Genomic DNA, 59,831 nt, shown 5'->3' with positions numbered 1-59,831 from the left:
AAATCGATTGCAAATTTTTTATTGAAAGTAAAATCTTTCAAATGCGATTATCTAATCATCTAATAAGATTATCAAGTGTCTATATGTTCTTTTATTAATTGTCAGGGTTTTTTCTATGAATGGCCCAGCTAAACAGGCCAATAAGAGACTATTAACTACCATTGTTCAATATAATTATACTAATGTCTAATTAAAATGTCTACAAATGTATAAAATTGATCGTAGATCAGGTAAAACCCACAGACACTTGTTCTGTATGTTCTGCAATTTATTAATAATGCACTTCATCTGTCTTTCAAAAGCACTGCATGGAGCCCTGGCTTATTTGTTCAGAATAGAATAGCATACCACCATATTACTTGTATTATTTGTGTAGTAGGCCTATACAGTATGGTCTTAACAAATGTTCAGTATGGATTAAGTATTTGGATCACCTACTACATTTGCCAACATGTGCATTATAAAAGAAAAGTATCTTCTATAATGTTAAAGAATATTATATATCTTCGACTGTATATAAATAAAAAATATAGTTTTATATTGTATGAGATATATCATATCTAAATAATCTTTGTACTTATTTTAATTTAATATAATTTATAATTATTACAAAGAGCATCTCTCAATTTGACTTTCCATTTCCTTTAGTTTGAATGAACTTCCAATGAATCTGAACTGATTTCAACCATGCCTTTTTTTACATCTCTACTTATTAAACTGGATCAAAATGCAAAACAAAAGATTTTAATTTGAGATGATAATGGGATTGTATATACAGTAGCAATCAAAAATTTTCAACCCCCAAGAGACTGTAATTTACAAATATAGGCTTTTCTAAAGATACAATTTTAATTGCATATATTACAGTTTAGTGTCAAATTAAAAGTGATATAGGCCTACTGTAAATATATAATGTAATGTTTTGAGTTATAGGATTTTGTTTTGTTTTGTTGTATAGCTATGTCATAATTATTAAACTGCTGTTTTTAAGTCACTTATTTTTATGGCATGGTACAAAATAGTGTTAAAACACAAAGCCTTTGGAAACTCCCCAGACAGCACCAGTGTCGGTCCAGATCCGGAACACATCTGGTACATGTGGATTGAACGTGTACCAGATGTGTGCCGGATCTGGGCCGACACTATGGTGCTGTCTGGATCTATAACTAACTGAATTAGCTTGTGCTTTTAAACATACATAGATTGATCCCATGCATGTGCTAAAGTTGAGTAGCAAATATGGCCAAGTCAAAAGAGCTCTCATAAAAGCTATAGAGAACCAATTGTTTTATTACATTAGAAAGTCTGGCTATTAGGAGATTTCCAGAACACTAACAGAGACACAGCTAGCAGCCTTATTCATAAGTTTAAAATGTGTTGTACCAGAAAACCATTGAGGGTTTTAAAGAAAAAGCACAATATCATTCAGGGGGATCAAATGTTTTATCAGAGCAACTGAGAAAAAAACCCTCAATTTACTGCTAAAGACTTGCAAGATGACCTGATGAAAGAAGGAAAAAACAAGCATGGACTTCTCAGACAGCAACATAAGCCCCTTTCACACAGAGATTCCGGAAAATACACGGATAAAGTGACCCGGGATTCGACCCGGGTTCGTTTGACTTTGGTTCATTCACACTGCCAGTGATTTTCCGGAATCAGAGAGTGCGTTCACACACAACCCGTTAAAATCCCGTAAAGACACGTGACATCGATGTGACATTTTATGTCTAAGCAGCGTCTATAGTTTGCTTATGAGCTGCGATTTCTCTCTCAAGAAACCCGTGTGCATTTTTTTCTCTGATTCGATCATAAACTAGCACGTTACATACCGTTTCACTAGCCTGCTTTCACTTCACTTCAGCGTCATCGTTACGACACGGCATTGATACGGCTTGTGTTCACACAGCGCGCGTTCCGGGACTGATCCCGGCAATGTTACTAGGTCCCTAACCCGGCATCAATCCCGGGTCGTGTTTGCGTTCACACAGAAGGCGTTCTTGCAATCTCCCGGCAATTTCCCGGGATCAACGCGCTGTGTGAAAGTGGCTTTAGTGCCGGCCCAGATCCGGCCCACATCTGGTACACGTGGATTCCACACGGCGCAGAAATTTAGGCTGGCACTATGTTGCTGTCAGGGTCCATGTTGGGACATTTTGCTGAATGCCACTCTTGACCAAGAAGAACACAAAAGGCCGACTTGAATATGCTAAAATTCATTTGGAAAGGCCTGTGGAGTTCTGGAAGAATGTTTTATGGAGTTATATGAACAAACTGTGGTATGTCTGGTGCAAAAAAGACAAAGATATTGAGCAGAAGAACACCATCTTCATGGTCAAACATGGAGGTGCTCCAGTCTTGTTATGGGCAGCTTTGCTGTTGCAGGAAGTGGACATATTCTTTGAAGGATCAAGCCATTTTGGCAAAGATGGCGATGCCTTCAGTGCAGAGATTAATGAGATTGATGATCAATGGACTTTCCTGCCATCCCAAGGTATTCATCCAAATCTACTGAAGCTTGGTTTGGGGATCGGTCGTAGAACGTTCTTGAGTGGCCTGTACAGTCTTCAGATTTACAGCTCATTGAATTTTTTTTTTTTTTTCAAGCGAGGAATGGACCGTGTTTGCAGTAGAGAGGAGACAGAAGCTTAGCTAAAACTAAAGTTTACTGATGCTTGTAAACTATTATAGAAAGTTTGGTTGAATAGTTTTGATTGCAAATACAGTAAGCAGTATGCATGGCCCTGACTAGATGGGCAGCACATTACACAGCTGGTGAACTGCTGTCACTGAAAATCTGTTTTAATCCTTCAAAATATCCTTAAGTCTTTTGAGACTCAAGTAAAAAAAGGACTAAATTAAAGACAATCTTATTTCACTGAATACTCAATGGTTTCATGCGTCAGCTACATTGTTTAGACATCTTTGATTAATGTTCACCACTGTATAAAAATGATGAATTAAAAATGGAGCCGCACAGTGAGTGTCTTTTATGTGTTGCTTAGCTTTAGTCATGGCTGCCGTCTCAAGGCCACATCATAAAACTTCATTTGTCATGCTTGGAAATTTGAGAAATGTCCTTTTAGGCATAAAATATGTTCTCTCTGTATGTATGTATGTATGTATGTATGTCAGTGTGAGACTTCTGTGGTAATTCTTAAGATTATAAATATATAAAGATTCTCCTAAGAACGCCTCTTTGTGTAACATTTTTCATTTCCTCAGGCTGGTTCACAGAGTCTTCTGATCGCTCAAACACTAGAGGGTGCAGTGGATCTATATATATCTCTTTATTTAAAATTGGCTGGATGTGAATACAGATGTGAGAATTTCCTATGAAAAAGTAAAGTCTGCACAGTTTCTGGAACCTCGGATGTGTTGATCATAAATTGCAAATCTGTGAACATGAAAATGAGCTTGAACCCATATCTAAATTATAATTCAATCCCACCTTCTCAGATGTGACCTGTGAAGTAATCCTGGGTTAAAACCTGATAATGATGCAGAATCCCGTGGCTTAACTGGCACTAGTTCAGGAATTCAAAAAGCTTGATGGCATGAAAATGTATTCAAAGGCGGGAAAACAACCTTAGAAATTATACGGGAGAGCCTCTGCCTCGAGAGGCCATGAGGTATACAGTGATTTTATTACTTGCATGACCTGTATTGTTTTTATATAATAATAATAATAATAATAGTCACCTTTCTTTATATAGCGCTTTTTTACAATACAGATTGTTTCAAAGCAGCTGTGCAGTGATAACAGGAAAATAATGCAACAAAGCTTGTGTCGGTTGTACAGCAGCTCTAGAAGAAAATAGTGTCATTGTCCAACTTCAATAAGTTCAGAGATGGTTCATTTTTTTTTTGTAAAAAGTTATTAATTTAGTTAATTTATATGCAGTATATAGCCGCTCTGGAGAAAACAGTGATGTCATCGTCCAGCTAAGTTCAGTTATAATGGTGTCAATGAAAGCAGATCAATAATATTGTTGAATATTAAATTATTATTATTATTAATAATAATTATAATCCCCGAAAAATAGCCATTGGAAAAGGTTTTGTTGGTCTCAAAGTTTTAATTAGGTTGTCTCAAAAAACGAAATCTCCCTGCAACATTCCGGGAATGTTCGTTTTCAGGTTATGGAAGAAAAAAACCCACACGAAATTAAAAAAAAAAGAAGCAAAACAAGAACGATGAATATGATAAAGGCCTACTACCGTTCAAAAGATTGGGGTCGGCTAGATTTTATGTTTAGTGTTTTAATGTTTAAATGTTTCTGCTCAAGTCAAGTCTCTTCTGCTCACCAAGGCAGAATTTATTTGATACAAAATACAGTTAAAAGAGTAATATTGTGAAATATTATTACAATTTAAAATAAGTTTTAAATAAATGTTTTAAATAAATGTAAAATAATCTTGTGAGTGACCTAATGGAGTTGGACCAATCTGCCAGCAATGTGCTCACATGCTAATTTCTGTTTCCATAGAAACTGGATTTGTTTGGCTTTGAACAAATGTCATATTAAGAGTCTTTTTCAGTGTTGCGGTAAGGACTCAAAAGTGTGGGACAGGTTCATTTAGATGAGAAAAAAAAAATCATATAAACAATCAGTAAACAAAAAAATAACTTTAAGATGGTGTAAATTAATATGTTTATGAAACTAATTCATTTGAAATAATGTGGTATTGTAAAAGAATGAGCTGATTTTAAGTACCTCAACATTGAGACCACAGTTGTGGGACATAAGCAAAAATGGTGTTTGGACCTATTCATGCTTCATCATTTTACATTAAATCATTATTAATTATTTTTTTTTTTAGGTGTGTAATGACACTATGTTTATATTTATGAAGCATCAGATGACAAATTTTAACATAAATCTAAAATGTCACTACTGGGACTGTATATATGAGCTACTTAATATTATAAGACAGAAATCCTCATGGAGTAGCTATAGGACTTTTCCTCTTCCTCACATCGTGTTTGTAAGTGGGGTATTCATGGCATTCGACATTCCTGAGCAGATATACATGTTATAGATAGCAGAGGTCGAGGGAATTTTTCGTCAGCACATTTTTCAGTTTAAGTCCACCCATAATCAATCTGGAGGCTCACGGCATCTAACAGCAACAACTGTTGAGCAGCCAGGCATTCGGTCAGTCAGTGAGAGGAATGTCTGCTGATATATCCCAGCGTTCAGCACACGGCAGAGCATGACCCTCAACAACACGGCCAGAAATATGCTCACAGATGACTCTTTATCTGAGAAGACCATTCAAAACAGTTATTATAACCCAGAAACAGTGGCTACATGGTAATCCTGAGGGAGATTTTCTAGATATACAATAATAGTCAAAAGTTTTGCCGCATCTTAGGGGCTGCTTTTCAATATCCACTATAAAAAAATAAATAAAAAAAATACAATATATATATATATATATATATATATATATATATATATATATATATATATATATATATATATATATATATATATGACATTAGCATTTCAATGAAATTCAAACGTTGGCACAATTTATACTTTTACAAAACTCATTTGAACTGAAGCATAAGCATTTTAAAATCATGAGGAACACAAATTCAGTAAATTTTTGGACTGTTTTAGTCTGCTATCAAAACAGACATTAAGTTAATTATATTTACTATATTTACCATTACTATTGTTAAATTATTGCTAATTGTGTTGATGTTAATAAGTGCACATAACCCTCTGGTGCTGTTAAGTAATTTTTGGCTGAAAACTTTACTTAAATTATTTTTTTTTTCAGAATTTTTTATTTAATCAGAATAGTATGAAACTTGGTAAAGGTTTTGGCATTTGCTGTGTGAACACAAAAAACAAAAAAAGATTTGAAAAGGTTAAATGGTCCTGAAAAAAAGTCACACTTGTATTGTTCACGGTCAAAAATGACCCCATTGGGAATGAATTGGAGACAAATTTCATCTATTGGAAACGTTTGGTACTGCGGCAAAACAAAATCTTACTGAAAGCTCATTTTTTGAGATATCAACCTCAAGTTTGGAACACAGCTTGTTTCGATTCATGGCCTTGATTTTCTCACTGTTTTAGTTTAAAATGTGCTTTGGAAAATATATTTACATTTTATTACTTTTTTCAAGTTCACTTTTTTAAACTTTTTTTTTAAGAGATCAAACAAGCATTCCAGATAAATGAACGTTTAAATTGGAAATGTATTTTTAGGTCTATGCTCAAAAAGTGAATAAATGCATTATAACTACAGCATAAATATAATTTAGTACCACAAAATCCCCTAAAAATACAAATATTAAATAAAAAACATTGTCAAACTGAAATATAGTACATTTCATTGAACAACAAAATGATTGTGCACTTGCAGTGCACTCCAAATCCTAAATATATATTTTTTAAAACCGCGTCTGCAGATAATATAATATTAATCAAATAAAAGGTTCACTTTTTTTACTATGTTTCTAAACAATCTTAAGTACGCTTTTATAAAGTGCAGTTTATAATAGTCAAATTAAACGTTATGTTTGTAAAGCACATGCAAAGTACTTGAGATGCTTATCAGTACTTTCGGCAGTATACTTGCCATACCACAAAACCATATTTTGAAGACAATAGATGTAGCCTAATTATGAAATTGCATATAAAGATGTACTTAAGTCATACTTAAGTGGGTCAAAAAGCACTAATACAACTAATAAAGTACAACTAATAGCATATAATATACATTTAAACGATAATACATTTTAATTTATTTAAAGATACACCATCTTATAATTGTCCACAATCATTCATCATACACGGATGAATATGGTTCCCCTGCTCAAAAAACATTATTTAACCAGTTGGAAAGGATCTCAGGTTGAGCTAAAGACGTTATTGTAACATTAATAGACACGTAATCTGATTTCTGAAATAAAAGACTACTTCAATATAATTTCCAGCACAGCGCTACAACATTGATATAACAAAACACACATGAGCAAGTGAGGTATGTACACAATTTCACGAAAAAAAAAACTTCCCGTACGGTCTAAAATATAAACTTGTAACAGTCTAACCATAGTGAATCAGGGTATAAAAACACACTTTGGAAGATAATTGGTGATGAATAGTATTTTGAACAAATAAAAGTTACATAGTGTACCTTTAGTTGTAAATAACATGCAATTAAGTGTCTGAAAACATTCAGTTAGCACTTAAATATATTCTTTTTAAAGTAGGCAATGTTATTTCCATAAGTACTCTTTTTAAAAGTATGCTTATTAGGGTGGTATAGGCCTACTTCCTTTTCACAAGGCGTTGCATTTTATTCCCTAGAAGAATCTTGCAAAATCTTTTCACGCGATCCACACGTTTCGTGCAAAACCTTTTTATGATTACGGCCCTATCCTTGTTGTTTACATATGCTCATAATTTACTGCTTAGAATGTTTACTCTTCCACCTGCTGTATTTAAACACATGCAAGTCGTCATTTTTTGCTCCCTTTGGTCGTTTTCCTTGCCTGAGCTCATTCTCCCAGGTCAAGGGGTCTGATCCTGTACAACCCCAGAGATGTTACCCACTTGAAGAACATAAATGCCAGGATTGTGCATATGTGCAGCAAGCACTGCTGACAGTGTGTGTGCATATGTGTGGGACTGTTGTTTAAGATGTACTTTCCCTCTGCTCAGCCATTCTTTATACAGCCGATGATTCAGCTGTCACACACACACACACACACACACACACACACACACATACACACACACACACACACGTCATCAGACCAAAACGCGCCATAGATAGTGTAATGATAACGTTCTCATCATGACTTGATGCTTCTTCTGGTAAGTTCTTGTTTTCACAATGTGACACATCTCAGACCTGACACTTTTTTTTTTTTTAGCAGATATTACTCATGTCCTGTAGTAGGCTATAAGTGTTGGTTTGAGCTATGCTTTCGCCTTTTTTTTTAAATAATAAAACTTTATTTTGATTGTCCACTTTAGCAGGGGTTAAAGTGGGCCGGAACGGTCCGGCACCTCAGATAGGCTAAATTATTAAATAAATAGATTCATTAATCTCAACGAATCTCGCTGGTCCCGAGATGGACCGACTGGCCGACCAACCTAAATGCGTGAAATGCACTTACGGTGATTGAGCGAGGTAAAGTTAGTTTTAGGTTCGATATTTCGCCGGACATTGTTTTCCCTTAACTGTTCTACAGGGTCGGCAGTATTACAAAGATATCAATAGCATGATTAGTTTTAACATTATGTAACCATTATCGACATTAAATATTCGTTCAAAATCACTGTGCATTAATGCTGCATATTTATGAGAATGCTTTGACGCGTTTCCAAAACTCATGCCTAAGGGAACGTCTGCCAATTCCACTAACTGCGTTAAACGTAGCCTATAATTTGTATTATTTAAAATTACTTTTCAAATTCCAAAGCTTGTAGAAGGTATTGGCAATGCTGATCTGGTAGCCTTGAGTAAATTAACTTACCTAAGAAAATGATTCATAAAACTCATCAGTTGAGCCTATGTTTACTTTCTTCACTGACACAGACGAAAATGAAAAGACTATCAGTCAAAGTATTGTATAATGTGGGCTCTGGGCTGATGTGGCTACAATGCAGGGGTCAATTTTTGGCGCAGTGTTCAGCAATTTTAACATGGTATCGTCATCATATCAGTGTTGATGTACCAAAATAAAACCATTAAAATATCAAGTAAATAAGTATTGTGATATGTGGTGCCACAGTGACACTCTTGTCCCAAAAAGTATTGCTATACCACGATACTCAATATGTTGTCCCACGGTGAGTCATTTTTCCCTGTTGCACCTACACAAAATTCGAGGGTTCCCCCACCTACCAAATCCCACTTTAACCACTGCACTTTAGACATCCTACTAACTATAATAACTTTGCAACTACATGTCAACTTATTCAACTTACCTGAACGCAAAACTAACAGTCTACTAATACTAATAGAGTTAGTTGACATGTAGTTGCAAAGTTACTTAGAATTTTTAAAGTGGACCATCAAAATAAAGAGTAACCTTTTAAACATTTGTAGCATTTAAAGATCAGCCCTATTTTTTCTTAATATAGTATTCTTGAGTTCAGATCAACATGTTGGTTATGAATTATGAATTCCTCCCAGTGCAGAAAGGGTTCGTCCCACTGCAAAGACATCATGGTGAAACCATTTTTGGATCCTATTTTAATACTGCACAGAATTGAATAAATGCTAATTAGTAGTTATTATTTATTCACATTCAATAATTCTCGTTATCTATTGTTCAAAAGTTTGGGTTCAATATGTTTTTGAATAAATGAATACCTTTCTGCAAGGACGCATTAAATTGATCAAAAGTTACAGTAAAGAAATGTGTTTCTTTTATTTGTTTGTTATTTCTTACTTTCAAATAAATGCTGTTCTTTTGAGCTTTCTAATCATCAAAAAGGATCATGTGACACTGAAGACCTTGAGTAATAATGCTGAAAATTCAGCTTTGATCAAAGTAATAAAATATATTTGACAATATATGAACTACACAGTTACTTTATATTGTGATAATATTTTACAACATTACTGTTTTTGTGATCAAATAAATGTAGCCTCAAGTTCTTTGAAAACAAAAAAACGTCTACGGTTACGTATGTAACCCTCGTTCCCTGAGTAGGGAACGGAGACGTTACGTCGGATGACGACGAATGGGGTTTCGCTTAGAAAGCCTATCAACTTCGAGTATTACAAAACGAGCCAATGGCAAGGAAATGCCATGGGTCTGCGGAATTTGCATGGCGTAACTCCGCCCCACCTCGTGGGTATAAAAGGAGGAAGCCGGCAGCAAGCAGATATGTTTCTTCGCTGAGGAGCCAAGACTGAGCTCAGGCGATCCCCGCGGTACAGTGGAAAGTGGCAGGCAGACGTAACGTCTCCGTTCCCTACTCAGGGAACGAGGGTTACATACGTAACCGTAGACGTTCCCTTTCGTTGTCACTCCGAGTTACGTCGGATGACGACGAATGGGGTTACCAGTCTAATCACGCCACCTTCTCAGCTGTCTTCCAGTGCCCTGCGTAAATCGAGATCCCTGTCAGCCTGGACAAAGGACTCCATTTATCACAGGAATACCAAGGTACACTGGGAAGCATATCCCAAGCTTAGGGGAAGTATGCAATTAATGCCAGCCCGGAGGGGGGGGACTTAGAGAATACACATATGACCCGAAGGAAGCATATGGAAAACACTGGGGTGTCCAGCCGCAGGTGGAATATTTCAACCCCAGGGGTGGCAAGGTGGCTTGCCAAGGGAAAGACACAACTCAGAGAGGCTTACAGTGGAAATACACATGTGGGGGTCGCTCAGAGGAGGGACCATGCACACGGGAGGCACCTAGCCGACGCGCAGGCAATAGACACTGGCGCCGACGTCAGGAGTGCTGGAGGAGCTCAGGGCTTTCGGAGAAGCTCACCTGAGGAAAATATCGCACGTATCCAGTCCGTGGAGTGGAATGGCGTGCAAGCGAAGACACCTGAGCGGGTCCGGTACTAGCTGGTTGAAGCGAGTACACGAGAGGACACAGGCTCCACTCGGAGATTATAGAATCTGGCGAATGTGTTAGGTGTCGCCCAGCCTGCAGCTCTGCAGATGTCTGTTAGCGAGGCGCCATGCGCTAGAGCCCAAGAGGACGCCACACTCCGGGTGGAGTGGGCAGTCACACCAAGGGGGCACGGTCGACCTTGCTGCTGGTAAGCCAAAGCAATGGTGTCCACTATCCAGTGAGACAACCTTTGCTTGGAGAGAGCCTTTCCCTTCAGCTTCCCACCATAACAGACAAAGAGCTGTTCTGAGGTCCTGAAACACTGCGTTCTGTCTACATAGGCGCGGAGAGCGCGTACTGGACAGAGCAGTGCCAAGGCTGGGTCTGCCTTCTCCGAGGGCAGCGCTTGCAGGTTCACCACCTGGTCCCGAAAGGGAGTGGTAGGAACCTTGGGCACGTATCCAGGCCGGGGTCTCAGGATCACGTGAGAGGAAGCCGGCCCAAATTCCAGGCACGCTTCGTCAACGGAGAATGCGTGCAGGTCCCCAACCCTCTTGATGGAGGCCAGTGCAACCAGGAGCGCTGTCTTCATAGACAGGAACTTAAGCTCGACTGATTGCAGGGGCTCAAAGGGAGCACTCTTCAGGGCAGTTAGAACCACTGAGAGGTCCCAAGAGGGAACGAGAGGAGGACGAGGAGGATTTAGTCTCCTCGCTCCTCTCAGGAACCTGATGACCAGGTCGTGCTTCCCCACCGACTTACCTTCGATGAGGTCATGATGTGCGGCGATGGCGGCAACATAGACCTTCAGGGTGGAGGGAGACAGCCTTCGCTCCAGCCCCTGTTGAAGGAAGGAAAGCACAACACTGATCGAGCATCTCCGGGGGTCTTCTCGGTGAGAAGAGCACCAGTTGACGAAGAGGTTCCACTTCAACGCATAGACGTGTCTCGTGGACGACGCTCTAGCAGAAGTGATGGTAGCCACCACCGCTGGTGGTAGGGTACTCAAACCTGCCTCGTCCCATCCAGGAGCCACACGTGGAGGTTCCAAAGATCGGGACGAGGGTGCCATAGGGTGCCCCGTCCCTGAGAAAGAAGGTTCTTCCTCAGAGGGATCGGCCAGGGAGGTGCTGTCGCGAGGAGTACTAGTTCGGGGAACCAGGTCCGGTTGGGCCAGTAAGGGCGAGTTGTGACATACGGCGGGAGCGTAGACCACCTTGATGGTTGATGTACGCTACAGTGGCGGTATTGTCTGAACGGACTAGTACGTGTTGACCCCTGAGCAACGCCCGGAAGCGGTGCAGGGCAAGGCGTACTGCCAACAACTCGAGGCAATTGACATGCCACAGCCGCTGGGGTCCTGTCCAGGAGCCCGCAGCAGCATGTCCATTGCACATGGCGCCCCAGCCCGTGGTGGAGGCATCTGTTGAGACAACAACATGCCGGGAAGCTCGTGCCAGGGGGACACCGGCCCTGAGAAAACCGAGGTTCGCCCACGGGGTGAAGAACTGACGGCAGGTCGGAGTAACTGGTACTCGGAACGTGCAGTGTTGGCATGCCCACCTCGGGACTCGGTCGCGAAGCCAAAGCTGAAGCTGTCTCATATTAAGCAATCCGAGCGGCGTGACCGCGGCTGCAGATGCCATATGCCCTAGGAGCCTCTGAAAAAGTTTCAGTGGAACCGCACTCTTGCCCTCGAATTGTCTTAGGCAAGTCAGCAGTGACTGCGCGCGCGCGCTCGTAAGCTGCGCGGACATGGTGACCGAGTCGATGTCCATACCGAGAAAAGAGATCCTCTGCACGGGGCAAAGTTTGCTCTTCTCCCAGTTGACCCGAAGGCCCAGACGGGCTAGGTGCCGAAGCACTAGGTCCCTGTGTTCGCAAACCTGATCTCGAGAGTGAGCTAGGATCAGCCAGTCGTCGATATAACTCAGGATGCGAACCCCTTGTTCTCGAAGGGGAACAAGGGCCGCCTCGACGACCTTCGTGAAGATGCGAGGAGACAGGGCTAGCCCGAAAGGGAGAACCGCGTACTGGTATGCCTACCCCTCGAAAGCAAACCGGAGGAACGGTCTGTTTCGAGGAAGAATGGAGACATGAAAGTAGGCGTCCTTCAGGTCGATCGCTGCAAACCAATCCTGGGGCCGTATGCATTCGAAAACGCGTTTGGCGGTGAGCATCTTGAACGGCATCCTGTGAAGGGAGCGGTTCAGCACGCGCAAGTCCAGGATTGGCCGTAACCCACCGGTTTTCTTGGGGACAATGAAGTAGGGGCTGTAGAAGCCGGACCTCATCTCGGCTGGAGGGACAGTCTCGATTGCACCCTTCGCCAGCAGGGTGGCAATCTCTGCTCTCATGATAGGGGCATTGCCACCGACAAAAGTGGAGCGGACTCCCCTGAAGCGGGGAGGAGACCGTGCGAACTGAATCGCATAGCCGAGCCTGACGGTACGCGCGATCCAGTGGGACAGACGGGGAAGCTCTAGCCAGGCTCCCAGGAACTGAACCAACGGGATCATGCGAGCCACAGTCGTCCCCCCGGAGGGGCAGCGAAGCGGAGTAACTGGCCCAGATGTGGACGGCATAGCGGCCCGGAGAGGGGGCACAGTTAGCAACCGCGCCCTGGCAGAGGGGGCCAGGGGAGGACCAGGCTGGTCGTCCCGCGGGGGCCTGCTCTGCCAGGGGTCTGGCGACAGAGGGGGACAGGGGCGAAGCGGTCCGTGGACGGCACGCCGTGTCAACCGCCTCTGGGACAGAGGGGGGCGAGGAGAGCACGGCTTGTGGGCGGCGCTCTGTGTCGCCCGAGAACTCTGTGAGCTCAGGGAAGAGGAGATTGTTTCTGACTTTAACCACATTAGGGTGCTGCCCACCCGTGGGTGAGCAGCGGGGAGTGGAGAACAAAATATTCTCCCCCGGCCCTCCACCGGGGGAAGGAGTGGTCCTGCTACCACCTCCTGAGAAACAACCATCATCCCTGAGCAGCCCGTCTCAGGAGCGCCGCTTGGCCCGGCGTTTAGCGGGGGGCGGGGCAGGAGAGGGCTGTGGCGCCTTCTTACGGCTTCCTCCGCGACCGGCCCTGGGTGGAGGCTGCTGCGTGGTCCGGGCGGGAGGGGCGGGAGCCGCAGGAGGGCGCCCTCGGCGGGAAACAGGTCGAGGCGTCTGCCCGGCCGGCAAGGTGGAGGCAGCAGCGGGCCGGCGAGGCAGAATGTGTCTGATGGCCTCGGTCTGTTTCTGGGCAGTTGAAAACTGTTGGGCAAAGTCTTCAACTGCACCGCCGAAGAGGCCGGCCTGGGACAAGGGGGCGTTAAGCAGACGGGTCCGCTCAGCGTCCCGCATGTCAGCCAGGTTCAGCCACAGATGTCGCTCCTGGACCACAGCTGTGGACATCACCAAACCCAGGGAGCGCGCGGTAACCTTCGTCGCCCGGAGAGCAAGGTCGGTCGCGGCGCGCAGCTCATCAAAGAGCCCTGGGTTTGTCCTACCCTCGTGCATGTCTCTGAGCATCTGGGCCTGGTAGACCTGCAGAGTGGCCATAGCATGCAGTGAAGCAGCCGCCTGTCCCGCCGCTCTGTAAGACTTCGCCACCAGGGTCGACGAAAATCTACAGGCTTTGGATGGGTGCTTAGGCTCGCCCCGAGAAGAAGCACTCTGAGGACATAGTTGCATGGCAACAGAGCGTTCAACCGGGGGAAGCCCAGTGTACCCACGGGCAGCTGCCTCATCGAGGGGAGGAAAGGCGGATGAGACCAGCGAGCGGTCCCGAGAAGACAGGGGGGTCTTCCAGGACTTCGAGATCTCATCATGCACATCCGGGAAGAAAGGTATTGGGGTTTGCCGAGGACGAGGGTCGGCGGCCTTACCCAAAAACCAATCGTCCAGCCGCGAGCGCTCAGGACAGGGTGGAGGCCTCCACTCAAGTCCAATGCTCGCGGCTGCCCGGGAAAGCATGGCCGTCATCTCCGGATCAGACTCGAGCACAGCCGTATGCACACCGGAAGGTGGCAGCTGTGACGAGCCCTCACTTCCAGAAGAGTCAAACCCGCCTAGTGATGCTGCAACAGACATGGCATCTTCCTCTGTAGCTTCAACTGAAACACGCGGGCCACCAGAGGGTAGACCCGCGGGAATCAGCAGTTCACTAGCGGGCACCGTCATTGAAGAGGGGGGCTGGGGTCGCGGACACATAGTCGGCGCCTTGTTCCAGACCGTAACCCTCAGGTCACCCTGGCCACCAGCCGCAGGACGGGGGTGGATGAGGGGACTCTCACTCTTGCGAGTTCACGGAGTCTCGACCGTAATGACGCGATGGTCATGTTCCCACAGAGAGAACATGAGTCATCCACGAGTGCTGCTCTAGCATGATCAATGCCCAAACATACTATGCAGCGCTCGTGCCCATCAGAGTCCGATACCAATCTGCCGCAACCAGAAGTACACGGGCGAGACATCTTTAAAAAGACGTGCCACGTGTAAGCTCTTTTAGTGAGAGAAAACTCAAGTGTTGAAGCACCCGGGGAGAAACGCACCGACTGGCAGACCACTGCAACAGATCAGCAGGAAGCACGCTCTCGCCGTAGATCGCCGTCACACCAACACTCGAGGTACTCGTTTGTAAAGCTGACAATTCAGAGATGGCTTGTGGAGAGAAGAATACACTTGGCTCCGAAGCGAAAACATATCTGCTTGCTGCCGGCTTCCTCCCACGAGGTGGGGCGGAGTTACGCCATGCAAATTCCGCAGACCCATGGCATTTCCTTGCCATTGGCTCGTTTTGTAATACTCGAAGTTGATAGGCTTTCTAAGCGAAACCCCATTCGTCGTCATCCGACGTAACTCGGAGTGACAACGAAAGGGAACAAAAATTACCAGCCCCAAACTTTTGAATGACAGTGTAGTTTGTTTAATAATAATTGTATTGTTGTCAAAAAACATTCGATTATAACACAATATGGAGTAAATAGTATGACACAATTTAATTTTTTTTATATATAATTTATATGTAGGCTAATTGATGTTCCTCTAATATCCAAATCCAAACATATTTTCTTGCACATATCAGAGCTTTATTTATACCTCCCTCCCTCATTTCTGCAAAGGTTGCGCCAGGCTGGAGAGTTTCTGTAAACAGAGCTCTTTTGTTGCTGAATAACTCCATCAGATGATTCAGTGATTGCACTGAGGCCACTGAACCTGTTAGCAGTTGGCTACTGGCACATGAATAATTTGTAGTCTTTCCTGGCAGAGAGATGAGACAGTGAGAGATTGGTTTCCTGTATGAGATGACACTGTTGTTGTCTTTTTCTAGTAGCCGAGACAAAGGATTTGCTACAGATTTCAAAAAGCCGACCAAAAGTGTGGACACTACTATTTTTAATGTTTTTGAAGGAAGCCCTTTATGCTCATTGATCTAAAATACAGAAAAAAAACTGTAATATTTTGAAATATTACTACAATTTGAAATAATGGTTTTCTATTATAATAAAATTATAACATTTAATACTTTTTTTCAGGATTCTGAGTTAAAGAAAATAACTATTTTATTTAATATAGAAATACTTTGTACCCACATACACTACCGTTCAAAAGTTTGGGGCGAGTCATTTTCTTTCTTTTCTTTTTAAAAAAAAAGAAATTAATAGGCTATTTTTATTCAGCAAGGATGTGCTAAATAGATCAAAAGTGACAGTAAAGACTTATAAAATAATTTATATTTTAATTAGATGCTGTTCTTCTTAACTTTTTATTGATCAATGAATCCTGAAAAAAAGTATCACAGGTAAAATAAAACCTACTGTTTCTAACATTGATAATAAATCAGCAATATTAGAATGATTTCTGAAAAAGCATGTGACACTGAAGAATCGAGTTATGACTGTTGAAAATTGCATCACAGAAATAAATCATATTTTTTAAAGTATATTAAAATAGAAAAGCATTATTTTAAATTGTAATAATATCTTTCTGTATTTTTGATCAATTAAATGCAAGCTTGATGTGCATAAGAAACTTTTTTTTTTTTTTTTTAAACATTAAAATAGTAATGTGTCCAAATTTCTGACCAGTAGTGGGCTACTACTATTATACTATTCCTGTATAATTATCAAAAATGTTAAAGTCCTTTCACGTCACCCTTTCGCAAGTTGTTGTCCGCCTACACTTCACACAATAGGCCTGTAGGTGCATGGCACCTGGGCTTCATTTAACCAACTATGATAGTTTGATCAAATGGTAAACGTTGTATCAATATACATAGACTAGATAAAAAGTGACTTTAATACTAGGCTACTTACCATTAATGCAACTTTTGGTGCTGGTTTTGTGCAGTGATTTGTAGTCAATTAGTATCCATTGTTTAAACGACGAATTTTAGATCGCTTCATGAATGTAAATTCGTCTGTCCATCTAATTTTCAAACAATTTATGAATGACTGGAAAATTACCGCTCAAGACACACGCAACTTGATGCAACCTATAGCAACTCTTTGTGGCAACCCAACGCTATCTCACGACCAATTCGTACGAATTTGTACGAGTGATTAAAAGGTGGCCAATTCGTACGAATTCATACGACCTCACTCGTACGAATTTGTACGATTTGTCTAAACCCACGTGATTGGTAGGTTTAGGGGCGGTGTCGGGGGTAGGTCATTCGTACAAATTCATATACGAATTGGGCAACTCGTAAAATATGTACGATTTAGCAAAAATCTAAGTGAGTGAGGTCGTATGAATTCGTACGAATTAGCCACCTCATAAAATTCGTACGAATTGCCGTGAGATCGGGTTAGGCAACCACACCGACCTCAGATTGACAGAAACGTAAAAATAAACGTGAATTTAGGCTACTTAAGTGTTGTACACATTGCCATATAAATTATAATCAAATGCATTTTGTTTTATTGACCACAATATTATCATTGATATTTGTTTGGGAAGGGCACTTTTGATTAATTTTGAAAAAGGGCAGGGCTCGAGCACCCATAGATTCATCACTATGCGTTTTTCTCAGGCACTTTGTGTCTGATAGAGTAGCAGCTTTCATGAACGACTTTCAAAATAAAAACATTGGAACAAACACAGTTGTTTGTTGTTGTTGTTGTACACACTCTGCGACCCACTCAAAACGGCTACCGACCAGTTAAGAGAAACAGAGAAAACACTGTATTAGAACATCCAGACAAGAACAAGCTAAAATATATGACTGAATGAGCTACATTCAAATCGGTTGCAAAATAAAGTAGGCCTAATTATTATATTATAAAAAAATAATTACAATTAAAAATTACTTGGTGGAAATTACTTGGTTTTTTTCTTTATTTAGTGTCTCTCTGCTTTGTCTCATGCATAACTGCCCAAAAATCACAGAAAAGCAAGGCCTTAACCCACAATATCTGCACTAAAACAAATGTGTATCCTTTCAAAACAAATATACCCGTTCTACCACAATCACGTAACACATCTGTGGAATGGGATCAATGTCTCTGTCAATGTTTTTCAACCCCCCACCTTTCCGTCACTCTCACTTTGTCCTGAAGCAAACAGCTCACATCCGCCTCTGTGTGGCCCTCCGTCTGCAGTTCCCATCTATCAATCTCCTCGTCCATTGTGCCACGGAGAGACCCATCCATCATCACAGCCCGTCCGCCTGCTGTTTCCTGCTGAGCCCAAACCAACATTGTCACCTCACAATGGCTGTTGTCTCTGTGACACCGCTGTGACCCCGTCTGCCCTCATTCTAATGACTGAATTTATCCTGGGTTAGTTCAGGTCCACTCACATCCTCTATGAAGTGGTCCGGTTCAGGGTGGGCCACTGTGGTTGCCAGGGACTCCGTTAGAGCAGCGGCAACACCACAAACGCTCTTTACTCTGAACAAACAGCCAGCTTTGCACTCAGACTCAGACGCTGATATTTAAGTGTGGAAGAGAGATGCCTACTTCTGAATTAATGGAGACAAAGTTTCTCTACAAATGCTAATGTGTCTGTACGCTCATCAGATTTAAGATCTGGGAGAGTCTCAAGCATAAACTGACACCAATGCACTTGATTAAATCAACATGACAATTCTGTTACCGTTTACTCGCCCTCCTTTAATAAAAGCACTAACTAATAGCGCTTCTGTTGAACAGCAACATTATTGTTAAAATTCAGCTGAACAGAGCTTTGTGATTTATATAACTGGTTTTATGAATATACAAAATGACACCATGGTGGCCAAACATCTTGTAATCGGGACTGACAAATGTAACAGTCCTGGTTTCATAGACATCATTGACAAAAAAAAAAAAAAAAAATTTGTCCTCAATGTCCTTCTAGCTATTGTATGCGTCTCCATCCATCCTGTCAATCTTCTGCTCCTTGTCATTCTCTAAGTGCAAGCAGCTTCTCAAGTGAGCAAGTTAGTAGCTAAAACTGGGAAACTAGGAGATTTCCTACTTCCCACTTCTTAAGTTGTGATTACGAGCTCGTCACATTCAAATGCTTTGTTGTCGGAAAAACCATTCAGCGTTCATATATTATAGTCATCCTGCTGACGATTCTGGAATTTTGTTCAAATACAGGCTATTTGAGCTGTGTATAAAATATAGTGAACACTTCAAATGATTATTCTGTGCACTACTTTAACCAGACAAGATGTAGCGGTTGTGGAAAATGTTTAAAAAAATGGCAATGGAAAAGCGCCATTTTTAAAGTTTATGGCTTGCCCAACTTGGGAACTTGGGTATCAAAATTATCCCCGTGCTTCCCAGGGGTAAATGCGACTTGAGAGGGCGTTCATGTCCAATATTTAACTATGAAACTCGAATTTACGATAATTTCCATACCGTGTGAAATTGTTAATTTCAATGAACTAAAAATTTGAAGGCAACCAGGTTAGCCTACTACTATTTAAGTTAAACCAAAACTATTTTTTACAGTCTGGTTGTTTTTATTACTTTGTTTGCATTTGATTCTGTTCAAGACGTGTGGGAAACTGAATAAATCAGGAGGCAGTTGTCCAGGAAGAAGGCTGATTACATGATATAAAAGATATGATAACAGCCTGTATGATATTCATCAACTAAGACATTTTCTCTAATATTGATATAATAGATTTAAATAGATAATAGATAACATTTTATAGAACTACTCTAATAACTACCAAGAGTGTGTGAACAAAAAAAATAAAAAATAAAAATAAAAACACACACACACCCTCCTCCCTGTGTGTCCTGGTTTGATGCTCAATAATAATGTGAATTAATAATAATAATGCTTGTGTGTTCTGAAGAAAAATTCAAAATGGTAAATGACCCTGTATTAAACTTCTGTTTAACAATATTATTTCATTTACTGACAAATTTATCTTGCAATAAAGAATCATAATTTGTAGTTATCATAAATACGCTCCTCACTGCTAGGAGGCTTATCAGAGCACCAGACAATGCAGTATTTCATTGTGCCAAGATAATGAATTCATGACATCATGAGAAAGTACTTACCCCAGTGACATATTCTCTCCTGTTGCCATGGGGCCACTGAAATGGCACTGCCAGCTTTTAGCAAATGGTGTCTGGGGGAGGGTGAAGAGTAAACAGAGTTGTCTTTGGTAGTGTGTTTGTCCAACATCTTCCTCTTCTCTCATCGAGACACAGCTTCTTTTGGGGGTGCTGAGAGGGCTGTTCTCAAGGGCCCTATACCCTGTGTGTTTGCTTACAGATCCCACGTATATGGCTCTCTTCACTCATGTGAGCTGACAGACGCTCAGCACACACTAAGATTGGGTGCAAGTGAATGGCAGAAGAGGAAGGTTGTAAATCCAATGTGACATGATTATATTGTCATAGATTCGGTTTGATTTATTGTACTCATAATCTTATAGTTTGAGTCTACAGATCAGAAATATCCCCAATGAAAACAGCACTGGCAGACGTCATGGAGCAAATGTCAGATGTGAATTGATGAGCCTGTGGATGGTTTATTATGCTTTAAAAGTTTCAAAGCAGTTTGAAGCCAAGAATTTTGTGACTTTTTTGTGATTTTGTGATTAGCCTGAGCTTGTCTATAAGCTACGGTCCTACTAAACCATGAAAAAAAAAAACACAATTGGCAGATATATACTTTAAAATGTGCACTATTCCTGAATTGCTTACCTTACACCACTATTTACTATTTACTTTCTTATCTGTGGAAATGTCTGGAATTTATTCATTTTTAGTGTCGTCAATGATGTCACCCATAAAAGCTACAAGCTACGCTCTGAGCTATTGGCAATTTGTTTTTAAAAGTGACAAACCTATAATATGTTCAGACTTCAGACCAAATTTCCTGATTCAATAGGAAATACGTCAACACAGGAAAGAAACCTGCACACATCAAACTATTTCACCTTTTAACCCTTGTGAAAAATAGTTAATTTAAAAAAAAGTAGATTTTAGTTCATTTCAGAATAAAAATTTCCTGATAATTTACTCACCCCCATGTCATCCAAGATGTTCATGGCTTTATTTCTTCAGTCTAAAATAAATTAAGGTTTTTGAGGAAAACATTTTAGGATTATTCTCCATTATAGTGGACTTCAATAGGAACCAATTGGTTGAACGTCCAAATTGCAGTTTCAGTGCAGCTTCAAAGGGCTCTACACGATCCCAGCCGAGGAATAAGGGTCTTATCTTCTGAAGCCGATCTAATCGGTCATAAAGAATATACATCCTTTTTAACCACAAACTGTCATCTTGCAGGTCCACAACTTCACGCATTACGTAATCACGTGGGAAAGGTCAGGTGGAAAAGGTTTGGTAGGGCTTAAAACTCCATCTTATTTTCTCCTCCAACTTCAAAATTTGTCCGACATCGTTGTTTTACTTTTTATTTATTTATGTTTTTTGTAAAGGGTGTTTGACTAGTCTTTACACCTTAGCTTTGTAAACACTAGGTCTATACTTCTGCCTACGTCATGCATGACCTTTTAAAGTGATTACGTAATTTCGCGTCGCAGAGCTAGTGCGTCTCGCACTAGCAAATGTTATTAAAAAGTATTTAAATGTTTTTTGTTTTTTTTTAGCAAATGACCAATGGTTTTGCAAATTTTATCTGGGAATTTTGCTAGTGAACGCTAACGTTTCTCAGGTAATATTAAAGTTTTGCGAGCGAATGCAAAGTTTATTTGGGAATGCTAAAGTTTTACGAGGGAACGCAACGTTTCTTAGGGAATGCTAAAGTTTTACGAGGGAACACAAAGTTTCTCGGGTAATACTAAAGTTTTGTGAGGGAACACAGAGTTTCTTGGGTAATACTGAAGTTTTGTTAGGGAACACAAAGTTTCTTGGGTAATACTAAAGTTTTGTGAGGGAACCCAAAGTTTCTTGGGTAATACTAAAGTTTTGCGAGGGAACGCAAAGTTTCTCGGGTAATACCGGTACTAAAGTTTTGCGAGGGACCACACAGTTTCTGGGGTAATACTAAAGTTTTGCAAGGGAACACAACGTTTCTTGGGTTATACTAAAGTTTTGTGAGGCAACACAAGGTTTCTTGGGTTATACTAAAGTTTTGTGAGGGAACACAAAGTTTCTCGGTTAATACTAAAGTTTTGCGAGGGAACACAAAGTTTCTCGGTTAATACTAAAGTTTTGCGAGGGAACACAAAGTTTCTTGGGTAATAATAAAGTTTTGCGAGGGAACGCAACGTTTCTCGGGTAATACTAAAGTTTTGCGAGGGAACACAAAGTTTCTTGGGTTATACTAAAGTTTTGCGAGGGAACACAAAGTTTCTTAGGGAATGCTAAAGTTTTGCGAGGGAACACAAAGTTTCTCGGGTAATACTAAAGTTTTGTGAGGGAACACAAAGTTTCTTGGTTAATACTAAAGTTTTGGGAGGGAATACAAAGTTTCTTGGGTAATACTAAAGTTTTGCGAGGGAACAAAGTTTCTCGGTTAATACTAGAGTTTTGCGAGGGAACACAAAGTTTCTTGGGTTATACTAAAGTTTTGCGAGGGAATAGAAAGTTTCTCGGGAAATACTAAAGTTTTTGTGAGGGAACACAAAGTTTGTACCGCTCTCGACCGCCTCTGTCGCCAGCCCCCTGGCAGAGCAGACCCCCGTGGAACATTCATCCTTCCCTGGTCTCCTCTGTCAGGGTGCGGTTAATGACTTTGCCCCAACACCGGGCCGCTATGCCGTCCACGTCTGGGCCAGTCATTCCGCCTTGCTGCACCACCGGTGGGAAGTCTGTGGTTCGTATGACCCCGCTGGTACAGTTCTTGGGAGCCTGGCTAGAGCTTCCCAACCTGTCCCGCTGGGTCGCGCGGATGATCAGGCTCGGCTACGCGATTCAGTTCGCGCGGTCTCCTCCCCGCTTAAGGGGAGTCCGCTCCACTATGGTCAGTGGCAATGCCCCTATCATGAGAGTGGAGGTTGCTAATATGCATTTCCCCCAGTGAGCCTTCTTGCGCAGACCCTGCGCAAGGTCAGGGAGGACGAGGAGCAGGTCATTCTGGTCACGCCGTACTGGACTGCCTGGACCTGGTTCTCCGAACTCGTACTCCTCGCGACAGCACCTCCTTGGCCGATTTCCCTGAGGAAGGACCTCCTTTCTCAGGGACGGGGCACCCTTGGCACCCTCGTCCCGATCTCTGGAACCTCCACGTGTGGCTCCTGGACGGGACGAGGCAGGTTTGAGTACCCTACCACCAGCGGTGGTGGCTACCTTCACTTCTGCTAGAGCGTCGTCCACGAGACACGTCTATGCGTTGAAGTGGAACCTCCTCGTCAACTGGTGCTCTTCTCACTGAGCGAACACCCCGAAGATGTTCGATTAGTGTCGTGCTTTCCTTCCTTCAAGAAGGGTTGGAGCGAAGGCTGTCTCCCCCCACCCTGAAAGTCTATGTTGCCGCTATTGCCGCACACCATGACCCGGTCGAAGGTAAGTCTGTTGGAAGGCACAACCTGATTGTCAGGTTCCTGAGAGGAGCGAGGAGACTGAATCCTCCTCGCCCTCCTCTCGTTCCCTCTTGGGACCTCTCAGTGGTTTTAACTGCCCTGCAGAGTGCTCCCTTTGAGCCTTTGCAATCAGTGGAGCTTAAGTTCCTGTCAATGAAGACAGCGCTCCTGGTTGCATTGGCCTCCATCAAGAGGGTAGGGGACCTGCACGCATTCTCCGTTGACGAAGCGTGCCTGGAATTCGGGCCGGCCTACTCTCACGTGATCCTGAGACCCCGGCTCGGATATGTGTCCAAGGTTCCTACAACTCCCTTCCGGGACCAGGTGGTGAACATGCAAGCGCTGCCCCTGGAGAAGGCAGACCCAGCCTTGGCACTGCTCTGTCCAGTACGCACTCTCCGCGCCTATGTAGACAGGACTCAGTGTTTCAGGACCTCTGTCCAGCTCTTTGTCTGTTATGGTGGGAAGCTGAAGGGAAAGGCTCTCTCCAAGCAAAGGTTGTCTCACTGGATAGTGGACGCTATTGCTTTGGCATACCAGCAGCAAGGTCGACCGTGCCCCCTTGGTGTGACTGCCCACTCCACCCGGAGTGTGGCGTCCTCTTGGGCTCTAGCGCATGGTGCCTCGCTAACAGACATCTGCAGAGCTGCAGGCTGGGCGACACCGAACACATTTGCCAGATTCTACAATCTCCGAGTGGAGCCAGTGTCCTCTCATGTACTCGCTTCAACCAGCTAGTACTGGACCCGCTCAGGTGTCTTCGCTTGCTCGCCATTCCACTCCACGGACTGGATACGTGCGATATCTCCTCAGGTGAGCTTCTCCGAAAGCCCTGAGTTCCTCCAGCACTCCTGACGTCGGTGCCAGTGTCTATTGCCTGGTTACGTATGTAACCCTTGTTCCCTGAGTAGGGAACGGAGACGTTACGTCTGCCTGCCACTTTCCGCTGTACCGTGGGAATCGCCTGAGCTCAGTCTTGGCTCCTCAGCGAAGAAACATATCTGCATGTTGCCAGCGTCTTCCTTTTATACCCACGAGGTAGGGCAGAGATACGCTATGCAAATTCCGCAGACCCATGGCATTTCTTTGCCATTGGCTCGTTTTGTAATACTCGAAGTTGATAGGCTTTCTAAGCGAAACCCCATTCGTCGTCATCCGACGTAACGTCTCCATTCCCTACCTAGGGAACGAGGGTTACATACGTAACCGAGACGTTTCTTGGGTAATATTAAAGTTTTGCGAGCGAATGCAAAGTTTATATGGGAATGCTAAAGTTTTGCGACTGAACGCAACATTTCTTAGGGAACGCTAAAGTTTTGGGAGGGAACGCATAGTTTCTCGAGTAATACTTAAGTTTTGCGAAGGAACGCAAAGTTTATTTGGGAACGTTAAAGTTTTGCGAGGGAACCCAAAGGTTCTCAGGAAATACTAAAGTTTTGTGAAGGCTCGCAAAATTTGTCAGGTAAGTTTCCCGGGGAACACGAAAGTTTTGCGTGGGAACACAATTTTTCCTACAATCTCATCCCCCCTTCAAGATGTCGTTTAAGGGGCTTCATAGAAATACACTACAAGTGCACACTCAAGACAATTAAATGCACATATTTTTTACAAGAGAAGACAGAAGTGAGGCCTCCATGCCTATTTGGGCATTTGAGATTGTCCACAGTGTAATTTCTTCACAGAATTCCCCAGACTTGCGCTTGGAGATCATAAAACAGTCTAGCTATTCCTCAGCACTCTAGTTCCATGCTGGGTTTTGGCCTTTCACATTCAATTGCTATTTCAGACTCTGTACTTAATCTAATTGTCACAAGCTATTTGTTTTGTGCTCATGTACAGTTACACAGGAGAGAATTTCTGTGAAAATTTGCAGAAAACAAAGACAATGCATTAGTTTTCCCTCTCAAACTCACAGGAGTTTAAGCCTTGTAATTTAAAGCGAGGGGTCTCAGATTTCTCCTTTCTGATTATTATGGAACATTTTATCATGTAACAATGTCATTTTAATCCAAGCCTTCATTTTGAAAAATTTTTTTTTTACCACATTGCCATTTTTATTAGATAAAAGACATTAATGCATTTTCCAGAACCTCTTCTTGAGGTTCATTCTCCTGTTTGGTAATGCGTTGGTAGATTTTATATATTTTAAGTATATTATGTATTATAAAACAGGTCTCATTCATGAAGCACAAGCAGAACAAATTTGTGTATAAATGGTTTGTAAATCCATTGTGATGTAAATTGTCGCATTTAATCATTGAAACAATTCGTTCCCCTTGTGTTTTATGAATGAGGCTCTACATTTAGAATTTAAAACTAGCATACTTACTGCATACTGAGCAGTGTACACTGAATACTGCCTACTATATTTTTTATAAGTAGCATCTGAAGCAGTTTGCATTATGCAATGCTCGAAAATACACGTTAAAACTCACAAGACACATTGTGTTGCATGTTTAACTCAGTAAACAACAATACAAAAAAATACTTTTAAATTGTTTTTTATTGTGCAAAAAATTTTGACATTTAGCAAACTGATTAAAAATGAGCCAAAAAAAGAAATGATGGGAAAATGTGGTTGATACTGATACTGATACTGATACTTGATACGGAAAGTGTGAACTGAATATAATGTTTTCAAGCACTTAATTGCATGCTAATTGCAATTGAACGAAAACTTTTATACTTAAATTAATATCAGTTAGCTGAACTTTAGAGTGCTTTTGTACTGACAAGCATTTACGGTAAACTAAAATACATTTCAATTTCATTTCTATTGAAACTTATTTAAAGATATTTGTAATTACACATTTGTAATGAGGAAGTTGCAATTTATTTAAAATACATTATCTTTAAATGTAATATTGAATAACACACTACAGTTAAGATTATCCTCAAGTACTTTACATTTGTTTTAGTACATTAGGCAGCATATCTAATTAAGCACACTTTTATTTCATTAATATTATATTATCTGCAAGCACAGTTTTAAAATATAGCTTTAAGATTTGAAGTACACTACAAGTTCACATTCAATACAATTAAGCGCACTTCTTTTTCAGGGTAGACGTTTCTCATTTATCCGCTCATAATAGCGGACACTATTAATGCACACTTAATTGCATGACACTTCGCACACTTAATTGCATGTTAATTGCAATTAAATAAAAATATATTATAGTTTAAATGTACAGTATATGAAATGAAAATAGTGAATTTAAGAGTACTTAAGTATGACTTAAGTAAATCTTTATATGTAAAATATACTTTAATGTAATTTCTTTAGAAATTTGTATGTCATATCTTTAAATATATTTATTACTATGAAGTTTAAATTGGGTACATTTCAAATATATTAACTTTAAATGTAACACTGAATAACACACTACAGTTAAGTCATTTTCATGTGCTTTGGTCAACACATCAAACTAATTGCATTTCAAAATATTTACAAATAAAACTTTTAATTTGACATTATTACAAAGTGCACTTTTTTAAAGTGTACTGATGTATGTTAAGAAACAGTAACGAAAATCTGCTTCTTCTAAGTACACTTAAGTGAACTTTTGTTACATTAATATATTATCTGCAAGTACTGCTTTTTTTTTAAAGGTACACTACAAGTGCATACTCAAGTCCACTTCTTTTTTCACAAAGAAAGACAACAGTGAGCCGTCCTTGCCTTTACGTACACTTTAAGTACACTTAAGTTGTTTCTCATTACTATTCTACCGGCAGTTTTTTTAAAATATCTTTTATATTTAAAGTACACTTGAAGTTCACATTTAATACAAAGTTCTGTCATGAAACTCTAGATAGAGCAGGCTGAAAGGTCAATAACTCAATCTGCTTGCAATCACATCATTATCTATAGGGCACAGCTGATTGGTTCCTGCTGTATCAGTAGCCAATGAGCTCACTGCTCAACCTTCAAATACATGGTCAGTATTTGCTGTTGTAGAGACCCTCCACCTTCCCCAGCTCCACCTGTATAGATCTGTTTCAGGTAATTCATGTACACTATTGTACAGCAACAGCATGTCTTACTTGCTCACAACAGCGTGTCGTGTTTGCATTGGCTGCAGCAAATCCCCTACATGTTCTGCAGCAGCAGCATAGCAGATCTATTCCATCAAGACCAAACATATCAACATTGTCATATCCATTACCATGCCAAACACTCGAGAGGTGTCAGAAATACAATTAAGCGTACTTCATTTTCACAAGAGTAAACCCTAACACGTTGCTCATTTAGTCAGGTAATCTGGGTATCCCAAACCATGCATGAAGAAAATAGACTCCAGTATACATACTACATGCTTGTATGCTATTCTGAACATTCTAAAATGAGAATTTGAGAGAAGGAGCCAGAGCATACAATTTGTACCTAAGTGAATTCAGTTCCTATAATCCAGTTTAGAAATGCTTACTGGGCAAAACGCTTAAAAAATTCTCAATACTGATAAAAACTCAATATATGTTCATGCTGTGCTATAAGGCCATTTGCTTGTGCGTTCATAAGAAACATGCATGTTTTTCTTGTCTGTGTGTAAAGGTCTAGCTGTCGGGTGTCCTCTGGGCCGAGGCGTAGTGTTTTTACTGGAGAAAGCGCCACGTGTAGACGCCACAGAGCTCCTATTGATTCACCCTCATCAAGGCCAGGCTTCTGTGGGGGGTGCCCGTGTGTGTGAAGTCAACACATTCCCAGCATTCCTCCACTTCCCCTGCAGGAGAGATGTCACTGGCCCACAGAGCACCAATCACCCGCTTTGTTCGCTTGCCCGTCTCCTCTCCCTCGGGACCCCCGGCTCTTTCTCTGGACCTCTTGCTGCCAAGTCGCGGCGCTATTTGCTGTTTCTGCAAATATCTTAACCGCTCAGTGTTTATTCGGTCCACTCCAAGGATGTCCTCAATGAATAGTTTCCCGTATTCTTATAATGTGTATGGTTGGATGTGCATTTTAACATTACTTGGATCAGAACCATTCATTGTGATTATAGTATTTAGAGTCCAGGAAACTGTGTGTTGTCTGCTCAAACCTCAACCTTATAGTGAACTGGGCGAGCAACAGTAGCTATAGTCATGGGAGACACATTCTCAGACTTTGCTCACACTCTTAAAAATAAAGGTGTCAAAAGGGGGATTTCGCAGTGATGTCAGGCATAGAGGAACCATTTTTAGTTCCCTAAAGAACCTTCTAGTGAACAGTTCTTAAAATAACCATTTTCTCTAAGTATTAAAGAAATCCAAAGAACATTTTTCCCTATAGAACTTTTTGTACAATAGAAAGATTTCATGGATGTCTTCCATAGAGAAGACCAATAAACCTTAATTTTTAAAAGCGTGACGTTTGCCCTTTGTGTTGAGCTTATTTAGGTAAATGCCATATTCAGTTCACCTTACGTCCCTTGGTGTTGATCATTCAGCTGCAAAGTGCTGAAAATACAGATTAACCAAATATATCCAGAAGACCAAAAAAAAATTTAAAACATTGGATGTAAAACTAAATGGCAGTGGCTTCTGTTTGGATGAAATTCAGACGTACTACATCCGCCATGTTGTTACTGTTATGTGACCTATCAGTCAAGTCACCTTTATTTTTATAGCGCTTTTACAATACAAATTGTTTCAAAGCAGCTTTACAGAGATAACAGGAAAGTAAAGTTGTAATAGTATTGTCAAATTCAAAATTAAATGTTAAATGTCCCCAACTAAGCAAGCCAGAACCCAATGGCAAATGAAGGTGAAAAAAAAGGCGACAGTGGCAAGGAACCAAAACTCCATCAGGTGACAGAATGGAGAAAAAAACCTTGGGAGAACCCAGGCTCAGTTGGGGGGCCAGACCTCCTTTGGCCAACAAACGAACAGTGTATGATTATGATTTAGGCAGCATAATAGGTCAGAAGTCAGATTGGATCAGAACTTTCACAATATTTATCCAGGTCATCTGGTTAAGGGTCGGAGTCATCACGCCGGTATGGAGATGAGTTTGTTGAGGTGTCCATGAGGCCTTCACAGTGTTGATGAGGCTGGCACTTCAGGGATGCGTTGTCGTCGTGTCCATGTGATGGTCCTTCATCAGATCTGGATATGGCCTGGATCCGGCGGTTTGCGGTAAACCTCGGGATAAACAGAGAGACTAATATTAGCGTAGACGCAATCCTTCTTATGATGTACAAAGTACATCAGGATTTATGGGAAGTGTTCCCTGATCTAAACTATGCAGCCTAACATTGAATTATAGCAATCTATAATGTGTTATGTGTATGCTAAGCCAAAGAGATGTGTTTTTAGTCTAGATTTGAACTGACAGACTGTGTCTGCTTCCCGGACAATGTTAGGAAGATTGTTCTAAAGTTTTGGTGCTAAGCAGGAAAAGGATCTACCGCCAGCAGTTGATTTTGATATTCTAGGTATTAAGAGTTAAGAGCTTGGGTTAAGAGCTTGCTCAAGTACTGCGGAGCTAAACCATTTAGTGCTTTGTAAGTAATCAGCAATATTTTAAAATGTATACGATGTTGAATAGGGAGCCAATGCAGTGTTGACAGAACCGGCTAATATGGTCATACTTCCTGGTTCTGGTGAGAACTCTAGCGGCTGCATTTTGGACCAGCTGTAATTTGTTTATTAAGCATGCAGGGCAACCACCCATAAGAGCATTACAATAATCTACTGTAGCCTTGAGGTCATGAATGCATGAACTAATTGTTCCGCATTTGTCAATGAGAGCATATGACGTAATTTAGATATATTTTTAAGATGGAAAAATGCGCTTTTACAGATACTAGACACGTGACTTTCAAATGAAAGATTGCTATCAAAGAGCACACCCAGGTTCCGGGTCTTCACTGACGACGAAGACTTGACAGAGCAGCCATCAAGTATTAAACAGTATTCTAGGTTATTGCATGTGGAAGTTTTTTTTCCAATAATTAGAATCTCTGTTTTTTCAGAATTTAGTAGTAGGAAATTACTAGTCATCCAGTTTTTTATATCAGTTATGCATTCCGTTAATTTTGTGAATTGGTAAGTTTCGTTAGGTTTGAGGAAATATAGAGCTGAGTATCATCAGCATAAATTTTGTCCCTGATATTATCGATCTTATAAGTGAAGAAGTTCATAAAGTCATTACTGCTGTGTTTCTTGGAAACTTCTGGGCTTGAAGCTTTCTTTTTAGTTAGTTTGGCCACTTTTTCAAATAAATACCTAGGATTATGTTTATTTTCTTCTAATATGGTTGAAAAATAAGCAGATCTAGCAGCTTTTAAAGCCTCTCTGTAAGCAATCGAGCTCTCCTTCCATGCAATCCGAAATACCTCTAGTTTTGTTTTCTTCCAATTGCGCTCCATTTTTCTGGCTGCTCTCTTAAGGGCCTGAGTGTGCTCGTTGTATCACGGCGTTGGACTATTTTCTTTAATCTTCTTTAAGCGCAGCGGAGCAACTGCGTCTAAAGCGCTGGAAAAGAGAGAGTTAAAAGTTTCTGTTGCAATATCGAGTTCTTCTAAGATATCTGGGATGCTGAGATGATGAAACTGATCAGGAAGATTATTGATAAAGCAAACTTTCGTGGCAGAAGTGATAGGTCTAACATATTTATAACACGGAGTCGGCTTTGCAGCCTTGGCTAAATGTAATTTACATGAGACTAGATAATGATCTGAGATGTCGTCGCTCTGCTGCAGTATTTCAACGGCATCAACATCTATTCCATGTGATAACATTAGATCTAGAGTATGATTACGACAATGAGTAGGTCCTGACACATGTTGTCTAACTCCAATTGAGTTTACAATGTCTTTAAATGCCAATCCCAATGCATCTTTTTCATTATCTACATGTATATTAAAATCACCAACAATTAGTACTTTATCTGCAGCCAATACTAATTCTGAGCGACAGCGACAGTTGTGTCGCTTCACAGTCATTCATAAATCCTCTCCCATGGCCTCATGGGTTAGTAAAGTGTCCAACGAATGCGCACTTCAGAATTTTGCCAGAAGTAGTAGGTCATCCGGGTAATTTTTTAGATACTATGTACTTGGACATACTACTCTGTTGGCATACTGTTTTTTGCATATTATATAGAATGGAAGTATTTGATTCCGGATGTTTGGACGGTTAGCATTTAGCATATTTCATTACATTATAGTTGTATAGATGTTTTACCACCTTTATTTATTTATTTATTTTTGTATAGTGTGACAGACATATTAGTCCCCGTTTTCTGCCTTTCACCACTCGAATGGGATTGTTCACCCAAAAATTAAAATTCTGTCACCATTTCCCCTTTGCTTTGAAGAAAAAAAGTGCACTTAATTGTATTGAATGTGTATTTACAGTGTTCTTCAAATCTATAATATACACTGCACTTTTAAATAATATAATATTATTGAAATAAAAGGCCACTTAAGTGTACTTAAAGAGAGTACACTTCACTTTCATGAATAAGTTTCAAGTACACTTTAAAAAGATGCACTTTATAATAATTGTCAAATTAAACGTTTTACTTTAAAGTACATTTTGAATCATTTTGTTTTAATATTCTTTTGTTTTAAAGAAGTACGCTTATTTTGATGTGTTGACTAATATACAAAGTAAATGACCTTATCCTTATTCTTACTATTCAATGTTAGACTTGCAAATATATCTAACAATTGCAAATATATTTAATAAATACATGACATGCAAGTTTCAATAGAAATGACATTAAAGTTTTTTTTTTAGCTCACCATAAAGGCCTGTCAGTACATTCGGTAGTACAATTCAGCCATATTTCAAAGACAATAGAAGTAATTATAAATTGCATTTATGTACTCCAAGTCCCCCTGTTAACAATAATTGTATCCCTTAAAACTCATCTTTGATCATCAAAATTACATGTTTAAACGTTTTTAATTTGAAAAAAAGTTTCTTCATGCATTAAAATAGCTTGAATGTAACTCTACATCCTTGCCTCATTTAGTATATGCGGTTCTCTAAATATGTAAATTAGCCCCGCCTCCACTCACTCACAGCAGCTCAGAGATCCACTCCTTGACACGTGGACCTGATTGGTTTTCAAGGTAGTTTGTGACATCAGAAACACCACACGCATTTTTGAGACTGTCTTTGGTTCACTGCAGTTTTAAGGAGAAAATACTCCGCAATGGTGTTGACTTATGAATTTGCACATGTTTGTCTTAAAGCATATTACACCACCACATAGACATATAAACAACATTAAAAGCTTGATTTTCACCACAGGGGGACTTTAAGTACTCACTGGATCAAAAAGAAATCTTAAGTTCAACTAATTGCATTTAATATAAATTTAACCCAGACAGCAACATATTGTCGGCCCATCTGGTACATGTGGATTCACCGCGTACCAGACGTGGGCTGGATCTGGACCGATCACTATGTTGATGTCTGGGAAAGTATAATACATTTTCATTTAACTGAAAATAGCATGACATTTAGTGTTGCATTGTGTAGGCATTGTGCTTCAAGGTTAAAGAAAATGTCCGTGAACTTAATGTCCAGGCGGAAAATTACCAGCATATTCCGTTTTTCCACAGATTTTTTTTCTTACCATGGAGATAGCTTTGAACTGTTTTTTTTAATCATAAATAATAATGCTTATCTCTTAAAAAAAAAAAAAAAGTGAGGGGAACAAACTCAAAACTTTACAGGGGACATATCATGCTTTTAAATCATTCCTTTTTACATATAAATCATACATTTGTGGTCTATATAAAGCAGAACTGCAATGCTTGGGTCTGAATTCCTCATTATTATAGCTCCACAGGCCCCTTTTCTACCCCTTTTCTGATGTGCGTCCAGTGCCGGCAGTATGGGGGGGCATTAGGGGGCAATGCCCCCCCAAATGTCTTTTATGCCCCCCCAAATTGAATTATGATATAATTTACAAAATAATATCAGTTTAATTTAATTCACATTTCAGTGAGAAATAATAAAAATATATGTCTACAAACTGCTCATTAGCTGAAAATATAATAAAGCTGACCTAAAACCACAGTGTGGCGCTGTGAGAAAACCCACCTGCCGCCCCCCCCCCAATCACTTGCACGTTAATACATGAATGAAATGATTTTCAGTTGGCGCGAGATTCCTGACTGCATTCAAAACAAAGCAAACAGATGAAAACTGATAAACTGTTTTGATAAAGGTAACTACATGATGCTTTTTTAATAGTAGGCTACTGTAAACGCTTATGTTAGAGCAAAGCAGAATAAAGATGTGTAGCTTTTTTTCTCTCTTCCGCCAGTGAGATAGCAGTTAAACTACTATCCTGTCAGTGAGAGACTGTGTGCATGTTCGTTAGCTTTGTTTATAATAAAGCTGTGGTCAGAGTCCGTCTTGCAATTTTTTGGTATAGGCCTATTTAACCCTTATTTAATAAAATTTCTTAAGAGTTGCACGTCTTGCAACAATGTGTAATGGTTTATGTGTTTATTGTATAGGTTGCATCACTTCATGGTAATAGCTAACAGAAAAGGCAGTAGCAATAAATATAGGATATCTGATATCCGAAAGGTCCCCATACCTAGTGCCCACCCATTGAAAATAAATGCCCCCCTGCTGAGCGCAGTCTGAAGCCGGCTCTGTGTGCGTCTGAGAGCAACTTGTTTTGGTGCGGTCTCTTTAAATGCAAATGAGACACTTCATACCCCGCCCCCTCTCCAGGTTGCAGAGGTGACACTCATTTCAACTTTTTATTCACACGTTATTAACAAAATGTCAGCAACGGAAGACTTTTCCATCAAGCCTTACGTGTTCGAGCCAGAGCCGGACCCGGAGCGAGATGAAAATGAAAAAAAGAAAGACAAAGGTACTGCTAAACCATGACCACCCTGTGTTTTAAGAAAGTAAAGTAATTTATTTTTATTAACGTTATTTACAGCTTACCGAAGTGCTCTGTTCGTCGTCTCCAAAGATAGAAGGAATTGACCCCTCAATCAGACGAAGTCTATCGGCAAATCCTTCTTTATACTGGCGGAGGTTGCTGAAGTAGGCCTAGTTATCCTTGAAGTGCTTCGCGCACACAAAAATGACTTTACCCACAGATGTGGGTATATTTCCATGAAAAATAAAACTCAACCACTTCGAAGAGGTTCTGATGCTGGGAGGCGGGGTAATGAAGCGTGTGGGTTTCTACATCCAACAACCAAACATTTTGACTTACCCTCTCGTAACTTTTGCATCCTTGTGCTTGGACTACAAAATCGCAGCGAGAAATAAAAATGGCGGATTGCTCGAAGTGTTGGGCCGGGAGTCGATGTCCTTATTTGGCAGTTCCGCTGCAAATACTGTGACGTAATTGTTCAAAAAAACGTCATAGAGAATAGAAAACTTGGAACAGGTTGCAAAATATGACCAAAACAGAATATAAAGATATCAACAAAGCACCTGAAGAGACTAATTTCAACTTTTCTGTACTTATAAACACTCCAAATATACAACAAAATGCATTTACGGGCTAAAAAAGTGGATTTAGCATGATATACCCTTTAAACAACAACAACAACAACAACAAAAAATAGGGGGTTGTAATAGTTGCTACACTTGGTTACAGTCAGATTAAGAAAACGGTTTTGGGGAAGGTCATTCTGCAAGACACAGCAACTTTATCATGGTGACAAGGGCATGGGTCCACTTCCCCAGTTTATATATAAGTCTACATAAACAACTAAACATTGGCAATGTGACCTTACATCAAGGTCAGTGTCTAGTTCCAGTGGGAATATCTTATCCAAAAACTCCAAACATACTTCACAATGCGGTCGGGATGCCCTTCGACAGAACGTCGCCAGCGAGACGCTCAAATCGGCTGTGCAAATGGACAACCACACTTCTCTCCCTTTCTTTTCTCTTCCACCTCGTAGGAGAGAGGGTTTGCTGCACCGCAGCGTTGTCATGGAAACACTGTTTGCATTTCCCAGTGAGCGATTCCAGAGCTGCTGCCGTTGGACTGGAATTCAGACTCTCCATTGAGCGCAGAACAGCCTGCAAAAGCAATTGTCTATTTGTGGCCACTCACTGAGAGACATTATGGGTGTGCTTCTGTCAAAAGTGAAACAAAAAGAGATGGAGAAACACAAAACTCTTCGAGGACCGAAGTAGGCCTACTTTTAAACTACATACTTATTCGGTGTAATACTGAATGTTGAAAAAGAAGCTCTGAAAAAAAACCACAAGCATCTTGAATGGTCAGGTCCGCAGTCCACATGGCCCGCTCCTCCATTTTGTGTGGCATCACAGGGCTCTATTGAAGCGTCTCGCTCTCTCAGACCGGACCAGCTCGCACAAAGAGCCCTTTCAGTCTGACCTTGACTGAGCGCCTCCCTGAGCACCACAGCAACCCGTGGAGAGGAATCCGCTCCAGTCTGCTTCCAGTGAATGATAACTCTCCTGTAAGGCTCGAAAACCTGAAGTAATGCATTTCATATGGAGCTCAACCAATAGACCAACCACCAACACCAGCGTGAAAGCCTGATATTTCTCCGAGGGAGTCCAGACGGAAGTGAATCCACACACAATGCTCAACGGATGAAGCTTGTTATGCATCATGTTCTTGATTTAATAATAATGGGAGAATGGGAGGTTGGTTAGTTAATCACGAACATGAGGCCGGTGAATAATGACAGAGGCATTTTGTTGGAGAAGGAACTATTTACGAAATGTTTGAGATCATCTTGCAGAAAGTCCAACATTTCAGTGTCCCCCGACTACTAATCTTAATAAGGTGGATGATTGGTGTAAATTGTACCTATTATTATTTAAACATGCAAATCAAACAAGCTTATGAAGAGTAGAACTAAATATGTATATAAAAAAGTCTTTTTATAACAAAGTAAGGACAATTTACCCAAATCCTCCAATTCAAACGTTTGAAGCTATTGTTATGATCCCTCTAATTTTTTAAGCAGTGATTACCAAGCGTCACTATTGTGCTTGCTCATAATTTTGGGGTCGAAATTTAAGCAAACCAGGGAATAGAAATTAACTTGTTCTGAGCATTTTTAAGGTATGAACAACAAAAAGAGCCATAACTCCAAAAGTTTACCCTGGAAACCTTTGGTTTCATGGAAAACATCATTAAACATTATCATAACCTCACTAAACAGTATTAACCGGTGTCCTTTAACTGTCAGTTAAATTTATATATATATATATATATATATAGACCTATGGTTGGTCTTGTTTTAAAGAAGACATTTGCCAGATTAATTGTAGGAGTGTAGAAATTATGAAAGTGAAACAGAAAAAAAGTTATATAAGTTTGAGTTTATGAACATGTGCATGCAATGTAAAAATATAATTATTTATATTTTATTTAAAATATTTATATTACAAAATATATTTTACTCTAAAACGGCAAGAAAACGAAAGCCAAAAATCTGAACAAATTGTGTTCCAAATTTTAGGTTGATATTTCAAAAAATGAGCTTTCAGTAAGATATTATTTGGGTGCGGTAGCAAACTTTTTCACTAGATGTACACCAGACTCCATCACTGCCCATATAAGGTCGCCTCCATTTTCATATATGTTTTGAGTGATCTGAACCATGTATTTCCATAATTTTAATACGATTTCTGAAGTAGACATCCTATTCAAAAGTAGAATGGGTGGTTTGGCAGTATTTGATTTGAATTCAACATCTATTAAATGCATAAAAAGAGCACATATGTGCGTTATACCTCGCAGCCGCATCACAAATCGAGAATCCACATTTTTTTTCTTCATTATTTAAAACATTTTCAGACCTTTTTTTCTCATACAATTGAATTGGTGTTATCTTTTGAACTCTTGGCATGAAAACAAATTGAGGTTTCTTCCAATCGTTCATGTTTATTGCTATTTCAAAATAAAGGCCTAAACACTAATTAATATGAAATATTCTTGTTGCAAATTGATAAATTACTGCTCCTCTGTAATTTATCTTAGAAAACAGCCACCAAATATGAAAACTAGAGATTTTAAGCTTTCAAATGATGTATAGTTTCTCAATATTACTTTAGGTTTTTACTAAGATATTATTGTTTTAAATATATAATGGCAAACATCCCACCTGTGTGACGGTGACAGTTATTAATTTGAATGCACTGACACTTTTGGATGAGAACTCAACTTAGCTGGATGATGACATCACTGTTTTCTGCAGAGCTGCTTTATAGCTGAAATGAACTCATTACATAACTGATGTACTATACAGTTATTGAACGGAAATGAATCAACACTGAATTGATTTCAACTACAGGTGAATCTCGAAAAATTTGAATATCGTGCAACAGTTGTATTTCAGTAATTCAAATTAAAGGTGAAACTAATATATTTAGTATATATAACTATATGTATGATTATACTTTTCAGAGGGCCGACTTTTCTGTATTTAAAATCCTTTTTTTTATTGATTTCATGTAATTTTCTAATATTTTGAATTTGGGGTTTTTCATAAGCTGTAAGCCATAATCATCAAAATTATAACTTTTGCACTATAATTTTTCGAGTTTCATCTGTAAATTATGAATGTTTACTATTGTAAACAGCAGAATTGAATTCTGTTTGCATCATTGAATCATTATTTTCCTGTTTATGCTTGTAAAGCTGCTTTTTTGAAACAATCTGCATTGTATAAAACGTTTGACTTTAAAAATGTTTTCACTCATTTGAAAGGGCGTTTGTTCCCGTTTTTGTTTAGAGTCAGTATGACTTTCTTTTTCTGTGGAACAAAATTAAGATCTTTTGAAAAGTGTCTTATTTTGGGTCCAGGATATGTTGTTTGGACTCCACCGACTTCCAAAATATCTTCTTTTATGTTCTCACAGAAGAAAGTAAATCTTAGATGGTTTTGGAACGACTGAACTATCCCTTGAAGCGTATAATTTATTCAGCCCCGTTTGTACATACACATACATGAATGATACCTCAAATTGTGGGGGTTTTAGGGGAGATGTGTGATATTACTTTTCTATGCAATCTGACTTATAACTTTCCCCTGGTGGTTGATAAAATTAGTGTGAAAAACATAATCTCTCCCAGTTTTGCAGAAATGACTCAAGAATATTCAGAATCCAGATTTGGGATTAACCCTTTGTTAAAATCCTAGTAAGCAACCACCTAAGAACTACAGAGAACAAGTACATGATAAATAATTTTCGGACACAGTTCATAGATTAGGTTGAAAACTACAGTGACCACGAGTGAGCAAAATAAAACAGACACATGATTTAATTCCAAAGAGAAAAAAAAGAACTTTAATCCTTGGAAAGACACACTTGCAATTGAACAGCCTGAAGACAAAACACAGGCAGGAATTGCACTTAAAATTTTCTTAAAAAATAAAAAGCAGGCTTTTTCTTCAATATATTTCTGTCATAGAAACAACTGCAAAACTGTACAACAAGCTTTTTACAAAGCATTTGGGACTTCCGTTTCAGAATGTTCTTTTCACATTTTACACATTCAACAGCCAGGTCTGCTACATTGTGACCGCAAGAAAAAGAAAAAAAAAATCTGAAAATATCAGTCTTAAGACATGTCAGGAGAATTCGGCATTGGCTTAGTAAATACAAGTCCAACTTTAGTTGTTTTTGCGGGATGTTTTAAGAGCACGAGTCGCGTCTCAGGGAATGCTGGGACAGCAGGCAAGAGGTTTCTGCACCGATATTGCAGTCTATACGGACCTAAACCTCTCCTGTCTGCAGACACAAACAGAGACAGACAGCTGCTCGCAGGGTCACAGTTCCTCGTAACGGGGCGGACCGTCTGGTTTCCTGGAAGGAATTCAGTCTGTGTCCAAATGACATGGGTTGGTCCCTCGCTGCTGTGCGTCCTGATACACCCTGAGGAAGTCCTTGTACCGTGGAGCGCAACTGAGCCAGGCCTCTCCAAATCGCACCGTCCCAGTAAAGAGGAACTCACCATCCCCTGGTTTAACCCCGCACTGGCTGGGCATCTTCACAAAGCCCGTCCAGCGTTTGGCCCGGCCGCCCCCAGACACAAACACTTGAGTCTTCTGTCTGTATAGGCGACTCAGGGACACGGTCACAGAGGTCTGGTCCTCTTCCTCTGCCACACCAAGAATATTCCCCCGTGCCACTGTAGAGGAGAGAAATAAAACTACATAAGACAAACATAGTTGGTGGGATTTCTCCATATTGATTGCCTTATGGGATATCCCTGGTCAAACAAACCTCAAAGAATGTGAATGGGATTCCCATTTGAACTAACACAATAGGGAACCCATCCTAAAGGATCTACATTGGAATTTTCTCTTAACATAATTTTGTATTGTGAAACATTATTGATTCCAACATAAAACAAAAAGATGTTCCAAATATGCCCATTATGATACTAACAGCATAGGACACCTCTTTAGGAAATCAACAGGAATTGTAAGATTTATTTTCAGGATTTTAAAGCAATGCAAGTTTCGATAAAGAAGACGTAATGAGGGCTGATATGATTCAGAGATATACATAATTAATGTTATTAAACTAACAAGATGAGTAAAGTTAACAAACTCTGATGTTGGCTAGAGAAAGCCTAGCCGATAGATAGATAGAGAGATAGACAGACACATAGACAGACGGATAGATGGATAGATAGACAGATAATAGAATTCATGTAGCTTAAATAGTGGCAGGTGGGAAAGATGCTTTAGGATTGTTTGCCAATTATAATTTAAATTTAATTGTAAACTTAATTACGAAACATGTAGGCATATATTTAGAATTTTAACTAATATATGATCATTAAAAACATTAAAAATTTCTTTAAAGATGTGGCTCGTCTTACCAAAGTCACTGGTGCAAACGGCTAGCAGGACCTCCGTGTCTGTACAGGGTTGGCAGGGTGCTGTGGAGATACAGAATTACAAAATCAGACCAAACAAACACACACTGCTTGATGATAATGCAACAGAACAAGAAATAACCATCACATGTGCAGAATGTAGCATGTTATTTTTAGAAATCCGTCTAACAAAGCAGAACACAGATCTACATCTACACCCGCCACGTGCTCCCAATACACATTGGACCTTCAAAAGACATAATTAATTTCTGCTGCAGATTTATTGAGCGTGCAGAAGCCGACTTTATCGTCACGGCTGGTTGGCTTCTAACCAAACAGAGATGTTGGGGGGGGGGGGGGCCTGCAAGAAAAGGCTCGTCATTAAAAAAACAAAAACATCTGTATTTAACCACCAGGACGTTGTGTTGGTGGAGAGGAGGGGAACATCTCAACCCTTCCCCCTCTAGAAAAACACTGACAAACACACACAGTGTCCTCACACCCCAACACAAATGAGATCCAGCTGAGAACAACTCAAACCTGGAGCAGCGACTGCAGGGACTAGAAGCTCTGGGTACAAAAAAAAAACTAATAGAGAAAGAATCATTCAGAGGAGCCAACACTGCACAGCACTTCCACCTGAGCCAACAACCTAGGGTGCGTCGAACACTTTGTACAATTTTACAACCCATAGCGACACATGACAAGAGAAAAACACTCCCTCGCTTTCAGGTCGCCGCAGAATCTTAAGACGGCTACAAAGCAATCAGCAAAACCTAAACACTGGCAGCACCGTGTCGTCTTTGATCGCCGTGTTTTCTCTCTCCAAATAAATCAAGCTCTGGGGTCATTACGGCCCCCACGTCCAGATTTAGTCCAGCACGCCTGTCTGGAGGGTCTCAAGCCCCCCAGGCTTGCAGCAGAGCGACTGGTTGATTCAGGTGGCTGGGTGAAGGGTTTATTGGTGTTTTACAGGTTTATGGGTTATGGTCTGTTGGGTTGGGCAGGTGTGTCAGTGGACGTTGTCCACATCTACCAGACAAAAGTTTAGTTGTCTAGTAGTGCAGGTAGATTGAGGGGCTTCAAAAAGATTTTCAAAATGACGTTTTTCCTGAAGTAAATGTGAGTGGTGGTTGGCCAAAACTCTGCCGCAATGCTAGGAACTTGTGGGTGGCTCACAGAGCATTGCTATGTGGTTTCTCAAGGTGTCCTGGCTTATAGTGATATCGCGATGCAAGGATACACTGGTCCCTAGCTGTAAAGTACAACAAAATTGTTATAAAGTGTCGTATATTGTTATGGAGTGTCTATTTACACCATTTACCTTGTTGGCAGAGGCTATTTATGTTAACTCCGCCCCCTGACGTTTGGTGGGCCAGACAAAATTACGGAAGACGCTGGAATGCCAACAGTAGCAATAGTGTAGGGGTAAGGCGTGTGGCATAAAGTTGTCGCAAATTGACCCAAGTTCGAATCCGCCCTTTGCCGAATTCACTCAACTCCCTTTTCCCATCACATATCAGATAGGCGTTTATTTTTACTAAAAATGTAGAACATATTCGAAAAGTGGAAATAAAGGGTTCTAACGTGTTTAATAATCAAGTGTTTATCGGTTAGGGGTAGTTGTAGGGATGGCTTTATCGTCCCAATAAGGCGGCATCCATTTAAAACTTTTAATAAATATAGTCATTTACACTCTGTTATCATTGCATACCGTTTAATGTACAACAACACTGAGGTGGAAATAGTATCTGCCACTATTTATAAATATAAATAGCATAACTACAATTTGCACTTATTGCAAAGAAAATACTGATATTTTTACATAGTGTAAATAGAATCTCTCTCTTTTTTCACTTAGTGTAAATAGCACATTGATTAGAAAATGCTGCTATTTTCACAGTGTAAATAGAATCTATTGCTTTTAAAACCATGTAAATAGCATCTATCGCTAAAAATATGCTACTTTAATTTTGTGTAAATAGAATCTAGTTGCTCTTTACACAGTGCAAATAGCCGCATCCATACTGTTATGAAGTGTCATAAAAAGTACATAGCGTCTGACACCCACTCTACACTGGAAGGAAGTAGCAAAAAGAGTGACAAAATGTCATAAACCCTCATTATAAAACTAAATTGCTCCCATTACAAATCACTGAAGTATTTGCACTGCAATAGCCGTTTACAGTGTAGGCTAAATAATTGTTTAGAAAACTATCAATCTAGTTTCAATGCTTATCAAGCTTGCTTCCAGCGTAGATTTGGTGATAGCAAAGACAGTTGTTTCTTTGAACCTGGCCCTTCAGCTGGCCCGGTCAAGTCTGTTGAGGAGTTGTGGGTGAGGACAGCGGACCAAAGGTCGCCCGATGTTGCAACACAAGGCGAGTCGCATCACCAACAGGGCCAGAGGTCATCCAGGAATCAGCTTCGCAACAGCTGGCAAACGCCAAAGCGGGTGATCTTTCAGAACGCTAGGCTTCGCAGAGTTTTGATGTGAAGCGTTAACTGCTGCCAGCGCTTGCGTCCTGAACGCGAAAGCTGGGCTTGGAGCGCAGATGGGCTTTTTCAAAAGCTTTGCGGCGACTCACATGCAAAAAGTTGAAACGGAACCGCAGGAATGGGCTGGCATCTGAGTCCGCAGCCCTCGCTGCCCCACATTAATGCAACGCTGCTGGGATCACAACCACTTCACACGCTGACAGGGTGAAAGGGGGAAGATAGTGTCCCAGCTACATCTGGTCCCCCCCCTCCTGCATTCCATGCTAATGCAGAAAAGATTCATATACCACTGCCTGCATCCCAACCACTTCAGAGAGGCGGAACAAAAAGTAATGAAGGAAAAAGTGAGGGAGGGGAAGCCAGAGAGACAGGGGAAAAGAGGAAGAGGAAGGGAGTAGGGGAAAAAAATGGAGATAATATGTCCTCCCAACAGCTGGTCTAAGACACATTCCACAGTGATGGAAAGCAACTCAATTCCAGCACAGCAGGTCAGCATTCACGAGGTGAACGCAGAGACAAAAAAAAAAAAAAACACAAGCTCGGAAAAAGGAAAACAGGTCACCTTACAGATCTACCCGCTCAGATCGCTGAAATCACAAGCAGGCGAACACTCAAGCTTGACAATAAAGGACACATTAAAACGTGTGTAGAAAAGTTTGTAGAAAAATTTGACTGCCCGTTTTCTGGATGTAGTAAACTGTCCAACTCGCAAATGCACTATGGTGGTATTTATTGACAGTGACCAAGTATGAAATATCCACAAAGTGCAAAGTATTTACACTTTAAGGATCTTTTCAATGCTTCCTACATCCTAGTATATTATAATATATAAAGGAAAAGGGTTTATAGTAAATTGCAATAATGCCAAACAGTCCCAGAATACAGAAACCGTTTAAAGTTACTCAGATTTCTGTAGACATGGTTATTGTAAAAGCAAACTAAATGCTGTTTATCAGAGCAAAGATTTACATGGCAGCTATGAACGTGTTACCCTTTAGGGGGAAAACACACTGAAACAATACTTTAGCTTTGTTTGGGAGAGGAAAAACAGACCTGTTATATGACATATCAACTTTGCTTTAGGCCATTCAGTTTCAGCAGGTGCACTGCTTGAAATTTAATTTCTGAAATGAGGCTGAATGTTTAACATGGTTTTCCGGAGTAATAGACAGATAGAAGCTACGGGGCGCTCGTGGCGTCTCAGTTTGAAACCCAAGCCACAAGTCCTGAATAACAAGGTATTTAATCACACGGCAAACAAGGTTTAAATCAGTATCACTTTCCAGTATAAATATGAGCACAGATCTCAGCATCACAGAGGGGTGGATGTTTCCTGAGGTAAAGATATCATCTGTTAATGGGCATGAAAACATTGGCTACGGAGAGTGTACTTTTTAAAATAAACAAACCCTTGGTATTGCGTGCATTATATGTGTACCCAAAAACCACGGAGTCACGGAAAAGTAATAACGCTTTTTGCTGAAAAAAGCTGCAATTGAATAGAATTTCAAAAGAAACTCTTCCAAATTCAGAATTCATTAAAGAACCCAGAAAAATATACTTCATGGTTTCCACAAAAACATTAAGCAGACCAACTGTTTTCAACATTAATAAAAAAAAATTCTTGAGCGTCAAATCATTATATTAGAATGATTTCTGAAGGATCATGTGACACTGAAGACTGGAGTAATGATGCTGAAAATTCAATTTTACCATCACAGGAATTAATTACATTTGGCAAATTATTCAAATATGGTTACAATTTATTTTGATAGTCCACTTTAGAAATTCTACTTACTCTAAGTAACAACATCTCAACTAACTCTCATTAATTTGTAACTTATTGTCAACTAACTCTCATTAGAGCATTGGTAGACTGTTAAGTTAAGGTTTGGGTTCAGGTTAGTAGAATAAGTTGACATGTAGTTGCAAAGTTACTTATAGTCAGTAGAATGTCTAAAGTGGACTATCGAAACAGTGTAACTTCAAGAGACCCGTATTTTTATTTTTTATTACTGTATTTGTGATCAAATAAAATGCAGCCTTGGTGAGCATGAGAAACTTCTTTCAAAACCACAAAAAAAATCTTACTGTTCCATCAAAGAATCCAGGAAATCAAAATTTGGCTTTTTAGCTGATGTCTGTTGGCTTTGAGGCCATTTTCTGTTAAATATTTTTTCCCCAAATACAACTCCTTTAATTTGACGGAAAAAAAAAATTCTGTTTGAGAAAACACATCACACATGAAAGAAAACTGTGCTCGTCAAGGGAGTCTTTAAAGATCAAGAGAACATCATACCAGATAATGACTGTGGATCAGCTCCTGGTCTGTGGTTGACCAACTCGTACTGGAAGGCTGTGATTTTTCGGCTGATGTCCCTTTGAGGCACTGCCTCGATGAAGAGCGCTCCGTCCTGGATGCTGAAACAGTGCACTCTTCCCTCTGCCTGATCTTCCTCATTGAGGAGCAATCGCAGTTTTCCCAGCCGGTCCAGGTAGATGTGGGTCCCGCTGGACTCCGCAGAAGGTTTGATGCAGACGGAGAGAAGAGACGCCGCTGGGGACAATGTGTTAGGCCGCAGGTTGACGATGATGGCCCCTGTGGGGTACAGCCACTCCAGGAAGCCCTGTGCGCAGCGGAGGTACACCTGTTCCACATCCCGCGTGTGTCCCTCATGGGTCAGACCACTACAAGAAGGCAGAGAATGGAGATATAAGCTCTGATTCCAGGATCTACCCTACTTTAAATGGCAGGATCCTAACTGAAACTCAACCCCAAAAGTAACATAGGCTGCTCAAAACTCAAATGAAACATGAGAACCTCCAACTCACAACTGATTCCAATAGATTGTGATGTTAACATGAAGCGAACATTCTAATAAGCATACAAATACAGCTCACACAAATTAAATTAGGTGATTGCCAATGTAATGCCAATATACATGATAAAACACAATTTAAGGAGGCAAATAAAATTGGATTAGATTAACAGATTAAAAACAGAATATAGAATATGGTCTGCTTTTCTGTACATAGTAGGCTATGCTTAATTAGTATGGAGTGTATTGAGTTGAAAAATATAATTTATTGCTTTCAATATCAGTCTAATGCATTAAGCCATGTTGGCATTTCAGAATATCCCCGAGGACGGGGGTTTCGTGACATTATCACGTACAATAGAAGTCCCATTTTATTAGCTAGGGCGCCTACCAATAAAACGGCTCCTTTGAACACCCCCGCTCCCGCCCCCCTTTCTCTCTCGCCGTCACTGAGTTGCAAGATAGTTTTGCATCTATATATCCCCAAAAGAGTAGCAAAAGTCAAGGTGTGAAAGTGTAGTGACAGATTTGAGAAGTTGCAACTGCATAATTTAAGTTGCACTGCGAGTGTGAATGTAAGAATAAGTGCAACTTTACTACAATTTTTTGTCTGTCATTGTGTTTTTGTAAGTGGCATTTTATACATTTATGACTACTTGTCTGCAGCTTCAAATTCAGAATACATGTTTGTGACTATTGTATGCCACGATATACATGAAAATCGTGTCACTGTCACTTCTTCTGTTTAATTGCAAGTTTAAAACATAGAATAAAAAACAAACTAAATACTGAAACCAGTGCAATGATAGATCTGTGTGATCCGTTCAGGCAAGGCTAATTTAACATAGAGTACACAGTGAATATGATATTTCTCAGTACTGTTAAAATAATAGTTCCACTTATGACCAAACAGAAAAAAAAGCCAAATACAATGCATCAGCCAAGGCAATATTTTGGTCGACCAATAGAGCAGATAAACTCAAAATATGGGCCAACATATTGGTCTATCAATGGAAAAGTCTATTTTTAAACAAATTAGTCTCTTTTTATCAAAACAATTCAGTACTGCATGAAATAAAGTTAAAATTCATGTTCAAATATAGAAAAATCAAGTTTTTACTGTTGTTTATATATCCATGTGGTGTTTTTAATATGCTTTAAGACAAACCATTTGCAAATTCACGTCAACACCATTGCTGAGTATTTTCTCCTTAAAACAGCAATGAACCAAACACTCTTAAAAACGCGGTTTGAAATAGCTGGTTTCTGACGTCACAAACTACCTTGTAACCAATCAAGTCAACCAATTTGGCGGGCCTAATTTTCATATTCATAGAACCACGTATACTAAATGAGGCACGGGTGTAGAGTTACATTCAAGCTATTTTAAGGCATGAAGAAACTTTTTTCCAAGGATAAAACATTTAAATATGTAATTTTGGTGATCAAAGATGATTTTTAAGGGATAAAATTATTGACTACAGGGGGACTTTAAATACAATCATATAATAAAAAAAAACATAACCCATGTCCCTTTCGACTTCATGAAGGTATTGTGTTCACTAAGAGCAATCATTCTGGGATTGGCTTATCCGTGAATTCTGCCAAAACAAATGATTTCAGAAGGCAGCATAATTTTGTTGGCTACTGTCTGGAAGCAATCACATGTTGCCTTAAAATACAGGAAGAGAAATGGCAGTTCACTAAGTTTTGGAACAGGTCAGTAGTCAAACATCAAACATTGTGAAGTATTACTTATCTAATTCTGCCATTGGACTTATATCTGGCAAATTTTAACAAACAACTATGTAGATTAAACAAAGCAAACGGCTGCATCTCACACCAGGGTAATCATCTAAATAAGGATGGTTGGATCTTCTATCAGTGGCCTTTAACGTAAAACACAGCAAAGGAAACTTCAAACATTGGGGCGATTTGTTCTGAAAAGTCTGTGCCAGAGTCGAATCCAAAGCTGAAGCTCATATGAAAGGAAAGCTTTACTCCGAGCAGGAAGAATGAAGTTAATGTCTTTTCACACAAGGTGTTAAGACCCACGCGCAAGGCTTGCTGCATGACCCGTCACGTGCAGGCATGCGCACACACATACACATTAACCGTCTCTCATTTTTCTTCTCTCCTTTCCAACGTTTTGGCAAGATCCAACACTGGGCATACTGCCGTGGGTAGGATTTTTGAAGCGCAAGTCAATGGCTCCTAGGACACGCAGGCCTCTCCGCAGACAAGTGCAGAGACAGTAGCCGAACCCGGAGCATGCAAGTGCAAATGCAGGTCACGCAGTTGAACCTCCCCTCGCTTTCAACTCCTCAAAACGACGAGGATCTGCATCTCCGGGCAGCAGTCCTGCTGCTGTCCAACGGCCACACAAAAAAAGACTCTCTCCTCTACTTTTAGACATCATCTGCGGTTCTGCGCCTCGAGTCTGTGGCCTGATGTCAGTTAGGCAGAAAATGAGCCATCTGCTTCTGAACCCTCCAGCGGTTCTACAATCTGAGATGAATTTGGGGCCTGCTGCAGACCCCAGATTAAACTCTCACCAAAATGAGAGGTGAGGACCCAAAACTCATGTGGAGCCTGGGGTGACATGTGCGGAGCTGCCCTGTCCTCGTTTATAACGGCTCCTCTTTAATTAAGAGCGTTTGAAATGCAGCTCTGCCGTAATGAGAGGCTGAACTAAAACCTGGCAAATCTACAGCAGATTATGGCTGCCCGGTCCGAGTACAGCACAGTCAGCCTATTTACTGTAAAAAGACTTCACAGTGAGCCAAAATGTGTTATGTTTAAGGATTTTTTTGAAGGAAGAGAGCTATTGTTGAGGAATAATAACAAGCATTGTTATGAGATGAAGTTATGTGGCAGAGAAATCTATAGCATGAACTAAGATTTATCGGCGATCAAAACATATTTCACATTTAACTGCACATTTACATTTAAAAGCCAAGATGACCAGATAAGATTAAACTAAAAGCTTCTCAGTTTTCTAGAAAATGTCACAGCCGGTGTGAGTGTGTATAGGCAATAGTTCATTAACTCAAGAAATGTCTAAACAAACAAAGAACAGAGTGATTTGCATATTACACATGAGAGATTAATCTGGGTTAGGTCAAACCAGTGAGCAGAAATGAATCACTCATCAGATAGTTTCTGCTTTCAGGTTATGCCAGTGAGGTTCAACATACAGCAGGACAGAATAACAAGACTACACACTGTAAAAAAAGTTGCTGCTCTACATTAAGTACAATCAACTTGGATGTTTAAGTCATTTAAACTTAAATTACATTAAATTTATTCATTAAAAAAATTAGTTGAATCTTGTTTAACTTATAAAAAAAAGTTGAAAATTGCTTAACTTATTTTGATCATTTGAGTTAAAGCAATGTAAAAACATATGTGGTCATAACTTATTGATCATATAATTTGTTACAGTGTAAATCTGAGTAAGGAAATCGAAACTATCCAGACCAAGAGAACAGTTTATGAGTTGAAAAAATAAGAATATAATGATAAAATGGTTATTAATACAGTCAGCCAGATGCAACAACCACTACCACTCATAAAAATATCAAATATCCTACTAATAATGGGCGTGATAAAAAAAATACAATTACCCCACTGTTAAACATACCTTTAATAGCCTACTAATGATAGACAACTACTGCTCATACTGAGACTTCGCATACTGTAATAATATTAATCATGATTTAAAGTTAATATTCTACTTGTTTTAATATAAAAACGTGCACGTTTTAATTTAAAACAGCCCAACAACAACATCAATTGACATCTACAAATTCAATCTTGGATTTTAAATAATTAAACCTCCAACTGCAATTTACTCATTATAAATTAATTTTACATTAGTAAACGAGTAATAAGGGCGCACTTGTATAATACTAAGTAAATGTTTAAAGCGTATCTCACCTGCCCCTCCAGCTGCACTGGTCGCTTGAGTACTGGGAGCGCGCAATCCTACACAGAAACACAAGCGACAGAAAATACGCCAAGAACGGCGAGAGCATGTTTGTCCCACCGCTGTCTACTTCTCCTCCAGCGCGATACTATACAAATCTGCTTTGCAGGTAGGAAATTTAACAGTCCAGCGTCAGTATTTGCACTACATCGTGTTTTTCTTCAGTATCGTTTTACTTTCTCACCCGTGATTTACTCAAGAAGAGCAACTAAAGCCGAGAAGCGCGCTCGCTCGCTCACTCATGTCGCCCGCAGTGAGTACTCGAGTGAACTGAAGACGGCGTTGAGGAATCCGAGCAGTGAGAGACGCTCAATGAACTTTGAAGAACGCGCATGCGCAGTCATCAGCTATAATCAGCAGCGCTCTACTCCACTGGAGGCGCGTTCCTCAAGAGTTCAATGAGTGGCTCAGCTCGGATTCCTCTGCGCGTCACCGCCAGCTGACTGACACAGGACGCATGCGCAGAAGTACTTCAAGACGCTACAATTTTTCTGGCTCATTTGTTCATTAGGCATTGCATATATTACAGCCTAACAAAGAATTGGAGATATTATTTATTTCTAAATACGTCAAAGCAAATGTACATTGCGGTCCAAAAGTCTGCGAGACTACTTGTATGTGCTTGTCACCAATCAAAATGGACAATTCCTGTTTGTTTTTTTTTTTTTGTTTTTGTTTTTTTCGTTATGGAATATTGCAGTATTTATTATAAATGATTTATCCATGTACATCATTATTTTTTGTTTATTCCCCTCCCTCTTGCAGCAAAATCCTTTTCTCTTTTCTGATGACGTGTTTACTGGCGCGAGGGCGGGACAACTTGTCAATTGCATGACATCTCACAGCAATAGCAAACCACAACCATCCAATCATCCAATCAATTCCCCATTGACAAAATCAAGTCCCGCCTTACATTTTCTTGTTCCAGAAACCATATAGAAATCAGTGGGGAAATAGATTACAGCTTATTTTTCATGCCGACTTTAATATAAAATGCTTGTATTTTGCTTTATTTTCTAGTTTAACGCAACATTATTCAATAATAATTATATTATCAGCATGAAAATATTAATAAATGTTGTTTTGCACAGGAATTTACATGTTTGAACATGAAGCATGTAGGCCTATACATATGAATAAACATTCAATGGAAAATTAACAGTGATTCTAATAACATTATAGGTGTTGTATTGTAGAACTATGAAGAAAAGGAAGCTTGATAAGACAATTATGTATTTAAAAAAAACTCTTACCCTCAGTAAGGTGTGTAAATCACTGCTATGATCATGAATGATGCCTCAAAGCTTTTTGAGGACGCTCCATTTAATTCGAATCCAGCCTACAATTTTAACCTGGTGACTGATAAACAGACATAAAAAATAAAAAAAACGCACAGACATGAAGTAGCAATATCTAGGGACCCAAATATCAGAGCCTTGGAGGTGGGCTCTATTGACTTGGGTCAGTTACACTCAAAACACAATAGCATAATGGCAACAACTCTTCTACATGTAAGCACCACTCTTTTTTTCCTAAGAAAACATAAGAATCTAGTTTTTCACATGAAATGTGATATTCTATTCTTTCATCACCATCAAGTTTGATCAAGAAACCCGTTAGGCAGGAGAGACTAGAGGTGTCAGAGACAACTATTTAACACTGGTTTCAGAACACAATGTGATTGAAGAGCTGTTTGTGACCGTACTTGTTTTGATACAGGCGCACTGCTGGCCTGCCGCTGTCTCTCAGGATAATGACACAACTCCTCCTTAAACGAGAACAACGTGCATGTCACGACAAGCGAACCACAACTCAAAGACACCTGCAGATGTGTTCCCATATTATTATTCCCTCTCTGTGTTTGTCTTTTAGGAGACCACAAGCAGTATAACAGAGCATATGCATTTGTAAACAGTTCATACAGTTCAACTTAGGTTTCAGAATCCCCAGAGTACCTCAAAACAACCCACATTTCTGACTTCTGATTGCTAGAATGTATTCTGTTTAGTGTACGAGGACCTCAGACTCATTCTCTGTTTTGGCTGACTATGCCCCTCTGTGTTTACTTAAAAGAGAGAGAAAAAAAGAAAATTCTGTCATTGTTTATTCAATCTCATGTCATTCTAAACTCGAATGCTCTTGTTTTTTCTTGTTTTTCTTCATGGAAAACAAGAGGAGACTTTTTGAAGACTCTTCGTGCAGCTATTTTCCAGTTCCAGTTCCAAAGATTCAAATCAGTCAATAAAACAAACTAATTACTATTCAAAATTTGTGCCGTCAAATCGATTAACATAAAAGTTTGTATATATATATATATTATATGTATCAATACAAACTTATATTAAATAAATAAAATAAAATATAGATATTAGATGTAAAAAAAAATCACTTAAGAGGAAACTTAAAGGAAAATTGGAAGCAGTTGAAGTACTAAATTACCAAATTGAAAAAAGTTAAAGATAAATAGAAATATATTATATATTAAATATTAAACAAATACTACAAAATTATATAAATAGTAATAACATTGTTTCGAAAAGGACAGAAAACACTATAAAAGTATAAATTACTTTTTTTTAAATCATTTCCTCATCTACTTTTCTGTGGAACACAAATGGTGTTTTGAAGAATATTTCTTCAAAATGGTTTTTAACCATTAACAAAAATCAATAAAGCCCAAAAGCTCCAAAAAATAACAGTTGTAGCATGACATTAATTAATGTGACTCACCTGATATATTCTAAACTGTAGGTGTGACATGATCACTTAATATAATAAACAGATTAAAATGTAAGCCTTTATTCACTCTCAACTAATCACAGACTACATATATCGAAACATGAACGATCAGTGCAAAAACCAATAAGGCCATTAGTTGATGGTTGAGGTTCGTACCAACCAACCAACCAACCAACCAACCAACCAATCTCCTGTTGTGTTCCACAGAAGAAAGTAAATAATATATGTTTGGAATGATACGTAAATAATAACTGACTTTTCTTTTTTGGGTGAACTTTCCCTTTAAATGCTTTCTTCTTTCGAGATAGAGGATTTTGAGGAACACAATGACAGGCTAAAAGGTTACGCTTTATTTCGATGGTCCACTTTATACACTATAAATAAGTTTGGAACTACATGTCAACTAACTCTCAATTGAGTATTAACAGACTGCAATAGACGTTAGTAGACTATTAGGTTTGGGTTTGGGTAAGTAGAATAAGTTGACGTAGTTGTAAAGTCACTTATAGTCAGTAGAATGTCTTTTGGGAAGCATCACAACAAAGTGTTAGCAGTCATCTTATAATGAGAATTAGCTGACGTGTAGTTGCAAAGTTACTTTTAGTTAGTAGAATGTCTAAAGTGGACAATCAAATATACCTGAAAAACACAAGAACCAGTTCTAACGAGATTCATAAGGAAAGAGCTAGATTTTTGGGCAGACTGTTTTTGGTTTCTGAGTTATTGCCTAATTGCATGCAGGGATTGAGTCACTCAGCTGTTGCACATCCAGTTTCTGAGCTGAAAAACAAATGCAAAGTGGAGTTAACTGCGGTCAAGGTGTGTATGTGTGTGTGTGTGTGTGTGTGTGTGTGTGTGTGTGTGTGTGTGTGTGTGTGTGTGTGTGTGTGTGTGTAGGAACAAGGAAACCAGTGTATTAGGGAGGTAGTAGTATGACATCATTTCTCTGATTCACTTCTCCAAGTTACGAGAATTTTTGATTTCTCACTTTGTAAATTGAGAACCAAGCCCTCATGGAGATAAAAATACCAAAACAGTGAGGCAGGAAATGAACCAACCAGCTGTCCTGCTCAAGTGCGTTGCTCAGGGAAGATGTAGGGCAGGCAGTGCTGTTTCACAATGCCAGAAATCACAGCAAATGTCAACCAGACAAGTGTGTTTGATAGAATGCTGCTATGAGCTCCAAGAGAAGTCCACTTATAAACAGGGACTGAAGCAATGAATACTTGTCATAAATCTGGCACTTGTGCAGTATGTATAAACCAGATACCTTGCATGCTTCAGTATGTTTTGAAAACATCCGTTTATCTCTCTGAAAATGAAAGAGAAGGTGTATTTAATCTTATTGGCTGAGTGCAGTACTACTGTACGACCTGAAGTGTAGTGCAACATAGCAGCCAACATACATTTTAATGCTGTCAATCATCACTGTTGTTTTTGCTCCTGGTAAAACTGCCATCCATTCAGACATGTTCAGATTTAACGTAGGTGCCAGGACTCAGGTAATAGATCATCCAGAAATAATAATCTGTCGTTATTTACTAAAGCTCATGTCATGTCGCTCATGTCAAAACCTGTATGACTTACTTTCTTCTGTGGAACACAAAATTAGATGTTTTGAAGCTTGTATTGGTCACTCTTGTCCATATAATTACAGTACCTTGGGAAGTAAAAAGAAGTGCACTTAATTCTTAATTCTGTCATCCATTATTCGCCTTCATGTTGTTCTAAATCCATAAGTCTTTTGTTGAATTTCCATCTTCAGAACACAAGTGAACATATGCAGTATTCAATTCAATCTGAGAGATTTCTGTTCCTCTATTGAAAATATATTCTGTCATAATTCTCATGCTTCAAAATGTTCATAAAGAGATCGTAAAAGAAATCCATATGAATCGAGCGGTTTAGTCCAAGTCTTCTGAAGAGAAACAGTCACTTTGTGTGATGAACAGATTTAATTCAGGCTTTTATTGACATACAAATATTAGCGAACGTATATAGCATCAAAATTTGGTCATGGAAGCTAAAGCATGCTTGACACGAGCACGTTTGAGCTTCCACAAGAACCAATGAGGTTCACTCGTGTTATGCAGCACATTTGAGCTTCAGCAAGAACCAATGAGGTTCATTCTCGTGTTACGCATCATATTTGAGCTTCAGCAGGAACCAATGAGGTTTATTCTCATGTTACGCCGCACATTTGAGCTTCAGCAAGAACTAGTGAGGTTCATTCTTGTGTCACGCAGCACGTTTGAGTTTCCGCAAGAACCAATGAGGTTAATTCTCGTGTTACGCAACACATTTGAGCTTTCTCATGAACCAATTAGATTAATTCTCGTGTTAGACAGCGTGTTTGGGCTTCCACAAGAACCAATGAGGTTCATTTTTTGTTACGCAACACGTTTGATCTTTTTTTAAAAACCAACGAGGTTCATTCTTGTGTTACACAGCGCATTTGAGCTTCCGCAAAAACCAATGAGGTTCATTCTTGTGTTACGCAACACGTTTGAGCTTCAGCAAGAACCAATGAGGTTCATTCTCGTGAGTTATGCAGCATGTTTGAGCTTCTGCAAGAACCAATTAGGTTCATTCTCATGTGTTATGCAGCATGTTTGAGCTTCTGCAAAAACCAATGAGGTTCATTCTTGTGTTACGCAGCATGTTTGAGCTTCTGCAAGAACCAAAATTTTGTTCTTGTGTGTTATGAAAGAACGTTTGAGCTTCCACGAGAGCCAAAGAGATTCAAACTCTAGTGCGTCAAGAAAGTACAGTTGAGCTTCTGTTTATGCTCGCTAATCAATGTTTATATGAGAAGACTAAAATTCTTGTTTTGTGTTCCAATGAAAAAATAAAGTCATATGGGATTGGAACAACATGAGAATGAGTAAATAATAAAGGAATGTTAATCTTGGATTATCCTATAAAGAATGAAAGTAACATCAGAGTTTCTATGGAAGCATATAAGACACATTGTAAGCACCTAGAATTAAATTTTTCACGCGAATGTGTGCACTGTGTATTACTCAGCCTGCTGCGCTCTATCAGCCCTTTTAATGCTTTCAAGCTGTGCGTCAGTCGGCCATCAGCGAGATCATACCTCACTCCCACTCCTTTCCATAAATCTCCACCATCACTCACCCCAAAACCCTCTCCAGAAGAATTCTCTGTCAAAGAAATACTCACCCTAACAGGTGAAGCTTAATGCTTTTTGATGCCAATGCCACGGTAGAAACTCATCATGGTTTAGCAAAGTTTAATAGCCGAAATACAAAATTAAGTGTAGCCTGTGCCATCAGTCATCTGATTTGAAAGATTATGACTAAGTTCCAGGTAACAATTATTTAGTTTGTTCCAGATCAATTGTGTTTTTTGAGAAAGAACACTATATTAGTAACAGCTGGGTGTGGGCGGGAGCTTCATTAATGGCTGTTGTCATAGAGATTGCATTAGTAATCTGTGTTTGACTCATCATCTTTAGGAGGGGCTCTTCCTCTTTTCAGATCAGAATCGCTGGATAGATTTTCATACGGCCCCTGTGGTGAAGATGCGGCCTCCTCTTGGCCGGCATTCCAACCCTGGTGTAGGAGGAGAGATTACTATGTGCTTGCTGAAGACAATCATTTTAGATATGCTTGAACTGCGATGTGGGCAGACCATAAAAAGCATTAACCATTGGGGCAGCTGATGGCAGTGGACAGGCATGGAGATCATGGCGTGTGGATGAAGCGTTTAGTTCCTCGTAAAGTCCCAGAAGCTTTCCTGGCTTAACATATAACATGCTTCTGTTTCAATTCAGTTTCATCTGCAGCAGATACACAATTTTCAAGATACAAAACTTTTAATTTTATTTTACAAAGGCAACAGCAATCCTCTGGTTTCTGTCTATGACTTTTGTTCCATGACTGCAACTATAACTACAGGCCAGTGACAAGTTCTTTGAAACAAATTGAACTCCAAAGCAAATGTTTTCAAAAGATGCTTTGATCTGACACCACAGAATAAATTTTGTCTGATGGGCTTATGCTATTATACAACTGGAAATGCTTTCAGATTTTTTAAAATATAAAAACATTCATAAACTTAAAGAATCATAAATAGATCTGGCCCCAAAAAGCTTTTTGAGAAAAAGTATTCTGGTCAAATTCTCATGTAGTATTGTATGAAGGAAATTCCAGAATGCAACTAGCTCAATTAAAAGTCTATCCAAGATGGCAGACAAAGCGACAGAAATATCCTTGATAAATATAATTGTAACAATTATGTGCAGTTTCATTGTCATTATGTTTGTTTTTTGCTGTCTACCTACCCATCTGTGTTCCTAGTTAGTTTCTTTGTTAATTAGCCATAAACCTGTTTTGTTTTACCTTGATTACTCTATCTGTGTATTTAATGCCTTAGTTCTGTCTGTTCATTGTTCTGTAACGTTTGTGGTTAACATGGTTGTGTATTATAGGTTATGTCCTGATATTTCCTGTTCCAGTTGAATGTATTGATTAAGCCCGTTTGCAACCCCTTTGTTTACTGAACACGGAACCAAGATTTGATTTTTTTGTGCAGTTGCATGGAGTGGAACCACGCTCCTTTCACTGAGGGTGAGCTGCATCTGGCATCTGCATTATATGAGGAATTGGAAGATGATATTTCACTGTGTCTACCGTCTTCGTTGGTACTGTCCAGCTCCAAGTCTCCCTTGTCTCCACTGGTCTCTAGCTCCAAGTCTCCTGTGTCTCCACTGGTCCCGTCCAGCTCCAAGTCTCCACTGGTCTCCAACTTCAAGTCTCCTGTGTCTCCACTGGTCCCGTCCAGCTCCAAGTCTCCCTTGTCTCCACTGGAATCCAGCTCCAAGTCTCCTGTGTCTCCACTGGTCTGTCCAGCTCCAAGTCTCCCTTGTCTCCACTGGTCTCCAACTCCAAGTCTCCTGTGTCTCCACTGGTCCCGTCCAGCTCCAAGTCTCCCTCGTCTCCACTGGTCTCCATCTCTAAGTCTTCTGTGTCTCCACTGGTCCCGTCCAGCTCCAAGTCTCTCCTGTCTCCACTGGTCTCCAGCTCCAAGTCTTCTTTGTCTCCACTGGTCCCGTCCAGCTCCAAGTCTCCCTTGTCTCCACTGATCTCCAGCTCCAAGTCTCCTGTGTCTCCACTGGTCCCGTCCAGCTCCAAGTCTCCCTTGTCTCCACTGGTCTCCAGCTCCAAGTCTCCTGTGCCTCCACTGGTCCCGTCCAGCTCCAAGTCTCCTCTGTCTCCACTGGTCCAGTCCAGCTCCAAGTCTCTTGTGTCTCCACTGGTCCCATCCAGCTCCAAGTCTCCCTTGTCTCCACTGGTCTCCAGCTCCAAGTCTCCTGTGTCTCCACTGGTCCCGTCCAGCTCCAAGTCTCCCTTGTCTCCACTGGTCTCCAACTCCAAGTCGCTTGTGTCTCCACTGGTCCCGTCCAGCTCCAAGTCTCCCTTGTCTCCACTGGTCTCCAGCTCCAAGTCTCCTGTGTCTCCACTGGTCTGTCCAGCTCCAAGTCCCCTGTGTCTACACTGGTCCCGTCCAGCTCCAAGTCTCCCTTGTCTCCACTGGTCTCCAACTCCAAGTCTTCTGTGTCTCCACTGGTCCCGTCCAGCTCCAAGTCTCCCTTGTCTCCACTGGTCTCCAACTCCAAGGACCCTATCTTGCACCCGGTGCAAATTACTTTGTGCACTGACGCATGTATCATTCCTATTTTGCACCCGCGCAAAGCAGACTTTTCCCTCCACAGACACACGTCGGTTAACTAAGAAATACACTTGCGCTCCCCGGGGCGGTTCAGCGCAAAGAGGAGGCGTGTTCCGGCGCAAACTTCCCTCATGCTAATTTGCTGTTCAATAAAACAATTGCGCCACTGACCAAAAAAAACTAGTCTAAAGTCAATGGCCTGTTGCGCGTACATTCAGATGTTATTTTAAGCGCACATGCTTGGCCATAATACAGAGTGTGAACAACGCGCATACACTGTGTAGATGATTCTCTCATCTACACAGATGCATTTAACTTTTTGCAAATGATACATTATTACAAGAAAAATATTAAAACACGATGGAAATCATTGTTGTGTCCATGACGATGGGGAAAATAGGCATAAAGCTTACACATTTACCCAAATTATTATATGAATGTTTAACCGAAGCTAATTTGGGTGGGTTTGTCCCAACCCCAATGTCACTTCTCTTTCTTTTACGTCACTGGCGAGAACATCGATCTCCTCGGCTGTGAACCGATTCTGAAGCGCGCCTGGTAAATGCGCCGATATAATAGTATTGCGCCATGGAACAAGCGCACCTCGTTCATCATGCTCTTAAAGGGAATGTGATATAAAGCTCTTATTGGTTTGTTTCCCGTTACGCCCAAACCACACCTATGAACAATGAAGCTACTTCAGACCAACCCCTTTTAGATTTGCGCCAGGCGCAAGAGGCATTTATCCCGCCGGGAAAATAGCAACAGCCCCGGGATCCGCCCACAAAGTTACTTGCGCTTTGCGCTTTGACACTTGCGTTTCAGATCGTTAAAATAGGGCCCCAAGTCTCCTGTGTCTCCACTGGTCCCGTCCAGCTCCAAGTCTCCCTTGTCTCCACTGGTCTCCAGCTCCAAGTCTCCTGTGTCTCCACTGGTCCCATACAGCTGCAAGTGTCCTGTGTCTACACTGGTCCCACCCAGCTCCAAGTCTCCTGCATCTCCTGTAATCCCGCCAAGCTCAAAGTCTCCTGCATCTCTTGTGATCCCGCCCAGCTCAAAGTCTCCCTGGCTCTACCTTGTATGCTCGTCACTGGAGCTCCATCCCGGTCTCCAGATCCATCGGTGTCGCACGGTCTCATCGGCTCTTCAACTCCGCCTGGGTCTCCACCTCCATCGGCACCACCTCTGTTTGTGGTCCCCCTGGTTAGACCTACCAAGACTCCATCATGGCTCCTACCTTTGGCTCCCTCTCCCTCCCATGGGTCTTTGTCCTGGCTGTGGTCTGGATCTCCGCCTGGCTCCTCCTGCTACCACCGTCATCGCCTTCCTGGTTTCTCCTGCTGACATTTTCTTTGAGGTTAACATGGTTATGTATTATATCTTCTCAGATTTCCTGTTCCAGTTGGATCTATGGATTAAAAAATGTTTGTCATATTTCATGAGCCGTGCGATTATTGCTGCAACCCGTTTGCTTAAATTAAATACAAAACAATAAATATCAATAAAGATAAAAAATACAATTTTTTTATTACTTTTTTTTACTTTATTTTAATAACATGCTAAGCTAAACTGAGAGTTGCTGCCTAGAACTTTTCAATTACAACTTCCAACTTTTCAATTTTATAATTTCTACTATAAAGCTCTCCAGTGTGTTTGTTTTTACTCGTTTGACCTCAACGGACTGAACAGAAGAAATTAACCACTATTTGAAATCCATAAACTCGTAACGAACTTCGTTTTGGACTGATTTCATTCGTAATGACGTCACACCAGTTCGTTCTTCGATTTACTTGAAGTATATACATTTTGCTTAAGTG

General features: G+C 40.3%; 1 protein-coding gene across 1 annotated transcript; it reads right to left on the bottom strand.

The window, feature by feature from the left end:
* Positions 1-38,707: 38,707 nt before the first annotated feature.
* metrnla (meteorin like, glial cell differentiation regulator a) lies at positions 38,708-49,955 on the bottom strand. Its single transcript, XM_077211793.1, has 4 exons — positions 49,533-49,955; positions 45,074-45,462; positions 40,279-40,338; positions 38,708-39,579 (listed from the first exon to the last, which is right to left on the bottom strand). The coding sequence occupies exons 1-4, from the start codon at positions 49,628-49,630 to the stop codon at positions 39,266-39,268; spliced, it is 861 nt and encodes a 286-aa protein (XP_077067908.1). The 5' UTR covers positions 49,631-49,955; the 3' UTR covers positions 38,708-39,265.
* Positions 49,956-59,831: the final 9,876 nt, after the last annotated feature.

This window comes from Siphateles boraxobius, unplaced genomic scaffold, assembly GCF_051911475.1.
Source record: "Siphateles boraxobius isolate OS27281-9 unplaced genomic scaffold, OSU_SipBor_1 66, whole genome shotgun sequence".
NCBI classification, from domain to species: Eukaryota; Metazoa; Chordata; class Actinopteri; order Cypriniformes; family Leuciscidae; genus Siphateles; species Siphateles boraxobius.
The sequence above is the reverse complement of the archived record's forward strand: the minus strand, read 5'-3'. Positions and strand labels throughout refer to the sequence as shown.

Bases quoted from the DNA above. Each gene is read 5' to 3' on its own strand.
- metrnla (XM_077211793.1), bottom strand. From the start codon at position 49,630: ATGCTCTCGCCGTTCTTGGCGTATTTTCTGTCGCTTGTGTTTCTGTGT. The intron at 45,463-49,532 runs GTGAGATACGCT...GCCTTCTTGTAG, and splicing joins CAGTGCAGCTGGAGGGGCAG to TGGTCTGACCCATGAGGGAC. The intron at 40,339-45,073 runs GTATGATGTTCT...GTATCTCCACAG, and splicing joins TGATCCACAGTCATTATCTG to CACCCTGCCAACCCTGTACA.